This window comes from Sander lucioperca, chromosome 8 (assembly GCF_008315115.2).
Source record: "Sander lucioperca isolate FBNREF2018 chromosome 8, SLUC_FBN_1.2, whole genome shotgun sequence".
NCBI lineage: Eukaryota > Metazoa > Chordata > Actinopteri > Perciformes > Percidae > Sander > Sander lucioperca.
Window position 1 is genome coordinate 19,356,607 of NC_050180.1, and position 71,875 is coordinate 19,428,481.

At 42.1% G+C, this 71,875-nt stretch overlaps 3 protein-coding genes and 1 long non-coding RNA gene across 12 annotated transcripts; 2 read left to right on the forward strand and 2 right to left on the reverse strand.

Annotated features, from left to right (window-relative positions):
- Positions 1-1,060: 1,060 nt before the first annotated feature.
- LOC116047172 lies at positions 1,061-24,811 on the reverse strand. Its single transcript, XR_004104342.2, has 4 exons — positions 24,140-24,811; positions 17,948-17,958; positions 9,436-9,443; positions 1,061-1,071 (listed from the first exon to the last, which is right to left on the reverse strand). It is a non-coding gene; the product is annotated as an uncharacterized LOC116047172 (long non-coding RNA).
- Positions 4,194-14,373, forward strand: LOC116047166 (gap junction alpha-5 protein). Of its 2 annotated transcripts, none has more exons than XM_036003789.1 (2): positions 4,194-4,478; positions 13,014-14,373. In XM_036003789.1, the coding sequence occupies exon 2, from the start codon at positions 13,091-13,093 to the stop codon at positions 14,249-14,251; it is 1,161 nt and encodes a 386-aa protein (XP_035859682.1). In that variant the 5' UTR covers positions 4,194-4,478; positions 13,014-13,090; the 3' UTR covers positions 14,252-14,373. The 2 variants fall into 2 exon arrangements, with proteins under 2 accessions (XP_035859682.1, XP_031151614.1); XM_031295754.2 differs by having other exon boundaries at positions 4,200-4,478; positions 12,991-14,373.
- acp6 (acid phosphatase 6, lysophosphatidic) lies at positions 16,525-23,217 on the forward strand. 5 transcript variants are annotated; one of them, XM_031295714.2, is made up of 11 exons: positions 16,525-16,779; positions 18,040-18,265; positions 18,390-18,518; positions 19,732-19,862; positions 20,037-20,116; positions 20,207-20,294; positions 20,467-20,599; positions 22,083-22,183; positions 22,295-22,387; positions 22,481-22,646; positions 22,736-23,217. In XM_031295714.2, exons 2-11 carry the CDS (start codon positions 18,047-18,049, stop codon positions 22,868-22,870), a joined length of 1,275 nt encoding a protein of 424 aa, XP_031151574.1. In that variant the 5' UTR covers positions 16,525-16,779; positions 18,040-18,046; the 3' UTR covers positions 22,871-23,217. The 5 variants fall into 5 exon arrangements, with proteins under 5 accessions (XP_031151574.1, XP_031151602.1, XP_031151562.1 ...); XM_031295742.2 differs by having other exon boundaries at positions 16,597-16,779; positions 18,045-18,265; XM_031295702.2 differs by having other exon boundaries at positions 16,604-16,807.
- A 1,768-nt stretch (positions 24,812-26,579) lies between the features above and the next one.
- bcl9 (BCL9 transcription coactivator) lies at positions 26,580-55,999 on the reverse strand. 4 transcript variants are annotated; one of them, XM_036003786.1, is made up of 10 exons: positions 55,826-55,999; positions 53,652-53,820; positions 38,049-38,547; positions 35,192-35,505; positions 34,050-34,157; positions 33,717-33,903; positions 32,775-32,871; positions 30,474-32,664; positions 29,166-29,435; positions 26,580-29,017 (listed from the first exon to the last, which is right to left on the reverse strand). In XM_036003786.1, the coding sequence occupies exons 3-10, from the start codon at positions 38,333-38,335 to the stop codon at positions 27,978-27,980; spliced, it is 4,494 nt and encodes a 1,497-aa protein (XP_035859679.1). In that variant the 5' UTR covers positions 38,336-38,547; positions 53,652-53,820; positions 55,826-55,999; the 3' UTR covers positions 26,580-27,977. The 4 variants fall into 4 exon arrangements, with proteins under 4 accessions (XP_035859679.1, XP_035859680.1, XP_035859681.1 ...); XM_036003787.1 differs by lacking the exon at positions 55,826-55,999 and adding an exon at positions 55,440-55,785 and having other exon boundaries at positions 27,978-29,017; XM_036003788.1 differs by lacking the exon at positions 55,826-55,999 and adding an exon at positions 54,852-55,065 and having other exon boundaries at positions 27,978-29,017.
- Positions 56,000-71,875: the final 15,876 nt, after the last annotated feature.

The window sequence follows — 71,875 nt, forward strand, 5'->3', positions numbered from 1 at the left end:
ACTTTTTTACAACCTGGCAACAAACCCTTGCCCTTTAAAGATGACTCATTGCTAGGTTAAAAAGCATTAATAAATGGTTTATCAACCATCCATAGAGCTCTTAGATTCATCAAGTATGTCTGATTAGAAAGTGGCACCCTCAGTTCATTCAAGTGCTTAAGCATTAACACATATGCATTTTAATAAAAGTAAGTTAAAAAAGAGAAAAAACAGACCTGAAGACTGAAAAACTGATGTATTGTTTTTGCATTTCATTAATACAACAAATTATAGTAAAATATAAAATGGTTCCCAGAAGACAAATGTGCAAAGGAAAATTAGAAAAAGGACCGAAAAAATAAATGAATAAATCACAAAAGAAGGTATTAGGAAAGACAACAGGATGTTTTTGACTGATGACCACATGGGTCCGTGTACCTGCCACGACAACATGCCAGTGCTGTGGATCACTCCCATAGTTTGTGATGACATATATACCAGTGAGAATATGTCCGCCTCAACTAAAGCAACCTTGAGTTTTTCTTCTCTTTTTTTCTTCTTTCCCACTCTGGAGTTTCATGCTACATTTTATTGTCATATTAGCAGCCACCAGTGCATTACAGAGATGAGTTAGGGGGTTGCTCATGAGTTTGTGATGGCTGTTCAGGAGAACATTTCTATCAAGCCTGGCTTCCCTCAGACGGCGGTAAGGCAGGGCTGAAATGGGTTTGTGTCACGAGCAGAATGGCAGGCAGGGGTCAGGCTGGTGGGCGGGCAGGGTGGGTTACACTAATGCAGCCTGGCAGTGTGCGCTTTTTCCATCAAACACTCAAGTACACATACACTACATTCACACACTGGGTAACACATAAACACACACAGTTTGCTGTCTCCCTTCTCTTGCTCTTAATCTCTCCGTAACACACACACACACACACACACACACACACACACACACACACACACACACACACACACACACACACACACACACACACACACACACACATACACACACACAATCAGTCCTCATCCTGGCACCGCCGCTGAGAAGCTACAAGTGATGAGATTAAGGGAAGTCGTGGAACATCACTTCTTTGTTACAAATCACTTTCTGTGTGAATGCTGTTCCACTGCTAAATCCATCCTGATGAGCAGCACAATGGAAAAGTCAGAGTAGACTTTAAACTGAGGAAAGCTGCATAATTAGGAATTAGTAACAGCTTTTCCATCCCTTCAAACACTCCATTAAACGGTGTCGCTGACTGAGGCCTGAGGGGATGTTAGGTGCTCCATGGACTTTTGTTTAAGGAAACTCGGAAATCACAGGAAATTCTTACCGATGACCAGGAACCTTATTTAGATGCGTAAGGGAAAAAAGTGTTTTAGCATTAGTCCATGTTGATGTATAACTCTGAATCAGTCCTCACAAAGATGCTTAGTTCTGTCTTAAAAGAGCAAGAGAGAGAACCAATCCAACAGATAACCAGATGGAATATTTTTGGAGGGATACAGCAGAGATGAAGTATCAGGGTCACAGCTCCCGGCCAGAGATCTGGCAGGGTTTGTCATGAGATCCTGGTTGGTTTGGTTTCTCCTGCTATTTATACATAAACATTTTCTCTGCTCCGTGGTCAAAGGCGCAGTTGTTTGAGAGGAGAATTTAGCCATTCAGTGAGTAGACGTCACTGAATAGGCCATAACATCAGCAGGGAGAAGAAAATTAAGTAAAGAGCAAGAATGAGGGGTGTCTTTGATTGCACTAAAGTAACAATTTACTGTTCACTGAAAAGAAGGAATAGTTTTGGTTTAATTTTGGGTAATACACATATTCACTTTCTTGCTAAGAGTTAAATTAGAAAGATGACACCACTCTCATGTATGTTCATTACATATGAATTTACCACCATACACCGATTAGCTAAGTTTCAAGTTTCTTTAAGTCTCTTTAATTTGTATTTTATTTGATATGGACTCTGCAGTAACATTATAATTGTTACATACATAAACACAAATATATACACTATTACAAAATACAGGTGTCTACAGGTTGTTAGGTGTGAGACCAATGTGGTTTCTCTTTTAACCGTGATTCAATACCTCCAATAAAAACATTCAAATTGTTAGTTCAGTTCAGTTCAGTTCAATTTTATTTATATAGCACGTTTAAAAACAACCATAGTTGACCAAAGTGCTTAACAAGCTCCAAAAATCAAAGAGATAATATACACAAACAATACACAATATACAATATAAAATAACCAACAGTAGAAAAAGGTCAAGATATCAAAGCTCAACTTGAATTGAAAGCCAATGCATAGTAATGGGTCTTAAGCAAGGACTTGAACGTTTCAACGGTCCGAGCTGTTCTTACATGAATAGGTAGACTATTCCAGAGTTTAGGAGCAGCCACTGAAAAGGCTCGGTCACCTTTATGTTTTAACCTGGATCTGGGCACATCAAGGAGCATCTGATTGGAAGACCTCAGTGCTTTGACAGGTGTGTGGACATGTAAGAGCTCCGATAAATAAGAAGGCAACAACCCATTTAAGATCTTGAAGACAATTAATACAATTTTAAATTCAATCCTGAAATAAACAGGAAGACAGTGGAGCGTGGCCAAAACCGGTGTAATGTGGTCGCGCTGGACCAACTGTAACCGACGAGGGGATGACTGATCCAATCCAACATACAAAGAGTTACTTAGCTTAGCACAAAGACTGGAAGTGGTGATACAGCTCGCCTGGCTCTGTCACAAGGTAACAAAATCCCAATGAGCCTTTAAATTAAACGATGAAATACACCCTTGGTCCATGCCCTTCAGTATGGCAAATTTCTTTGCTGTAACGCCGACACCAAGACAAGACAACATGGCCTTTCCAAAAATGGAACCATTTCCTAACCTTAATTTGCTATGGTGAAGGTTTGGTTAGGTTTATACACACAAAACAACTGGGTTTTGCCTTAAAAAACTACTTTGTTAAAATTAGGGAGTTGTGGTTTGAAATAGTTTCCAAACTGTGACTGTTTCTAGTCTTAGAGCTAAGATAAGCTAGCAAGCTTCTGGCGGTGCCTTTACATTCACCAGACAAACATGAGAGTGGTTTCATTCCTCTCCTCTAACTCTGGGCAAGAAAGTCAACAAGCGTATTTCCCAAAATCTTGAGCTATTTCTTCCAAATTAATTCTTAAATAGGAAGAAAAGAGTAAATTTGACACAAGTGACAGATGTAACATTGGCCAAATCAAAGAACAATGCAAATGTAGCATTAAAGTCACACCATCAGTGAATGTACATTAGAATTGTCTGTCCGTGTGTGAGTGCTCATATGTACTGTTTGCCCTCACCACATAATTACTGCCATTTGAATGCACGTTGGCCCTTCAGCAAGGAGAAATCAAACCTAAAAGATTCCCATTATATAATGCAGCATGTATCTGCAGGCTGTAAAGCAGAGAGATTGTCCTGGGTTAATACTCAGACCCCATACGGCAGACAAGGAACAGAGGAGGAAGCTGTGTTTGAGTTTTGTCTGTGACTCTATGTCCGCATCCTAAACTTCAGCAGGTGGCTTCAGACCTTGTGCTTGTTCCTTTTTTAGACGAGTGAGGCCAGAGAGACGAACAGATGAACAAAGCAGGTACAGTATTTCCACCAAAGCCTTTAAGGTAACACCTGACTTCATGACTGTTTCTTCTGTGTTTACTGGTTTATTTGTAGCTTCTGGAAATCCATATTGTCGTGAATTGTCTCCAAAATAAAGCACAAATCCCATTTTTATGGTGATATGATTCATTCCATTCTTTTTCAGTTTGTCTTTGCTTGAACATACTTCAGAATCAATAGAACAAAACATGGGTAAACACAGAAAGGCTTTAAGCATCTTAATATTCGAATTACATTTTTTGTATGCTTTTTTAAAATCTTGCTTTATAGGAATTTCCCGGTGCCTGGCACTGAACACAGCACAGACAACAGAGCTGTAAACATAAAGGATCACACAGTAAATAAGAGCACTCTGGACGTTTACTCAGAGCGGAATTGCCATTGATCCCAGAAAACAATTCCACTTCCCCTCCCGTTGCCGAAGAATGCTTCCCAGCAAAAAATAGAGCACCATGGATGTAAGAAGAAAGGGGGAGTGGGGGGAGGAAGAGGAGGAGATGGAGGAGGAGAGACAGAAGGGAGGGCCGTGGGGGGGAAACACTCACTTGTGATGCCCCTGCTTTTCTTCTCGTGCCCCCTGAGTGGACTAACAGTTTGGCGTTGGGACGACGCTGAGCTCAGACGCCATCCTCAAGAGCCAGATCCTTTTGATGTTCACAGGAAGAAGAAGGTAGTCCCATCATCGCACTGAGCCTGTGGTCATCTGCTCATCTCTGCATCATCACCTGCCATTTGTCCACTGACTTTAAGGAAGAATTGTCCCATCGGATGAGGAGCCGCTAACTGAGCAAAAAACAGCCTTCCAGACAACTTTTCTGCAGCAAAAAAGCAGGTAAGCCAGCAAGTTATCACAAAACTACAACTCTTATTCAGGTGAATGATTAAAAGGATGCAGACATTTAGATAAACATTTTGAGCATCCTGGTACAAAACTGCAGCAGTGGACTCTTAGCGATGAAGTCTCTGAGAAGCAGATGATATCTTGAAGAGCTGGGACGATGGAATGGGAAGCCTGGTGTGTGTTGGAGTCCCTGTCCTCCCCGGCAGGTACAGCTGTCACCCTACTCGCTCTCGCTCCTTTCATCTCGCTCTGTCTGTCTCTCTCTCTCTCTCACCTCTCTGCTCATAACTCTCATAAGAGACAAATACATTCAAACAAAGTACAGCACTAGAGACTTTAAAACATAGAGCGACCAGCAATGTGCACATACTGTATGAGGAGTTGTTACTTCTGTGGTGTCTCAGGGGCACAAGCTGTTTTATACAGTTGTTCATTAATCTGAATTGACAAAATGTGTAAGCACAAATGTATTAACCAATTCACCAAAATGTGAATGCTTGAAAATTGGTAAAAAGAACTAAAAGGAAAATGCACACTAAGGGGGTGAAAGCCACACACTGATAAGTCTGATGCAATCTTTTTATTTTAAATTCTATAATATGGTGGGAGAAGTATTCAGATTATTTACTTAAGTAAATGTATCAATATCACAATGTCAAAGTCTTGTAATAAAAAATGTGTAGAAGAAGTATTATCAGCGAGTGTGAAAGTAAAAGTACTTAGTATGTAGGTAAGATGACCTTGGTTATTGGTTATTGGTACTACATTGGTATAAATCATACCATTGGATTATTATGACCTATGCATTAACATGTAAGGAGCATCTGAATGTGCTGGCTGTGGTGGAGCTGATTCTTCCCATTTTATACTATTGAGTAGTTTAGCACAAGCAAACAATGTATTATTTCTGCTCATATACATGTTTTACCATCTATATCTGAAAAATAAAAAAGTAACCGTAGGTATCAAATTTAGTAAAAAGGCACAATATTTTAGAGTACAAGTGAAAAGTAGCAAAAAATGTAAATATTTGAGTAAAGTAAAAGTACCTCAGAACTGTGCTAGAGGTACAGTATATACGATTATATATGATTCTAGACAAGATTACAAAAAGTCAATAATGTGCTGTAACTTAAATGATTATCCACAACAAATCTCAGACTCAGTAACTTCAAGTTCTTCTACTTAAGTCTGTGTCAGTGTTTTCTTGTTTGAAACTGAAGAAACAGCAACACTGAAAAAAAACCCAGCACTGACATTAGTGTGAATCCCAGCTCCCAGCACAGTCATAAAAAATACTTTATATTTCAGTGGAAACAAATAAAACGAGCTAAACAGCAGGTGATTCATGTAAAGCGATAGATAAAGAATTACAGGCTCACTGATCAAATGATATTGTGTCCATTGCCAAGAATGGATTGGACTAACTACTAACATAGTCTACAAAATAAAAAAATAAAAAGATAAAACCAAAATAAAAGCGATCACCACGAGCCACACATTTAATCTGTCACTCCCCCAAAAAAAGCAGACATCCAAGAATTTCAGTCGGGAGTGTGTTAGTCAGAATTTTCCTCCATGAAACACCTTGCAGCTGTCTGGCCTGAGGGCTCCAGTGTAATGCCATATGCAGCTAAACAATAGATCATAACATGGCTGTGGGTCTGTGTACAGTAGTGGGCAGATGAAGAGCCAGACAGCCATGTAAGGTAGCAGGCAGCACATCGGCCCGCCGGCTTCTGCTGGTGTGACTGATATATGGCAGCCTAGATCCATGCTGGCCTGCAAGTGGTGGCAACAGGTGACTCGCACGAGTGGGAGATATTCTCCCCCTCATCCTGCATCAGATCCACTTTGTAGATCACACTATCCCTAACTCACCCTCCACCACGCCAATACTGCTAAACTTAAACATGCTTATCCTTGATCGTAATCCACACATGGGAGAGGTACGCACGCCACCCCTGCAGGCCTGCAGCTAAACAACTGCTGCAATGCATACTGGGATTGACCCTCAACATGTGTTAAAGTTCAAGTTTAAAAGCCATGATTCATTTATAAAGCATGGCTTTTGAGCTTGAACCTTGACACATTATGTGAAATAAATAAGCCTACTGTTTTCTTCATTATTCACTCTATTATGAAACAGCTTCAATCACAGAGTCAAAATAACAATAAATATTAATCACTGAGCTGAATAACTGCCGCCTGGGTATGTTTGGCATCCTGTATGCAGGTCTGTTAATGTCAGCTGAGACTGATGCAACCTGTGTATAAATGTGTTAGCGCAGAGCAGTTGTGGGGTTGGATTGACATTTTCCTCGTGCTCTGCTGTGGCTGTTCACTGAAACATTGCTGAGCTGTCACAACACTGCAAAGTGAACTGTTACTGGCAAAGATATTTTGGTTATAGAGCTCCTGGCAGGGGCTTTTTGTTTGGAGGTCATTTAATATGAGCTGTAATTTAGAGTTTTATCTACCTTAGTAACTTAATCAGGGAGTCTCTTTTTCAGGAGAGAACTGGGAACAAAACTAAAAAAATATATATATATATATATATATATATATATATATATATATATATATATAGTCAGACAACCACACAAGCGGCATACAAGAAACAATAAGTCAGATAACCAACAATCAAGTGACATAGAATTTAAAAAAAAACAATTACAAAAGTCATAAAAACTTCAAACATAAAACATTACATTGAATAAGGTAAATGAAAGAATCTAGTTGCAAAAGTTTGCAGGTCATTTAATTTTAAAAGGGGCAGCTGAAATATTTCTTCTTAGGTTAAGTAGTTATCTTGTACAAGAGTTCAATGAGGGAAGAGAAATAAATTAGTTTGGAAGCTTTAACAGAGATGTATAGATGAATATCATGAGATGATTATTCATTTTAAACCATCCAACTTTGTGATACAGAGAGCAATGATGACTGTGAAATGTATAATTACTGATAACGCATAAAGCATGTTTCTCCAGAGATGGAACTACTCACTCAAAGCCATTTAGATTCAGTTTAAGGAATGAGGTCCATCAAAAAAAATAAACCAGAATTGTATATATTTTCTCAGCAGTTTTTATTGAGTTGTAAAAGCATGATTATGACTTTTTTTTAAGTCTTTTTAGTCTTTCTTGAAAATTCAGCAGATGCAGTAAAACAGTAATGGGTGGTTTCCTAATTTTGAAAAAAAAAAAAAAAAAACATTACCAGAACATTAGCAGTGATTAAACTCCTGGCATGAGATTGCGACATTAACAGTGGTTAATAAAAACACACCTCAACACCATATCAGATAATACATTTCTCAAAACTACATGTATTGTTATTGTAATACACTCAAAGCAGAGATAATGCAGCCATAAAGTCACAATATACAAAAAAAAATCTGATCTGGAACAAATGATCAGGCCATGTAGTTATAAAGATGTCCTACTCCAGAATCTCCTGAGGCCAGCCAGCCACATTTGGCTCTCCACATTTTTTTTTAAATTGGTGTAAGCCTGTGTGGTCAAATTTGTCCCTCTAGAATATATGTTGAATACTGTAGACATTTTCCGAGGAAATAAATGAGTTTTCTTACTGTGTTTTACTTTCTAATGAAAACGATTAATTAGTTTGTCAGGTAATGTGGTTTTTAAGCCAGCATGTTGCGATCATTTGGGAGATTGCTGAAAAATGTACTTCATCCCCAGCACATCCTCTCGGACACACATAAAACCACAATTGCACAAATGCACAACACCATGTAAACGCTGTTACCTCCACTGATGGTAGTCTAAACATGGCCCATTAAAGGGAAGTAGGCCAAGAAAATGTATACCTTGCCATTTAAATGCCTGTGTGTTTATGAGGAAAGCGCAGAGCAAGCAGTGTATCCTGGTCCTCTATGAGGATCCAGAGTCTGTCAAACAGGGCTTAGTGCTGAAAAGTGCACATCACTGAAGGAATGTTTAAATCAACCCTGCCCCCTGTTGTTCCTAGCCTGAGGATACACTGCAGGCTGTGGGGAACCAGCTAGTTTTGGGAGAGTTCAGCTTTTAAACTCATCGACTAGAAAAGAGACATTTAATCATCAGCAGCTTTTTATTTGGTCTGAAAATCTGTTTTTCTATTCCTAGAGTTAAAAACCACAGACTACAACAAAGGAATGGTGTCCATCTCTGCACTCTTATGTTATGACTCAGTTAAATATTGTACTCAATGATTCTGTGAGAGACCATTGCTTTATGTGACACTGTACAGCAATAAAAACATATCTTAATAATCCTATAAAACTTCCATCCAGGGGTTTCTCCAGCCTGAGATGCTGCCACAGTCCTGACTGATTCTTGAACCAGACTCACTGCCCTCTAAGGCAACATTGAGGCCGGTCCAACAGACCAGAGGATTTATTGTTGTGTTGCAGGGTGGAGAAAACACACATGTATTCCTGTTGCTCTGCAGCGAGTCACAGCAGCAGCCTTCACTTTGCATGTGATGCAGTTTAATAGCTGCTCTTTCTCGCTTCTCTGGGCTGTCTGGCTACTATCCAGACTAGCTTTGGGTCAGTGCATGCAGATCTGACTGGAAATTTAAATACAGCCTCCTTTAAGAGTTGATACTGAAGTGGTGAAATGACTGTAGTTCTTGGCTACAGTTCATACAGAGTCTACTTTTTCGCTTACATTATCATAATATCTCTCTAGCACTTTGTTTCCATGGAACTCTCACCAACACTCTTCCTCGGTGCAGGACACACACACAAACAAACGCGCGGAGATAGACTCAGATATAACGTCAAAGAGAAATAACTCAGAGGTGCATAATATTCCATTTGCGCAGTTCACCGTTTTGAAATACCTTATAACCAGATTGTCCATTACTCTGACACAGATTATAAACAAATATGACAGCCATGATGGTCTACAGGCAAACCAGACGGCTCAGCGAAGGGCACAGTGTTTCCTGGTAAATTCATGGTTATTGCCAGACTGTCAACAGGAGCACAGGTACGACAGACAACCAACAGCAAAAGATGCTTTTACAGCTTCACTGGAATCGCTCGGCTGTAACCCCCCTGCCCCCCTGCCTCCTTTTAATACCTTGTTCCTTTTGTCCTTCGGAAATCATATTGTTTGAGATTGTTTCCTTTTGAGAACAGGAAGAGGCAGTCGAGGGAAGGAGACAGAGACTAAGACCGCTGCCTTTCACCAGCTGATCTGAATATGACTTTGTCTATTTTTCTCTGTGTATGAATATTAGTGTACTACTATGCAGAGCCGCCGTCATGGGGGGGTCAAAGGGTACAGATGACTACTGCCCAAGGCCCGGGGGGGGGGGGGGGGGGGGGGGGCATGCTAAGGTCTATGGTGCTGGACGGTGTGGATGATGGGCCCAATTTGGAAAACGTTGGCCCCTGTCCATAATTCCTGATGGTGGATCTGACTATATGTATTATTTTATGTATTTTCCCAGACTGACAGACCACATTACTACACTAATGGTGAGTACTGTTCTTAAGTACAGTGTTGAGGTACTTTACTTTGGGTTTCTACTTTATAGAGACTTTATACTTTGTACTTTTCTCAACTAAATGTATTTGACAGCATAACCTTTTAAATATAAAGTATCAGCTTCTAAAATATGATTTTTAGCCATGATATACCATGGCTCATTCCACCACTTAGGTCCGGACGAAAATATCTCAACGATTGGATCGATTGTCGTGCAATTTGTTTTGTAGATGTTCATGGTGCCCAGAGGATGAATCCTACTGACTTTGGTGATCATCACCTGAATTTCCATCTAGCGCCACCATGAGGTATGCATGCACCACATGCATGTGGTTTGACTATTGAATGGGACATGAAATATGGTACAGACATTCATGTTTCCCTCTGGATGAATTGTAATAACTTTTGGGATGCATTGACTTTTCATCTAGCACATTGTTTTATTTTTCTTAGGTTAATGACCAAATAACAGCAAAACCAATGACATTCCCAATAGCCTCAACTGTACTATTCAGTGATAATAAGCACATGTTAGCACACTCACATACTAAACTAAAATGGTGAATATAGTAAACATTATAGCAGTTTAACATTAGTACGTTAGCAGGCTAGCTTAGGCACAGCACTGCTTTGAGCTAATAGTTTAAGTGCATAATCATAGAGCTCTATAGCATGGCTGTAGCCCCTGTGTCTTGTTTTTAGTATGAACTTGGCCAGCTACAAAATTAAAATGCTACTTACATGTTAATGCAACAGTGATAATAATCCAATAATATAATAACATGACACTATGAAAGGGACCATTCTGCAAAGTTAGTAGTTTTGCTTTTGATACTTCTATGCGTTTTCTTGAGTAAAATTTTGAAGATAGGACTTTTACTTGTAGAAGAATATTTTTACATAGTGGTATTACCGCTGATCAGTAAACCCTCAACTCTTTTCAAGTTCACATTTTACCACTCAAGGAATAGATGACAAATGACGACATTGTTTTACAAAAGTAGTTTTATTGTCTCCCATCTAGATCCCTATCACAGTATTCTGTACTTGATACTAAACATTTAGAAGCATGTTATGATAATGATTCAAAATAATCAGAGACTATCTCAAAGGTTAACTTTGAATTAGTCCAGGGGGGGATGTATGTCTGCACAGGTGAGGAATGCCTGTTGTCAGTGTTAGATGATAAGAACATGGCTATTGTTGTTGCTGTAATGTGTACCTCCTGCTATTGTGCTGCCTGGACTCGCACTCCCTTCCTCCTCCAGCTCTTTGCCTGTTTGTGATTTACTTCCAGTTAAGATCATCAGCTTTATCCGAGGAGGGCTTTGCGCCAGTTCCTTGAGTGGGACGAGGACCCGCTTCACTAACTCATGAATCCAACTGCTCTCCAAATGTGACCAGTCTGACGTTAGCGGGTATCATGTGCATGCTGGAAAACAAGTGTCAGACCACAAACTTTCCTGTGCTATGTATTGGCGTATCAGCCTTAGGCGTGGATAGAGGTTGATCATTTCCTCTCCCACATGTTCGGATGGGGATGTTTACCGTCTCTCCATGCTTCACAGATAAAGAGCACAACGCTCTGATTTTCCATCTTAATGCCATATATATACTTCATAGAGACAGCGAGGGAGGGGGAGACACAGACTGAGGGTCATTTAGACCGTATCTCTCTCTCACACATAACTAGTGTCAGTGTCAGCCAGGCAAGTCAAAGCCCTGCACAGTGGACTACACAATGGGAGTAACTTATTATGGGAGCAACTGCTCATGGATAACACTTGAAGGGAGATGAGAGGTGGTAAGAGAGAATATTAACTCCCTGTTTGGCTTTTTTAACACTTTGTAATTGTAGTGATTAGACTGTATTTCCTACCTGGCACACCATTAAAATAACAGTTTGTCTTAACTCACAGCTTTTGAGGAATGTATACTATGTTTTTATAACCATGCCAAGTAGGGCAGTAACTTCAGATGTGTGACGTGTTGGAAAAACATGTCAAACTGTTACTTTTAGCCCTCCTAACAGTATGTTATAACTCATCTGTCTTTGATCTCTAATTGCATAGTAAAAGCTGGCAGTAGGCAAAGGTACATAGTGCATTTAGATGTCAGAGGTGAACCGTCAATAGAGTTTGATGGGTTTTCTTAACCCCTCAATTATGGAGGTCAGTTATGGCACCCATAAAGTTGTCTGGTGAGCTGCCTTATAGGGTCATTCTCGGCTGACACTCACCAGCCTGTTACTGCCATGTTTGGGTCTTACCCAAACTCTCACTAATGCTGCAGGTGAAAGCGCACACACACACGCACACACACACACACACACACACACACACACACACACACACACACACACACAAACACACGCGCTCAGATGGATCCAGATTGCAGCGTGTAGGAGGTTTTTATTATCACAGAGGACAATGGACATCAAAGCTGATGTTCTGTCGTGAGTGAAGTCTGCTGGTCATGGTCCAAAAGAAAGATTGCAGCTCATGGCCAGGTCACAGCATTAAAAGGACAAAGTCTCCTAGCTTTGACTTGCCCCTTGGTTGCTTGTTACCCTATCTGTCTGTCATACATAATTTGGAGTTGGACATGGGGAATGTAAACACACATAATACAATATTGAGTCATTTTTCTTAAAACAACCTCGTTATTTACTTTTACATGACTCCTGAACTTCCTCTCTCTCTCTCTCTCTCTCTCTCTCTCTCTCTCTCTCTCTCTCTCTCTCTCTCTCTCTCTCTCTCTGCCTCTCTTTCTCTCTCTCGCTCATGGGAAATTGGTTGTTCTCATGCCACGGTGTCCAGTCCTCAAGCAATTCACAGGCAGAGAAGCTATTTTTATGCACATGATACCACACACACATGCCCAGGTCATTTCATCTGCAGGAATATAGAGGACCTACAGCTGTCTGTCTGACTGATTGTCTTGTGATTCTCTTTTCTCCTTTTTACCCTGCTCTCTGCTCTGTCCATCCTCCCCCTCAGTGACTTCACCTTTTCACCTCTAGTGCACCCTCCTTTCGCACATTCTCTCCTCCCTCTTCAGTCTTTGTGTCTCAGGTGTGTGTTCGGCCTGTGAGCAGTGATGGGGGACTGGAGTCTCCTGGGGAATTTCCTAGAGGAGGTCCAGGAACACTCCACCTCGGTCGGGAAGGTCTGGCTCACCGTCCTCTTCATCTTTCGCATCCTGGTGCTGGGCACAGCAGCCGAGTCCTCCTGGGGCGACGAGCAGAGCGATTTCCTGTGCGACACTCAGCAGCCCGGTTGCACCAACGTGTGTTATGACAGTGCCTTCCCCATCGCCCACATCCGCTACTGGGTGCTGCAGATTGTTTTTGTCTCCACACCATCCCTCATCTACATGGGCCACGCCATGCACATTGTGCGCAGGGAGGAGAAGCTGCGGAGGAGCGAGCAGGAGGAGAGGGAGGAGAGGGAGGAGAGAGGGGAAGGCGGAGGAGACCTGGAGCGTGAGAAGGAGTATATCCAGCAGAGGGAGAGCAGAAAAATCATGGCATCTGATGGGACTGGCCGTGTTCGCCTGAGAGGAGCACTGCTGCAGACTTACATCCTGAGCATCATGATCCGCACAGTGATGGAGGTGACATTTATCGTGGTGCAGTACATGATCTACGGGGTGTTCCTCAGGGCATTGTACCTGTGCAAGGCCTGGCCTTGCCCCAACCCTGTTAACTGCTACATGTCCCGGCCCACAGAGAAGAATGTCTTCATCGTCTTCATGCTGGTGGTGGCCGGTGTGTCTCTGCTGCTCTCTGTGTTGGAGCTCTACCACCTTGGCTGGAAGAGCGCCAGGAAGTGTTTACTCAACAAGAAGATGCAGAGGAGCAACAACAGAGCTGTGACGGTGGCCGTGTCTGCAGCCTTGGAGCCCAACAGCCCACCTCTGCCCTCGGCCTCCTGCACCCCACCTCCTGACTTCAGCCAGTGTCTGGCAGCCCCGAGCTCCATGAACCCCATGACCTCTTTGGCCTCTCATCCCTTCAACAACAGGATGGCGCTGCAGCAGAACTCAGTCAACTTGGCCACAGAACGGCATCACGGTTGCGACAACATGGAGGACGAGGAAGATTTCCTGAGGTTGAGATACGACCAAGCGCACACAGAGCTGCCCAACAGCTGCTCTGCATCGCCTCTGCTACACTCTGGCTACATTAAGGACAAACGCCGCCTGAGCAAGACTAGTGGGACCAGCAGCCGGGCTCGCCAGGATGACCTGGCAGTATAGACTCACAACCAGAAAGAGTGGCAGACAGGGAGGAGAGGGGGGGGGGGTGAGCTTTCAAAACCAAAGAGAAGGGACAGAAAGATCAGTTTAGGAAGACACTAAGAGGAGTCAAAGTGTGATTAATGCAGAGCGAATGGGTAATAACATGAGCACAGGCTAATTATGCAGCTCTGGCACTGAAGCCTGACACTTGACTATAGAAGATGGACTAAATGTTCACTTTAGAAAGAGACACTGAGATCTGTGATTGGACCATATGAACTTGACATGTGTGAGCTCTGCGAGCGGATAGTGTTTGTGAAGCAATCTGTCCCAGAGCTAAAAAAACTGACAACCAAACTGCAAAAGAAAAATAATTTTGAATGAGAACAGGGTAACAGGTGTAATACTTGACTATTGCACATTTTATATTGTAGTTAAACAGTTAAAGCCAAAAATTAAGAGAGATAAAGAGACTATTAAGTGAGAATGGCGTAATGCTTGGTATAAGATGACTTAGGGAAACCATTTCATTAGAAAGCAAAATCTGACACAAATCTCAACTATATCAATTATTTATAGGTTGTGACTTTAGATAACAGAACCAACTGTTTTCTTTTCCCCACTGCAAAAAATTAGAGAAGCATTAAGAGAAAACAGAGACTTAATATGCAATAAACTGTGAAGCTTGTTGGTATATAAATTGGATGTTTTTATGCAGCATCAGCAATGAATCAAGGTAAAGTGCCTTAACAAGACGTGTGAAAATATATCTTTCTCTCTTTTCTATGTACATTTTTTCAAAAGCCATTGCCAAGACTCTACATTTAGATTAAGCCATCTGTTGACTTGCTAACCTGATTGCACAACACCCGCAGGCCAGCAAACATAAAATGTAACTCAAGAATAATTCCTTTACGATCTAAAAAAGAAAATGTGAGTAAAACTGTATTAATTTGTTACATATTTGACATATATTTGCCTTTGTGTGTAGAATGAGAGAATGTAGCCTGTTTTAAAAGGAATTCCAGGGAAAAGAAAAGGAAGAGGTCCTGCTTGGATGCTGTTATGAGGAGATCCGGCCACTAGGTGGCAACATTGCACTTACGTTTTTCCGTTCTCTCCTGGAGCCATTGTGTACATAGTGAATTTGTCTCTATGCAATGTATGATTTAGTTATAATGTCTTTGAATGTATTTCCTTTCATTTCCGGTTGTTCTTACTATATGCAGAATAATTGAACAGGCTGTGTATGACAGCAGTTTGTAAATGAGCATCCACTGCAAATGGGAGTTTAATCCTCCATATTTCCTACAGCAAACAGCATTTAAAGCACAGAAATCTTGTCCATCTTTTTTGGTTCTTTCACACATACCTTTATGTAATAAATGGCATCACTAACCCATCACAAATAAATAAATCATCAACTGTACAATCTGCTCTGTTTTCCTCTGCTCTGTGTGTGATGAATTCAAGTAGTTCTTATGCAACATCAACACATTGAGATGTTTACTAAATCAGAGATAATTTACATTTAGACCAACTTGTACCATATCAAAACCTAGAGAAGATATTGAAGAGCATAGATGAAGGGTTTACTGCATTTAATGAGAATCCTATCACCACTTGCATTTACCAGTCTGTTCTCACCAGAAAGGACCTGCAGGAGACAGACTGGAGAGGCTGTGCAGTATTTACACAAACTTGCCATCTCTGCCAGGAAGCTGAGCGCTGATATCCAACCTGGTCTGTCGAAAGCGGCAGTAGATGCTGCCATTTTGTTTGTTTGTTGCAGATCAAATTCACCTCTGTAAAGTTACCCTCATTTCATCATCATTGTATAAGATTATGCTATATAGAACATATATAGGCTATTAGAACAGTTGCCTGGATCCATCCCTGAAAAATAGGGCTTCCCAGAAAGCCACAGGGTAGGCTAATTTGAACACTGGAATTTACCATGCATGTAATGTTTTTTTTTGTGTAAATATGTCGAACATTGAATGACATAATTCTTTACATCAAAATGTCTCAATTATATATATGTAATTCCTTCATTTAGTGCATAGGCCCACTAGATTTTAAAAGTGGCAGATAACATTTCTAATATATGAATATGTTCCTGCCACAGTGGCAGACAGTAAAAACAAAGTTAATTCAGACCATGGATATATAGTAGATGATTTATTGTGATTCTGTCATCAATAATTACAAGATGACATTTTCTCTTAATTTGCTTGGGATAACAAACAACACTGAACATTGTGACGTGCAGATAGATTTAGTTCCAGCAGCAGCACACTTTGATGCAGCTCCTGTAGGCCTACAGCAAATCTTTTCAAAGAAGAAGAAGAAAGATCAGCCTGTGTTGTGGATGTCGGGAAATGTAGTTATATCGTCGTAGCTATCACATTTACTTATATTGTAGGGTGGTATTTGCTACACTACAGTTCCCGACATGTCCTTTGGCTTGAAGCGATGGCAAGAGTTGCCGAATGACAAGTGAATTTATCAATTTACTAAACACTGTGTGTTTTCTATCGAGAGAAGTAAGTTAGAAGAACTTCGTTTCAGAAAGTAAGTACGTTAGCTAACGTCATTTAGCTACATAATGGTGCATTAGGTTTACTGTTAAGACGGAGGTCAAACTTCATGTTATCATAACGTTAGCTAGTTTTGAAAGAGTTAACGTTAGCCCTCCTGTGCCGAGTGGTGTTTTCTTAACGTGCTTCATGTAGCGTTAGCGACGAGTTTGTGGTGAAACGAGTTAAGCAATGTCTGTTGGCTAGCTCAGGATATCAGTAGTGTGAATAGTCCTTATCTTACAGTATTTGGGAGTTTTATGGCACAACTAGGTCATATTAACTTAATATATTTCACGAGTGAGTAAACATTTTAATAGAAGTAGCTAACGTTAACGTTAGTGTTAGTAGTCATCAGCATCTTCATACTTGACATCGTTGGACTTGACGTGAAGTTTAGTTTTATCAGTGTATCAGGTTAGTACATAAATGCATAGCTAGCTAGTAATGTAGCTAGCTGAAAGTAAAGCTAAAACAGTTATACGTTATATATAAAATAAACAATTTTTGGCATTTCATAGAGAAAGTAATCTGTAGATTAATCGGTAGTTTAAAAAAGCTGCTCGCCAAGATAAAAGAATTAACGTTAGTGGATTACTCGACTACTATTTTAATAACTGACTTATCATTTATGGCGTTTTGTTAAGCAAAAATGCTGAAGGTTATCCTCAAATGTGTATATGTTGCTGTTTTGTCGTCTTTGTGATAAACTGAATATCTTTGGGTTTTTGAGTGTTGGTCAAGCCAAACACGTAATATGAAAATGTCAAATTGCTCTTTAGAAAGTTGTGATGGGGGGTCTTATCAATATTCTCTGTCCTACTATTTTATATATATATATATATATATATATATATATATATATATATATATATATATATATATATATGTGTGTGTGTAAACAACAACAATACCATGTGTAGACAGTAAGACAATAGTCTAATGGTACAGAGTGCAAAATGTGCTGGAATAAATATAGAGTGATTAATGTAACAGGTTGCTTTGTATACATGAGGTAGGTGGATATGACAGTATATACAGTTCGTATAGATTTGTATTTGACAGCGATGATATTGTTTACGTTGTTAAAAAACTGTATGTTTGTGTGACAGGGTTATTGTACATGGATTGTTACTGAAATTAGTTCTCTTAATCTTCCTCTTACTATTAACCCTAATGCATGTGTAGTTAATTCAGACACCAAAACCATGTCTGTTTTGTTCACAGCGCAGCCATGAGGAATCTTTGGACCAAAGCAGGTGTTTTAGGTTCGATGTCAATGGCTTTTGGTTCACTACTGTGGTCACAGAAGAAGACTGAACCGGACCAGGTTGGTTCCAGTTGCACATCTGCTGACACAAATCTCAGTTCTCACTATGAACTTAAACTGGTCCAAGTCCTGTTCCGACATGGCGCTCGAACGCCACTGAAGTCAATACCTGATGTGATAGAGGTAAAACTCTTTTTCTGCATTTAATCAACTTGTTTAGTGCTTGTCTGTGTTAAACAAATGTAGTGTCACATAATATCTGTATATAATAACAATTCTTTGTCTGGGCACATTTGTCTCGTCAAAGGCCCAATGGGTGCCAACGCTCCTGGAGCCTCCAGCACACACCCACATCAACTATGAAGTGACAGATCTTCATGGTGGCCCCAGACCCCCAGCTCCTGTAGAAGACAGCTATCGTAAAAACACACTGAACGTGAGTATGTGTGCTTACTGTTGAGTTCGGTCAGACAAGAAAAGAGTTAAATGGAAACAAATTTGTGTAGTTGGTTCCTGGTAAAAGGCGTTGTGGGAGAGAATAGCCAATTACATACAGTACTTTTTCACAGCGGACATTCAGACCTGTAGCAACTGGAAACATGTCATTCAATTTAGGGTTGCATGTGCCAGGGCCTTGTGCAATCTGGCACAGTTTACTTAAGCCGTTTTCACATATGAACTCCGGACTATGTCCGAGGAATTGGTCCCGACATGGTCCGGAGTTACACATGTAGCACACAACAGGAGATTGTCCGTGTCACATGCATTCTCTCTCACTGGAAATATTCCGTTTGATTTAGGGGTGGCGCTGGGTAGAGCGTGCAGCAGACAGGACATGACGGAACCTCGTCACAGAGCCAGTCATTATTTGGTCATAAACAACCAAACCTTTTGCTGTTCCTTGAATTATTCTGACCATTTCTGTGTCGGCCCTTACCGACAGACGTTCCCGATCTCGTCGTCTCTCCATTTAGACGTTTTCGTTGCTGTTTTCATGTAAATCACCCTCCTTCTTCACCTTCAGGTGTTTGTTTTCTTTTGGTTTTGCGCGTGCGGCATAAAACATCGTCAACCCGCTCACTTGTTGCTTGCTAATTGCTAATTTCAGGTTTGCAGTGCATGTGTGAAAGGGGCTTTACTAAGACAAGTCATTGACAAGTTTATAACTGCTGTGGTAAAGGCCTGTTGTTTTATATATAATACGATCACCTGTGTGTAATCACAACTGATTTGGGATCAAATACTTTTTATAGTCTATTTGGATGTTCTTGCCCTTCATAGATGTGAAGCACCTTGTGGATTCAGAAGCCTTTCTCCCTCTAGTGGCCACTAGGATTCATTACAAAGCCTTATAGATGACATTAAAGCAGATTCATTTATTCAACTCCTCACTGTAATGCCACTAAACTGTGTGCAGAGTTTCCCAGTGATATGTTTGCCAGCCAGTGTGTCCATAGAGATAGTTTCCTGTGCTGCTCTGCTAAAAGAGGTTTACTGCACTGGATTTAGCATAGAAAGCTAAATCGGACAATATGGACTCCTGCCATCCTTGAACCACATTCGCTCTGGATTCCTGCATGCCATCGCAGGTTGTGTTTGTTAGGCCACATCTGTGAGTAAAAGCTGATCATGTTTGTGTCACTTGGCAGGGTGGCACGTTCCCTGGTCAGCTGACCACAGTGGGCATGCAGCAGCTGTATGAGCTAGGCAAGAGGCTGAGGAAGAGATACATTGAGGAGATTCCTCTCCTTAGCTCAACCTTTAGCCCAGCCGAGGTCTAGTAAGTGTTGCAAATTGTGAAGGGTAGCAAGAACACAAACACCATCCTGCACACTGCAGTTTTGATACATTTTGGTTATGAGCGTACTACAAAACATACTATTTCAGCCTAAATGCATAATTATTTTGAAGTTGGCTGCCTTCCATGACCTTTTTTTCATTCATTCATATTTAGTGTGCGCTCCACTAACATTGTAAGGACCATTGAATCTGCCAAGTGCCTGGTAGCAGGGCTGTTTGAGCAAAAACAACAAGGTAGGGTAGAAATCCACATGTGCATGATGTTATTTGTCTTATTCTGGATCTCATCAAATCTGTTTTTATAATTTTCTGTTCTACTCGAAGAAATTGTGCCTATATTAACAACGGAGGCAGAATCTGAAATCCTGTATCCTAACTACCATGGATGCAAGCTGCTCAAACTCCTTGCCAGGTACGTAGAGTATATTTCCATAGCAGGCCTCAAACATCCTATGCACTAGCTACCCAAAACTGGAATCTAGAATAACGTGTTGTGCAAAATGATTAGCACAGTTGAGATGCCTCTGACAGGTTGTCGTGGTGTGTCTGTGTTTTGAGGCTGACACTGTGTGTGTTCTGTGCAGCCACCGCTGGGCAGAGTCGTCCACGCTGCCAGACATTGCAGCAGATCTGCAGAGCATCCAGAGCGCGTTGGGCATTGCTGCTCACCAGCACATTGACTTCATCCTCATTAGGGACGACATGGTTGCCAGAGAGGTGACACCGCTGCATCATGATTCATATGACTTTTATTAGATCTCACCACAAGCTATCAGAATACATATGATTATTAAGAAGAAGAATAAGACTTGGCCTGGCTTGAAGCAGCAACCCAGCAAGCTGCTAGTTATGTAAGATGAAACTCCACAACAGAGTTCAAGTTTCTAGAGATTTTAACAAGCTAAAATAACTGCATGGTGTGAGTCTAAACATTGACAATATTTACTCATGATGCCACGTTGCAGACTGATCTCATTAAGTGGCGTATGTATGACACGCCAATTCGTATGCCATTTTGGTGTGTTCTTAAGACGCATAATCGCCTTTTAGCGTGTTTATCAACGCCGTTTGGCCTCCATTTAACTACGTTATGTGTGAATTATCGCCATAGCGCGTAGTATGAAAGGACGGAAGTCCGCAGAGGGAGATTGGTTGGGGTGGTGGATGGGTAAAACACAGGACTTTCACCCAGGAGAGCTGGGATCGTGTCCCACGTGTGGCGTTTATCGACCGTTTTTTTGAAGCCTTCCCCAATGGTCTTTTCCTAAACCCAACCGTTTATTGTTTTCCTAAGCGTGTGACGTTGGTCACCATCGTGTTTTTGTCGTGTTTTTTTTTTTTGTATTACTAAAGCCTTTCCCAATGTTCTTTTCCTAAACCCAACCTTTTAGGGTTTTTTTATACACGCGTGTGAAGTTTTTTCTCGCAATGGCACAGCACGTTCTCGCGATAACGCAATGTTTGCATCCGCTGTATACAGCGCAGACATACACATGGATAGCTCAAAATGCGTACAGATAACACGCCACTTGGCTTTAGGAAAGTGGCGTGTATGTTTACGCAAAGTCATGATGCCACGTTGCATGGCCGTAATTGAAGATATCTTAAAATAATTTCTAATTCAGTCAGTGAATGAAATTCATTACTGGATGAGCGACTAAGAGTCATTTTTTTCAATTGTATGTCAGACTTTAGAGGGGCATTTTTTTCAAATAACCATCTTTTACTGTAAATGTGCACACTGGGGCCACCACAAGATCTGAAATAAGATGAAGGGGCAACTTGTTTGGCCTTTTCTGTATTTGCTGATTTATTTTTTTCCCTCACCAGCCAAAGCCAAATACTGAAGCCCTACCTAACAATCGGGCTGATTATGTCCGGATCCATCAGTTACAACTAATTCAAACTAGCAGACAAATTAAATCAACACATTTCTGAGCCAATACATCTAAAATCCACATAAACAGAAAGTAAAGCTACTGGTAGGTTTTACTGTCACTGTTTAAAATCTACACCCTCTTTACTGTTAAGTTGTCCACAGTAGAAACTATTTTGGAAAATAACTGAAGGGAAAAATGGGAAACGATCCCATAATAAAATGACAGCTCTGTTAAAAGGTGTTGTAAGTTCCTTTTTTGAGGTTTGTATTGCTCAACAGCAGAGCTGATACTGACTGTGTCAAGTCTCTGCACATTAACAGACGCACGGCCTGCCCTGCCCATCAGTGCTGGACACCTGGAGGAATAAAGTGGAACAGAGAGCTGTGGACATGATCTACCATGTGTATGAACCCAGCAACAGGTTAGATTCAACAAAGTCAGCAGAGATAGTAGACTATCTCCGATTTGATGTAGACCGTTTGTTTTGAGTTTAAGAGGCCACCTTTCATTCTTTTTGCTCTGTTTTTGACAGGAAGAACTTGCAGCTGTGTGTGGGACCCCTCCTGCAGACATTGTTAGCCAACATTGAGGAGAAACTAGGGGACATCTCATCAGAGCCAAAAAGGTTGGACATCTCTGGATGGTCACCCATTTGTTGCACGAAGTTGATTGTGTTTGGTCTTTAAATGGTTTACTGTTACAATCCTCTCTCAAACAGGAAGTTGTTTTTGTACTCTGCACATGACACTACTTTGATACCCTGTCTGATGTCTCTGGGGATTTTTGACATGAGATGGCCACCATATGCTGCCGATATCACTCTGGAGCTGCACCAACACCGGCAGACCAACAGGTCCTTTGTTAAAGTGTCATACGTAGGAGAGGTAGGGGGTGAGAATGTGTCTGTTTATTTGATAAGATGTTGCATTTCCCTCCCCTTGTGTTTTACTCTAAGTTGCTTGTCTTTCTATAGGATCAACTTATACCAGGGTGTAGTGGAGTCTACTGCCCCCTGGAGGAGTTCAAACAAGTCCTCTCAGCATACTCCCTGAGCTCTGAACTCTACCGCTCGCTTTGTAACAGCACAGAGGGCTTGACCGAACCCTGAACAAACCTTCACAGCTCAGCACAGTGCTACCAATGGCATTACACTCCGACAGTTACCATGCATAATTTTCTTTTTTCTTTTCTTTTTACATCCTCCGTTCTCACTCCATCCAGCTACCATCACCAGGGGAAACTTTCTTGGGAGTCCTGGATTACAGCCACCTTTTTCAGACTTTTAATTTCATAATTCCTGATTTCCATGTATCCATGGCAGTAAAATGTTCCAATCAGGTAGATCAATTGTTATGGTATATTGACCAGTCCCTCCAGTAAAACGTGCTTATGCGATCGCATAATTCAATGCATAATCAGCCAAAGTCCGCATATTTATGCGGGAGCCGCATTTTTTCAAATACGTCGCACTTTCGCCGGATAAATTGCAGATTTCCGCGCAAAATATGCGGGGCTTGCATGATTTCATAATCCCCGCATTTTCGTTGCAAAAAAGTCACATATATCTTAGCAGAAAGTTGAAAAATGTTGCATTTACTTCACACAAGAGCAGCCATTTCCCCCTGTTGCCATGAGAACGTTATGAAGTGACGTAATTACGCGACGTGAACATCATCGAAAAGCTGCAAACCCCGCAATGAAGCCATGATGAAACGGCAGTTTTTGCAAGTTCCCACAATTTTATTGCATAAAATTGCATTAATATCCCGCTTATTCCATCGCATTTTTTAAGAAAACGTGCCGCATAATCAAGGATTTTTGTCCGCAACAATCACAAAAAAACTCTGCATTTTTCTGGAAGGACTGGTTGACAAGTTTAAGTGCAGAATAATTTGTCATCAAACCCCAACAAGACTAAAACCAACAAAGTCTGCCCCCTCTCAAGTCATAAATCTTTAGAAGATACAAATGCATACTTCCATTTTTCATAGTCTAATTAATTTGCTAAAGTAGCTGGACACTAGTTTTAAATTTTAATAAATTGTGCAAATATTGGGGACTATTTTCAGCTGTAGATTGGTAGAAATTTGGTGTTCTAGTAAGTATTTGCTGCACGAGGACAGTACGTATGATTGACTCAAAATAAACTACAGTGCCCGTGTCCATTGTAATGAAATACTCCTGTATGTGTATAATAGTTTTTAGACAATAGTGGAGTGTCTGTGGCACAGAAGAATAAACATTATCAGGGTTGCCTTCGCAGGTTATACTTGTTTGTATGATGTTTTTTTCTCTCTTGGGGATTTGTTGAAAAGAAAAATACAGTGTTATCAGCCTTTTCCTTAGAAGTTCAAATCATTGCTGCAATTTATTCTACACTAAAATATGTACAGAGGCTTGCAAAAGTATTCATACCCCTTGAACTTTTCCACATTTTGTCACGTTACAACCACAAATGTGAATGTATTTCATTGGGATTTTATGTGATAGACCAACACAAAGCGGCGCATAATTGTGAAGTGGAAGGAAAATGATAACGTGGCTTTCAATTTTTTTTACAAATAAAAAAACTGAAAAGTGTGGCATGCAAAAGTATTCAGCCCCCCTTTACTCTGATACCCCTAAATAAAATCCAGTGCAACCAATTGCCTTCAGAAGTCACCTAATTAGTAAATAGAGTCCACCTGTGTGTGATCTAATCTTAGTATAAATACAGCCGTTCTGTGAAGGCCTCAGCGGTTTGTTAGAGTGAACAAACAGCATCATGAAGCCCAAGGAACACACCAGACAGGTCAGCGATAAAGTTGTGGAGAAGTTTAAAGCAGGGTTAGGTTATAAAAAAAATATCCCAAGCTTTGAACGTCTCACGGAGCACTGTTCAATCCATCATCCAAAATGGAAAGAGCACGGCACAACTCCAAACCTACCAAGACATGGCCGTCCACCTAAACTGACGGGCCGGGCAAAGAGAGCATTGATCAGAGAAGCAGCCAAGAGCCCCATGGTAACTCTGGCGGAGCTGCAGAGATCCACAGCTCAGGTGGGAGAATCTGTCCGCAGGACAACTATTAGTCGTCGTGCACTCCACAAATCTGGCCTTTATGGAAGAGTGGCAAGAAGAAAGCCATTGTTTAAACAAAGCCATAAGAAGTCCCGTTTGCAGTTTGCCACAAGCCATGTGGGGGACACAGCATACGTGGAGGAAGGTGCTCTGGTCAGATGAGACCAAAATTGGAAGTTTTTGGCCTAAATGCAAAACGCTATGTTTGGCGGAAAACTAACAATGCACATCACCATGAACACGCCATCCGTAACGTGGTGGTAGCATCATGCTGTGGGGATGCTTTTCTTCAGCAGGGACAGGGAAGCTGGTCAGAATTGATGGGAAGATAAATGTAAAAATACAGGGCAATCTTAGAAGAAAACCTGTTAGAGTCTGCAAAAGACTTGAGACTGGGGCAGAGGTTCACCTTCCAGCAGGACAACGACCCTAAACATACAGCCAGAGCTACAATGGAATGGTTTAGATCAAAGCATATTCAAGTGTTAGAATGGCCGAGTCAAAGTCCAGACCTAAATCCAATTGAGAATCTCTGGCAAGACTTGAAAATTGCTGTTCACAGACACTTTCCATCCAATCTGACTGAGCTTGAGCTATTTTGCAAAGAAGAATGGGCAAAAATGTCAGTCTCTAGATGTGCATAGCTGGCAGATACATGCCCCAAAAGACTTGAAGCTGTAATTGCAGTGAAAGGTGGTTCTACAAAGTATTGACTCAGGGGGGCTGAATACTTTTCCACGCCACACTTTTCAGTTTATTTGTAAAAAAAACTGAAAACCATGTTATCATTTTCCTTCCACTTCACAATTATGCGCCACTTTGTGTTGGTCTATCACATAAAATCCCAATAAAATACATTTACGTTTGTGGTTGTAACGTGACAAAATATGGAAAAGTTCAAGGGGTATGAATACTTTATATATTTTAAAGGTTGACCAATGTTGCACCAATGCCAGTATCTGATTGCTGATGCAATTATTCTGTCTATTTGGTTGTGTACACGATCAAATCTTTTATATTTAATCACTTTATTCCTTAGCGGAATGCTAAGCAGTTCATGTACTGTATCTTATGTTGGGGATTAGTTGTGTGTTAGGGACATTAGTGTGTAGGTAGATGTCTTCATAACCATATTATGAATATGCAGAAATTGAATAATTCTGCTAGTTAGTATTAAGAGTGAAACATTAGGTTGCCTTCTTGTTGGGATTTGTTGGTACCATCAGACCACAGTATAATGTATTCATGCCCATTATATAGACCTGTTACAATAACAGGAATTGTACATTACAGCGGGAGTTTCCCATGACCTGCTGCTTAAAATATAAATGTTTGGATTGGGTGAGTCATGAATAAAGATTTTGATCCATGTTAAGTCTCTTTTCTTTGGCTAATGAAACATAAGGGGCTCTGTACTATTCCTACCAGCGAAGTGAAATTCAGGTTACTAAAGCACAACTAGTTTGTTAGAGTTCAAATGCATCAACATGCTTGCATCTATTTTGGAAGTGTGGTGTCCTCTAAAGTAGCTTTTACTAAGTACCTCCTGATAAAATGTCAAATTGGCATGGCTGCTTTTCTGTATGACTTGCTCTCTTTGTTCCAGTTCATTTGTTCTAGTTTGACGTGTAGAATGACAAAGACACCACCTGGTCCACATAACTGACTAAATGTGAATAGTTGAGACACGTGGACCCATACATGCGCGCACACACGTGCATACACACACACACACACACACTATAGACAAAATGTATATACCAAAACAATATCTTTTATTTGTAGTCCATCACCACAGCCCTGGTAGGCTATTCTGCACCAAAGCCAATGGAGAAACACATGACAAGCTTATACAATAGAGAAAAGAGAGGAAGTCAACTGGATGGTAAGCAGTACGTGTTTACATTTCTGCGTGTCTCACTCTGGACACCACACCTGCCTTACAAAATTTAACCAGATCTACCTAGCTCTAGTTCTATAATACCTGGCATACCTGCTGTGGCATTCAGCCTGTCCCATTCTGATGACCATTGGGGGGATTATTGCTGTGGGAATGATTATTACCCAGAGTCAACAAGAGTCAAAACAAACAGGAACACAACAGGAACAAGAAGAACACACATAGCACATCTGGGTACTAGCAGTATTATTCACGCTGGCGAAAGTTGAGTCCTGAAAGTTTTGGAGCACCAAATCAAATGTCATCGACAACTTGAAATGGACAGGGGATTATCATTGTGCTGCAAAGCTGCCAGGATCCTCACACAATGTGTTGCTCTCAATGGTAAAAATAGAGAAAAAAGACGCTTTCTGCAGACGGTCCATGTTTGTGCTTTTTTAATAATACTATTATCTTAATGAGGTCATAGTTTGGTTTGTTATACACTGGAGTTACAAAGGAAATTAAAATAGACTAAAATTCGAATAGCCCACCAATGGTAAACAGTACAGTATTTTTAGGGGGCGTTCCTCCCCCCCAATTAAAGTTGGGTAAGAGGAGTTGAGAGGTCACTGATAGAATGCCTATACATACAGACACATACATACATACCACACAAACATACAGTCTGTCAAGCACGCACACACTCTCACACGTATATACTGTACAGAAACAGTCAAAAACAATGGAGCGAGAGACAAGATGGAGTTCCACTAAAGTCTTCACAAAGCACAAATTCTTATTCCTTTCTCTTGTTCCATACCACTTTCATGACAAATTTGTTTTTTTTTTTGTTGTTGAAAAAAGTAGACATATACTGTAGCATCTCCACGCTGACTTTGAGTTAGGTTGAGTCCTCTTTGATGTTGAAAGTCATCTTTATAGTCAGATATTCAAAAAACACATGAACAGTTTTGCGAAATTGATGCACAACAATCCCATACATTCTGAAGTTCATGAGTCAAAATTAAATGTTCTTGTGGCAAAAGTACTCCAATCTGGGCCTGTCTGAGTCTCCATTGGAAAAGTTCCCACAGGACATTACTAGGTGACTGGTTAACTCCATTCTGTTCATTTCTGGGTACATCCTCTCTTGTATTATACGTCCTTTGCATGAGTCCATCAGAGTTTTCGGAACATTCTCCACACACCATCATCTTTACTCCATCCTTGTGTATTGTCCAAGAACATTCTACATACAAGGTTTCTGTTGGATTAGAACATTCCAGGGCCCGGACTGAACCCCATGTCCATGTCACGTGGCCTCATCTGACCCCCCATCATCATTGTCTGCTGTGGGGGGCCGCCCATGCCCTGCAGTGACATCATCATATTAGGTGAGCCACCAGGGCCTGGGTGAGCCATTTGCCTCCCCTGCATCATCCCTCCCGGACCCCCAGGAGACATCATCCGGTGCTGGGGGCCCATCATGCCTTGGCCCATGAATCCTGGTGGCCGCATAGAGTTGTGGCCAGGGTTGCCCATTGGCATGTCTTGGGGGCCCATTCCCCCGCCAGGCCCCCCTGGCATCCCCCCCATCCCGTGCATGGACATCCCCATCCTCGGTGGTCCATCGCCCATCATGCCCTGCATGGGGAAGCCAGAGGGGTGTGGTGGTTTTCCTCCAGGGTTGTCTCCCCCACCTCGGGGGAAGTAAGACAGAGTCTGGCTGGGCTTTTCTGATGGGATTATCCTGGACAGGTCAAACTCAGGAATGCCAGATGCTCCCGGTCGCATCACCTCATGAAGGTCTGCATCACTGAATCCACCTTGCATGTTGTTAAACTCTGGCCCTCCTGGGGTATTGGGCTTGCACATACCCCCATCACCCCCTCCTCCATGAGGCATGTTCCCCATCCGTCCTCCCATAGGTCCTCCTTCTCCCTGGAAGCCCATGGGATGGCCAGGGAAACCTTGGGGACCAGGACCGTTGTGCGGGGAGAAAGGGCCCTGCTGGGAAGGGGACTGGGTGAGGGGGTACGGCTGGCTTCGGTGAGGATAACCCATGCGTCCCTGGGGCATCATTTGGGGGTTTCCCATACCAGGGTCTTGGGGATTTGGTGGTATCATCATGCCATGAGGCATCATGCCTGGGCCCATGTTAGGGGTATTGGGAGAAGGCATCTGTGGGGGCATACCATGGGAGAGGGGCTGGGATCCCATTGGATTCATACCCAGAGGGCTGAGGGCAGACATGGGTCCAGCGTTTCCGGGTCCCATCATACGTGGATTGCCTTGGTGATTCATTGCCATGCCTGTATATGCAAGCCAAAAAGAAGTGATTATGTATTCAGTACATGCACTCGGGAAGCAGATCTAATGTGTATTAATATAAATATGACCCAAGGTGGGTGTAACTGAAATACACTAAATTACAAACAAAAGAAATATTAGATATCTTACCATTGTTCACTGACGGCAGGTTAGGGGAGCGAGCCGGGGGTGAGTCGTCATCAGAGCTGGCAACAGTCTTTATGGCATCATGGTAGAGTGGGGTGGAGCTGGGCATTGCAAACTTGGACATGCGTGACATCATGATGGAGAGAGGGTTCTGGGATAGAGTTGGCTCAGGGGGTATGTTGTACGGACTGCCAGACGGGACGTTGCCTGGGAGGGACATGGAGCCAGATGGAGCCCCTGATGAAGGAGGGGCTGAGGGAGGGCCGTTACCACCTAGAGGACGGCATGATGAAAAAGAGAGAGGATGACAAAGAGATGATAAATCTTAGCAGTTGGGACTTTTCCTTCTCAGGCAGATTGTTTTTATCTGTGATGATATGTAGCAATAGTGTGTGCTACTTAAGGCTCAGTGAGATCTAAATTCTGTGGCCACAAGAGGGAGCCACTGGACCATAACCCACCCAACCCCACCCCTCATACAGATGTGCTAACTTGAATAAGTGAGAGATGCACTTGATAAATAACATCCACATGTACATTATTTAAAAACACATTTTTTGTATGTTTTCTAGACTAATTTCAATTTCAAAGGACTACATTTTTAGATATTTGATATAAAAGGGGCAGATATTTTACATGTGATATTAACAATCACTGAGATAAGTGACTAAAATGCAATACAAATCAAATTCAACACCAAACCATTTACAAAAGACATCCTGATAATAATTGAATGTAATTAAATAAAGATGCACTGGAAAAAAGATGTGGAATTAACCCATTTGTGCCCAAAGACGATATTCAGTGTGATAAGGAAAATGCTGACTGGTCTCAAGTCTTGAAATCTGTTAGGGACAATATTTGGGCACGTTGTATTGGAACAGTACAAATATAATTTTTTTTTTTAGAATACATAAAAAAAATAAAATAAAAAAAAACACACTTATCAATAGTCAAAGTCTGTTTTTTAAAGATTTGGAAAAATGCTAACGTTTTTATTCTTCTAACGTCTTTCATATGAAATGTTTCTTTTACACTGTATGTGTGTGCATATATTTTATGTTTTGTATTCAAGTATGAGTTCATAGATACCAAATACTTGATTGTGCTCTGTGTAGTTTCTTATATACAGCCATTTTCTTATCATACTACTAGCCAAACGGTTTGAAATTTCTATTCTTCCGATTTGTGCGTTTTCCAAAAGGAAATTCAAAATTTCAGTTGAGGGCACAAATAGGTTAAATATTGAAAGGATAAGAAGGGACAAAAGTGCTGCTGAACATAGAAAATGGAAGAAAGAGACGGTTATACCTTGCTCCATGCTCCCCATCATGTTTGGCGAGGTGATGCTAAGGGGAGGCTTGCCACCCTGAGGTGGTACTCCAGGACTCTGCATGGGTGGTTTTGGTGAGGATGCCCATCCTGGAGAGGGGTTAGGAAGAGAAGGAGACCTCATATGAACAGGCGAGGCACCAGCTGATCCCATCATGGAGTGGGGGGATTTCATTGGTGCTGAGGCTTGAGGAGGTGGAGGGGCACTGGGGCCTGTGGGACCAGTAAGCATGCCAGCCAGCTGGGACGGTGTCTGAGGGGATTTAAGGTTTCCAGAGGGAGAGCCCATCATGGGGGACTGCACTTGCCTCAGAGGAGGGGACTTAAGTGGGTTGATACTGGGAGAGTTCCCCCCTCCTGCTTGGACATTTAGGTCTGCTGGCTTGCGGCCCCTCTGACCTTGTGAAGGGCCACCAGCAGGGGGGAGGTGGTTAATACGGCCATTACCTCCTGTTGGTGTAGATCTGTGCTCTGGGCCAAAGGCTTGGTCTACATGTGGACCCCTCATTCCTCCAGGACCCCCTGGGAAGGGTCGCCCAGGCCCCATAGGAAAGTCTCCTGGCTGTGTCTGCTCAGGGAAGGGAGGGCCCTGCATGGGCCGGCCTTGTGGACCCATGTTCTCCATTGGAGGTCCGCCACCTCCTCTCATTCTCATGATCTCGTCAGGACTCATATTCATGGAGGGATCTCGTAGCTTGGCAGGGTGCATATGAGGTCCTGGCCCAGGGCCAGGCCCCATGCCAAACTCAGGCCCCATTTCCCTTCCCCCCATTCCCTGGAGCCTAGAGGATGGACTCATAGGACCATCACCGGGCATTCTGGGAAACATGCCCATACCATTACCAGGTTCCATTCCACCTCTTTGGTGTCCCATCATCCTTTGCATGTCCATCATCATCCCTGGAGGGATGCCCTTCTCTCCACCCATACCTTGGTGGAACATTGCTTCTTGGACTGACTGAGGATTTGGGAAACGCTCACCTCGACCCCCTGGACCAGCAAACATTCCCCCAGGTCCTCCAGGGAAGCCTCGTGCATCTCCCATCCGGGGAGGCATGTCGTCAGGCCAGCCCATTCCAGGCCTTGGAGGTCCCTCCATCTCAGGATTCATCATACCAGAGAAGCCAGGCATCCTCTGCATATGTGGGGGCATACCCCTGGGGCCAGGGCCCATGCTCATGCGCTCCTGGTAGTGCTCTGGTGGACCACCTGGTCCTCCCCACATCTCTCCTGGGCCCATCTGGTAGGGAGGCGGGGGGCCTCGCATCATGCCACGTGGACCATGGGGGTGCATCATCATGTCTGGAGGAAGTGGCCGGTGTTGCATTTCTTGCTTCTTCCTTTTCTCTTCATAAAACTCCTGCTGTAGCTTCAGCCAAGCCACCTGTTCTGGCGTCATCTGATCTCCATCTCCACAGCCCCCTGGACCCCCCATGTGTGCACCCATTTCATCTTGTGGAAACGGGGGCATATCCCTGGGACCATGGGGTGGACCATGGGGTGGGCCAAAGGGTGGACCTTGTGGACGAGGTCCTCCTGGCCCACCTGGTGGTCCGAGGCTCTGAGACTGCGCCATCATAGCTTGTAGGGGGCCTTGCTCAGACCTACGGGGTGCACCATCAGGGCCTCCATCATGGGGACCACCATGGGACGGTGGGGGCCCAGCTGCTGGGGCATCACGGTCATCAGGGAAAAGCATGCGCTGAATATCTCGCAATGTCTGCAGGGAGCGCTGGCGATGCTCTAACTGTTCTTGGGACAGACCCTCTGTGTTGGCCTCCATGTTCAACAGCTCCTGGGCCAGCTGCTGCTGTTGTTGCTGCTGCTGGGGTGTCAGACCTGCTCCACCAGAGCCTCCACCCTGCCCTCCTTCACCTGCTGTTGGAGGGTTGAGGCCTGCCTCAGGTTGGGTGACGGGGGCCTGGTCAACTGGAGCTGTAGCGTTACTGGGGCTACTGCTGGGAAGATTTTTGGATTCCATGCCTGCAGAAGATGACCCTTCCTGCGGAAGAACACCTGATTGGCTCCCTTGGTTTGGCTGGGGTGGGGCCGACTCGGCCATGCCAGGTAAGGACGGTTTGGATCCAGGCTGGTGGCTCTGATCTTGGGCATGGGACGGGGGTTGCTGGGGAGGCTTGGCGTCATTTCGGAGGGCGCTTGCTGCATTGTTCTTTAACAGAGAGTGACAGAAATAGGATTAAGTTTTGACACTCTTGTGCAATATGTTGATGTATGAAAGCATATATGTGTGCGTTATAAAGAGCCTGTGTGTATCTTTACCAGGAGGAGGTGAGCTTTGTCCTTGCTGTTGGAGATGTTTTTCATGTGGAAGGCAATGATGTTTTCTGTATGACCAGTTAGAACTGCATCAGCTGCCCTGAGGACAAGAAGGCAGACAGTCGGATATCAGTCATCAGACACAATACATTTGTGTGTGTGTGTGTGTGTGTGTGTGTGTGTGTGTGTGTGTGTGTGTGTGTGTGTGTGTGTGTGTGTGTGTGTGTGTGTGTGTGTGTGTGTGTGTGTGTGTGTGTCCGTCCATCCATCCATCCATCCATCCATCTGGGAGACGGTGAGCCAGATGAATGAGTACTAGATGGGACCATGAAGGTAAAACCAAGGTCAACAGACTAAGCTAACTATTGCACACACACCTTCCACTGAGCATCCACATCTTTGATCTCTAATTCCCAACAGAGAGTTAATCTAAGTGTATGCTCCCACTGAGAAACACACATGCTTGTGCAGATACACAAAATGGATTTAGGCTATAACTTGGAACGTTGGGGGAAGGAAGAGAAGGGGTGGGAAGAAAGTATCTTAGTGCCATACACACAAACAAACAACAACCACTGATGACAGGGGCACAGAGATATACTTCAGGCAATTGACATTGTTAGTAATTCCATTTAATTTTGAACTGCAATTCCACAAAGGGTTTCACTGTGGGTGTATGTTTTGCTTATGTAAAAAAAGGGTTTAAGTACTGAGATGATGATTTAATTAGCCTGTCTAAACACATTCATATTCCAAATTTGTAGAGATAAACTTGAACTGTAAAAACTAATAACTACAGTGCAAACACTAGACGTGCAATATGGTCAATAAAGAAATTGAGGTTTTGAATGGCAAATTATGGCTAGAGAGGGCCGTTTCTGAGTTACAATTGTATGGAAAATACTAGCCGCGACAGATATAAATGTAAACTCTCAGCTTCCTTACTTGTTGGCCATCTCCGTGGTGAAGACATAAACGAGTTTTGTGCCTGGTTTCTGGCCACTAGCAGGTTCTGTTGTGGAACCCTGGCCTCCCAGTGTATTGTGGGAGGGTGTGGAGGAGCGACTGAGTCCGGCATTGGAGGTAGAATGTGTGACGGAGTCCTGGGGCTTCACGTCACTGGAGTTACAGTCTACAAGGAGACAATAGGAAAGACCATGACTTTATGACCAGCAGAGGCCTATGGGTAATGTAGTTCTACTAAGGAGCTGTCATAAGTCTAGCTGATCAGCAGAGGGAATGCTATGCATGCTTGGATGCACACGTTAACACACTTACTGAAGAATCCTTTGTCATCTTCGTCACTTTCTCCTCCAGAACACCAGTCAGCTCCACTGTACGGCTGCCTCCTCTCTGCTACACACATCCTCTTTACCCTGCTGCTGTCTGCGCACACACACACACACACACACACAGGCTTTGGTTTATCTGTGTAAGTGACAACAAGGGACTACAAGTATACAAGTATATTTTTGTTGATGAGATGTCCAACTGTTGCCTTCTCTAGACGAAGAGAAAATAACTACATGTACAGGACTTTTAATAAAGTAATTCAGTGGTACAGCATAAAAGGAACACAACAAACCAACTATGGGCTATAATTAGGAAGAATTTGTCCCATTTCCCCCTAAATCCGTGCTGAATAGATCTGATAAACTGTCTCTACAGGAAATTATATGTGTAGTATTACCAGATGCATAGCAACAACACAACTGAAGCACTGCAGACATGACACTGTTTAAGCACTGTGGGTATTCTATCTATCCTGAACAGTTCAAAGCAGATGTAACCACAGATGTAGGTTTGGTAACAAAGTATGAAAGCCCTGCTACTAACAACTCCTAAAAACATCATCAAGTTTGAGAAGAAAATTATTATCCTAAAAAACATTTAAAATAACTTAAAGTCTCAGAGACTTAAACTGACTGACTGTAGGGATGGGAATCACCAGAGGCCTCACGATACGATATCATCACGATACTTGTGTCACGATACGATATTATTGCGATTTTAAACATTTTGCAATATTCTGTGATATATTGCAATTTATTACTTTTCTTCCAACTTCAATTTTTTTCCCAATTTCATATGATGTCTCCAAAAGGAAACTTTGTCAACATCTGTTTTATTTAAAAAGATAAATGTCTCTGTTTGTTCATCTCACTTCACTTTTATTGCTGCAAAATGGGATTGTCAAGCAGACAAACTGACCAACACATATATAATAAAAGATCAATACATGGCGTCTGTGTATCGATACACTATTGCCACAGAAAATATCACAATACTATGGTGTATCGATTTTTTCCCCTAACTAACTGTAGCACTTCACGAGAACTATTTCTAAATTTCTGATCCCAGCTTCCTGCTGGACATTAGATGGTCGGATAATAATGAGTACTGGCTACTGTGGTTCTTACCTTTTTCCTCACTAGTGGGTGTGCCAATCTCGGGCTGTTCAAACGACTCAACTGAGGTGCTTCTCTCCCTTTTCACTTTAACCTTGGAGCTTGGGCCAGAGGTGAGACCCTGGCCATTTTTCAGCCCCATGCCCCCTGCCACATTCTGAGCCCCTTTGGAGCCCAGGGTCTTGGGGTCGCAGGGTGAGGGCTGTGATTGGCTTCCAGTGCTCCCTGGTTTACCCTGATTGGGCATTTTAGAGTCCATCTGGGTGGCAGTAGAGGGGGACGTGACGGGAGGTGAGCGTACCATGGCCTCCGTCTTAGGTTTAGGGCTGACAGACAGAGGAGAGAGAAAAAGATCACAGGCATAATTAATAGAGAGAAGACCGATAGTGAAATGTGATTGTTCTTTTTGCCCTTTTTTTCCTTTGCAACTGTTAAACATAATGCAATTATGGGATCTGGTATGGTTGTCTATGAACTCAATATTAGGTTATTGGTATTAGGAATTCCTTGTGCACAGTTAAACCCGAAGGAACAGATCATACACAGGCCATCTACAAACGACTGCTGCTTACTAGTTATGAGAGCAGTTCAGGCAAGCAGGACAATTGGCAGAGAACTCCCTTACCACACCCTAATCTCCTTCTCTCTCTCACTCTCTCCCCCATGCACGCACACACACACTTGTACAAGTAGCACGAAACAAATGCCAACATGTCCAAAAAGCAAAGCCACAGCCTAGCATGTACATCCACACAGACACACAGCAAGTAGAAAAAAAGGAAAAGCCCGAATTTTGGCAGTCCAGACAGCTGTTTCCAGAAGCTCCAGAACCATGAGTCAGCAGGGAAAACTTCCAACCTCTGTGTACTCCCTGACCCTAGAACAGCTCTGGATCATGCATCAAGACCTTTCAGGTAAAAGAATGGAGCGGAAGAGCTGATCTCAGAACTGCATTACACCCGACATACACTTGCTCTCTAAACAACACAGGTAAGTCCACAGTGACATGCTCAGGTTTGTGTCCATCAAGACTCAGTGTTTACTACAGATCACATGTTTGGTAACGAATTGCCATGGCTGCACAATAGCTACCACTGACACCTTAAGGCTCTGACACACCAACCCGACAGCTGACCATCGGCAGAAAAGGCAGTCGGACTGACTGCCTCCCCGAGTTGGTCAAAAAAGTGCCTCGGAACACACCGAAGAGCGCCGACATGAGCGTACGTTCTGCGCGTGCGCGAGACGTAATATGTCTCCGTAACAGCAGGCGGCGCTAATCTGTATTGTTGCCCAAAAAATGAAAACCAGCAGCTGATTGGACGAACGTATCACGTGGGTCTGGCTTCTCCCGAATTTCAAAACTGACCTTAATGGTGGCTCGTTCAGAATACGATCTCGTATTTTACAAAAATAGTTCACCGAAACGTGTTTCTGAGAACATTTTAAGAGAGAAATAGGCCATACAGTTGCTGAATCTGTCTTCATTTCAGATCGACAAAGGTTAGTTTAAAAGATTTGTCAGATTTTGAGAGGCGTTCGTCACGCTCAACCCGCTCGTCATTTCCGGGTTAGCACTCCACCAATCAGATTGGTCATTGAATCAGACTGCCCACTGGCCGATTCAACATGTCAAATCGGCTCAAATGGATCCCGACGGCTCCTCCGACTGACGACGGCATGGAACACACCGAACAGACTCGAGTCACTGACCTCGCCAGACTGTCCAACAGCCGATAATCGGGTTGGTGTGTCAGCGCCTTTAAAACAATAAGGTCTGAGCCTTAGACCTTTGTGTGTGGAGACTGCATGTTCTCCTCAAATGTACATGGGTTTTCTCCAGGTCTGATCGCCCCCCGACATCAAAAAACGTGCATGTTAGGTAATATAAAGCCTTCAGCCACTGACTACGCCACTGGCTTTTGAAATTATTGTTCACTTTACTTAAATAGTTGGGATGGGTCACATTTCCCCAAATGGATTAATAAGTATAACAGAAGAACTGCTACTATAGGGCTTTGGCTGTAGTTTTCTCTAGACTTGCTCCTGATCAGCTTTTTTAAAAATTCAAAATTCAGCAAATTATGCACCTTGCAACTGGCAAGATATGAGAATTTCACAACATATCAAACACTGGGATAATGAATGTACTGATCACTCTGCAACCAATCATATCAGCCAAAAGACTGCTTACTTGGCTGAACAACACACACACACACACACACACACACACACACACACACACACACACACACACACACACACAAACAGAAAATGGTTCCATACTTTACAAGTAGCCTCAGTGTTTCTGTTTTTACAGCAAGACCGTTTTTTTTACTTCATTCTATTTCGAACAGAGGGTTGAGTGTTTGTGTTTCTTCTCTGTTCCCAACTGTTAAAAAACATTGACAGCTAATGTTTATTCATTTTTGATAATGTGAGATGATTTTTTTTAATTACTTGAAACAGGTTTATGTACTGGACAGAAGCTTGTGCTTTCTCAGTAAAGCCTGTTAAATATGTTATTGATGAGAGTATTTCATTCATCAGCTGTTAGTAGTACATAAAAACAATGCCTAGGATAAAAATTTGATTTAGTGTCACCGATGACTACAATGCTTTGCAGCCATAAAACCATCTGTTTAACATGGTGCAGTTGAAATTGTACTTCTGCTTGTTCATAGAAAAGTCTGGATTAAATGCATAATTTTAATCAACATTTAGACCAGTGTTTGGCTGATTAGGCTGTGAAAACAATCATCAGGATCTCACACGCTTATAAAACACACAAACCAGTGCTTGCTTATTATTACCATCACAGCTGCATCACAGCACTACACCCACAGGTGGTCAGTGTGAGTCCACTCACCTCTGCGTGTTGGTGGACGGGGAGTTCTTTAGCCTATTGGAGTGCATTGATGGGGCTCCCAGGACTACAGAACAGGGGGAAGTGATGAGCTGGTGAGGACTGCCGGTGTGTGTGAGCGCCGCTTTTGTGCGCACGTTCCTGGAGCCAGGAACAGGATTCCCGATGTTTGAGAGGTTTCCCCGACCGTCCTTGGCCTCCTCTCGCTCTTTCTTCCCTCGCTCCTTCTTATTGAAATGTGTCGCTGCTGTACCTGCCGCCGCTGGCCTCTCCTCTTGGACCTCCAACATTCTCTCTATGTCCTTGTCTGTATGAGTGTGTGTGCGCACGTGTGTGTGTGTGTGTGTGTGTGTGTATGTGTATGTGTATGTGTGTGTGTGTGTGTGTGTGTGTGTGTGTAAGAAAGTGTGTAAAAACAATAACAATAGTCCAGGAGTCTTTTCTTGTTCACTTCTTATTTATGAAACTCCCCCAAGGGGGCTTTCAACGGCCCTTGGGCACACTGTTGAGAGAAAAGAGAGGAAAAAGAACGGTTAACAAAACTGGGAAAGAGGACCACAGTCTGAACCAACTTTAAGTGACACTCCTCTCCCAAAATCTTTATAGTATCAATACACTTGTGTCGGCTTGAAAGGTGGTTGTTTAAAGTTGTTCATTTTCTCTTTAACAGTGGCTTTGGTCAGCTTTAATTCATGTCAGCGGGAATGGAATCACATTTTGACAAGTTGCAGTAGCGAAAGCACAGGTGTTAATCATAACATTAATTACTGGGACGCTTCAATAGAACAGAATAACCCTTTTTAATGTTATTTCCACAGTATATATGAATATGCGTTTGGGTTCAATGGAGAGCACAACAGTTTTTTCTTCAAAAAATGAAATCAAGGAATCCTTATTTAAAAAGATGACTATTAGCTCATATATCATCAGTTTTAACCTTAATAAATATCAATAATGGTATTGGCCTAAAAACAAAAACAAAATCCAACATCAGTCAGGTAAGTCTTTGATACTACTAGTACAGTGCCCGTTGAAAATGTGCCTGTTTGGAACAGGCCGATTGCTTGGCCTGTGGTATTGCTGGTTGTAGAATACTCCAAAACCAAATTGTACCCCAAAATTACTTACAGAAGGACCCCAAACCTCTTAATATGCAACTCCACTGTATAGCCTACTACTGACTTACAGTGTAGGCTACTTCTACATCAGAGGAAGACATTGTGCTACTAGATTTCCCTGACAGAGAATGTGGCAGATTCAGAATTTAGTCACAAAATATCACAATTAAAATGTGGAGTAATCAGACAGTTGCCTCATGGACTCATGGCAGTGCGCTACCCACCGGGCCCGTTATGAGAGCTAATCAGCACATATCTGCGCTAATCAACCACCAGAAACGGAGCGAGTAGCCTACAGAGACAATCTCACTTAGCTCCGGACTGTTTTTGTTTGTGTGTTTGTGTGTGTTTGTGTGTTTGTGTGTGTGTGTGTGTGTGTGCAGAGAGAGAGAGAGAAAACATTGTAGCGTTCTTTTTCGTCAACGATATTGCATATCACCACAGTTTAATGACGCCGGCGTTGTCTAGTCTCGTCTCTCGTGCGATGTCCATGTAAGCTGTTGCTCCGGGAAAGCGACGAAAAGTTTGCTTGTTAATGTTATATCCAGTGATCGGGTAATGCAAAACAGTCAAAGTCAAAGCTGTTGAACCTCCCCCCCGATGCTGTACAGTGTCGTCAACATTTTTGAAAAGTAGCTGCAGTCAACCTAGGGGAAAGACTGTTAAATATATTATAAGTATTCGGTGTTGTGTCGAAGTTTGTTCCCCCGTCGAGAACTTTATTGTGATTGTAGTAATCCATTGGCTGTAATAAATATATTGGTTTTTGTGAGGAAGATATACGTTATAGACGTTACAGGTACCCTAGTAATAGGTGTATGATTCGCTTTTTTTAAAGGGCGGTATTAACGTAATAAGTTACAAGTGGTGAAAGTTGCAAACTTACACAATAGTTGCGATGTTCCTGAATGCTATGTGCTCGTGCTCCAGGAAAGTGAAGAAAAGTTAGTTTGGTATATCCAGCAATCATGTAACGTTGGATGTAACGCTAGAAGCAGGAAAAAAGTGTACTGGAGCCCCCCCTCCCGCTGCTGTAAAGCGTTCTGCAGGTGGCGTCTGCCTGTGATGTAAGGTATCACGTTTTATCAACTTTACAAATACCAGCACTAAATTGAACCATAGCAAACAATGAAGTGTGGTGCCGGAGTGGGAGAGGTAGTTTTGTTGAGCAAATTAACCACTGTGTGTTTCTGTTTGTGTGTGTTGAGCATGAGAATTGCATGAGAATCCTATTCAAGAGAGCGGCCAAGTCAGTCAGATTACATTGTCATCCTGAAAATATTTAGGAGCTCTTCCAAAAACACTCAACATTGTAACTGGCTCCAGAGTTCCCCTGGGGAGAAGGAGGTGGAGTGTTTTGGAGGGGGCTGGGGGGGTGGGGACCAGACAAATACGCAGACTCCTGCTACAGCAGCAACACTCCTCTCTCACTGGACGACAGGAGAAGTGATTTACAACTATCAGGGCCCAGATTACTACTGCACACGAGCAGAGGCTGGGTTCTCCACAGGGACAGAGAGGGGGAAGCACAGAGGAGCCTTGTGTATCCAAATTACACTGAAAAGACTAACCTCCAAATATAAAAAAAAAAAAAAAAAAAAAAACACTGTGACACAGGAGTGGGGGCTCTTCAGAGAAGCAATGGGATGATTGATTGCTGAACTTGTGATTTGACTCCATATTTATTTGACTCCATATTTATTTACAACAGAACAGCTTGAAAGACCTCTATTCTGGTGAAATGACATGTTTCTATTTTGCGACACAACATGGGCAACACACAATCATAAATGAGTAATTCTGCAGCAGTGATGTGCAGCACACAGAAATCAACAGAACTTTCACGAAAGGGCTTTGGCTCAAACTATTGACCTGGTATAAACGTTCACAGTTTAAATGTTGTGTCTAAATAATTTCACACTATCAGCAGAACAGACATTTTCTACTAGTGTCAAATCAGTACTTGTTGCTAGAGTTGGGCTTTGTTAGAGCAGACTTTTGATAAAAGGGAAGAAAGACTATGTGTGAGGGAGGACAAGAAAGTGGCAAAAACAGAGATGCAGGTTGATTTTGCTGTTGACTGTAATTTGCTCATTAAAGTGATACACTGAGTTGCGTAAGTCACAGTGGAAAAGACCTGCCACACAGCCGCTCTGAACCAAAACACTGTCAATAATAACATTCAGGATTTTATGCTTTATGCCAAAAACAGGAAGGCAAAAATGGACAGTGTGGACAAAACTCCCAACAAGACACATTTGACAAGTGGGGATTGAATGGCACACATTCATTTGTCCAGACTTTCCACAACGACATTCAAGTCAAAAAATGACAGTAGTTGTGTGAAGTATTCAAACAGAGAGGTTGAGAGAGAAATCGTTCCGTAAAGTGGCTGTGATTGTTGGATTTTATTTCAGCCATTTGCAAAAACTATCGGACGCAATCCCCTGTTTATAATATAACATCAGAAAGGTGTAGGAGAAGGCATGCCACGGTGAGGAAATGTTCCCACAAGTTAATAAACAAGTGACAACACTGGTGTTACCAATTACACCAGACGTTTTACAAGAAAAGATATTCGTCAATATAAATGGCAGCCCGTTGAAGTCCATTGGAAACTGGGTTCAGATTGCTAAAAGAGATCTAATTTTACTATATCAAAGAACCGGCCTCCTACCTCATTCAGCCTCAACTAGCACATATGCCCTCAAGGGGTGTCATCTAAACCTAAACCCCAATCATACACAAATGTGGTTAATGTGAGTATGTACACGCATACAGACGCAAACTGCAGGACCTGTTAATCACCTGTTCCCTCCAATCGCACGCTAACGAGACACTAATTGGGGAGCTTGCTGACATGACTGTCATAAGGAACGCAATGACACATATATACACATCAGGAGTGCACACTGCAGCCCACCACGTGCACACACACACACACACACACACACACACACACACACACACACAAACACAACAAAACACCGTAGAGATAATCACAGAGATTTCTCTTTCTCCATTTCCAGTAAAGATGCTGAACTGTCTATCACAGCACACACTGGGAGCTGCAGTGCATGCATGTTAATGGGAAAACAGTCTAATGAGGCTCTAAAAATGAGCTTCTTGCCTCTGATATAAATACGAGGTTCCACATGAAAAGAGGGCAGAAAATAATTCAATTCAATTAGATTTGGGTTTTCCAATGCGGGTGGCACTAAAAGGGAGCATTTCATTTCATGCTTATGTAACAGTCATCGTACGCTGGCTGAGCGCAGTGTAGAGAGCAGACCTTCCCTGCTACGTCACCCAAATTCCTCTGATTGGGAGATGGGAGGTTTTATACCTGTTACACACTGGTATGGGGGGAATTTAAAGTTTTGTGAATAACAGCAGAGGAACCTTGACCTTGCAGCTAACGCACAGGCTTACATTTTTAACGCAACAATACTACAAAGACATTATTTTAAAAAGATGGGGTGTGCAAACACACACACACACACACACCAACTCTCATCCCTCATCTCAGCCCTGCTGTTGGCTGTAAAAGGGGCCTGCTGATGTTTCAGCCTTATTTATGCAAATCCCATTTTGCAGTTCAGTCACAATGGAGTATTGCTCTCTTTCTTACTCTCTACCTCCCCTATGCTCTCTACGTCTGCTCGGCCTCCATCTCAAGAATTTCTTTAGCCCATTATTTGTTTAGGCCAATATCAGACACATTATTTCCACCTCTCCTCAGTTTTCAGCAAGATTATACAAACACGCACAGCCAACAGCAAGGAGCCGTGCAGTCAGAAGAAGCAGCAGCAACCTCTCTCAAAATGCCATTTAATCTCTTTACACAAGGGCACAACTTACATGCACCTAATATTCATCAAATCGAATTACCATATATGAAGTCTCAAGTCAAAATGTTGCGACAAAACCCCAATAAAAAAAGAGGATGTATAGGTCTGATGCTCAATTGATCAAATTGTGCCTTAAATTCCTTTCTGAGAATGCATTTAAATTTCGAAAAAAAAAGTTGTTGAAAAGCAGCCACAGGTAGTAATTATGGGATAATGGCACATTCAAATTTTGCACTTTTCCAAAAATTCTCCTAAGATATTGCTTTAATGCCGTCATCAGTGTCTTGAGAGCAAGTGTAACGAGATCAAAAGCAGAAGACAGTCAAGTCTTCCCACGTGGTACTACGGTATGCGTTTACTTCCCGTATGCGTCATGCATTTTACCTGACAAGAGTCTAAGGACTGAAACGTCATTAATAAAATAAGTACAATTGATCACCGGTGTGCCGGATGTTTGAGGTTCTTACACACAGGGTCTTTTTATCCTACGCACTTGTCTATAACATATTCTGGTGTGCAAGAACTTTGTAGCAATTCTTGACAAACCTTTAGAGAGCAGAGACATAAAGTCAGTGAAATGACTCATGAAGTTAGCAAACATTAGTGACTGGTTGTACCCAAACAAACACAAACAACAAAAAGACTGACAAACCCAGAGTGCATTGAATTAAGGACGGGTGCTTTTTATTTTATGAATTAAACTTTATTTGTATAAAAATAACTTTTTTACTTTTTTATTTTTTGTGGCAGCTGCTAGCTTTAACTTACCATTAAACCTGAACCAATGCTGAAACTTTACTTTTTGTAACAATTTCATTGTTATTTTTTGCTAAACAAATGAAAGGTTAATGTGAGGATCATGATATCAATCCCATATTTATTCAGCTGTCTGAAATCAAGTCAAAAGCCCAGTTCTTCCTTGTACATAACCGGTTTCCTTACTAAAACTAGTTCCCACACATACCTGTCTGGCTGCTAGTGAAGCAGTAACTAACTGCATTAACTCTACTTGAAGAAACTAAGCAAGACTTCTGCGGACTTCCAAGCAAAGATCTATTGGACATCTCACAGTACCCTGGCTGAGGAAACACCTGCATGCTCACCTGTTGAGGTGGCTCCCTGAGAGCATTAATCCAACATGCCACACCCTGCAGATCGCACTCATGACTCATGCTTGGTAGAATGTTAGGAATGCTAAGTGTCACTAAATATAGAGCTGTGACGCCACAGATTTAACATTAGACATAATGCATCTACCATGACAGGAACAAGGGCTCTCACACAGCAGGACTGAGCTCCAAGCCACACAAATATGTAAAATTAACATTTCCGCATTCTCCTTCTAATACATAACTGCTCCCAAAGTACAATACCTACATATCTCCATCTGTCTCTACACCCAGGTTTTCTCTTCTGCTCACCTGAGTGTGTTTTTAGTCTTCCCCCCTAACTCACACTGTTACCCCCAGTACCAGCTGCCTCTCCCCTGGTCTGTCTGTCGTGCATTTGTGCATCAACTCTCGCTCCACCATCCTCGGTTCATCCTTTCCTCTGGTCTGCAGACGATGCCCCTCCATCCCCAGGGAGGTGACATGTGTGTAATGTCACATTTTGTCATGTCATATCGTGGTGACAGAAGCCTCGCCGTGTCCATCACAATGATGGAAGTGGCAATGAAAGCAGGAGGATGGGAAAGGGGTGTGATACAGATTAACCCGTAAGAGGAGATGGGGGTTATTACAAAAGTCGCAGTTGTGTGGGTGGGTGTCTGAGACACACATACACACAGCTGATTCACTAGTGACACATCTGCTGGCGTAGCCTGGGCACAGTGCCATGTGTGGCAGCCAGCTCCAGCAGCAGGACTGGCAATCAGCACTCCGGCCTGCTCTGATCTCCATCTCACACACTTCAGCCTGCACTTCCATCTCTGTCCATCTGCCCTGCGTCTCTGGATCTCTGGCTAAGTGGATGTGTCTTGCTTACACACACACACTCCCTTTCACCTATCTACTCAATACATGACAGAGACTAGCTAACAGGCAAAAATGTGCCATTATTTCTCTAACAAAACAAGCGTGGCTGCAAATTAGGGGCGTGCCAGTATCAAATATTTATGGTACCATTACTGCGGCCAAAAATGTAAAGGTAAAGAATACAAGGTTAACACCACATTTACCTTAAGTATTAAACATAAAAACTGAACAGTAAAGTGTATATTGCAACTTTTGGACTTTGCAAAAGCATTAACATAATATACACTTAATAACAGAATTTATACAAGAAGGTTGGTTGGTCAATTTCAGGCAATTGACTGGAAATTACTTCTTTAATTCTCTCCTTCACTAGTAGTGATGTGTGTGCAATGCCAAAGCCAAAATGAAAAACCATGAGCAGAGCTGCAGCTGACCTGTGAAGACAAACATATAGGCCTATGCAGTGTGTGCCATCTTGAGTAGGGTTGGGTATCATTCGGGTTTTTTCCGATACCGGTGCTAAATCGATACTTTTAAAATGGTGCCGGTGCCTAAATGGTGCCTGAACCGAAATATATATAATATATTTATAATGTATATAATATAAAATATAAAAAAGGAGTTAAAATGGTGCCGGTGCCTAAATGGTGCCTGAACCGAAATATATATAATATATTTATAATGTATATAATATAAAATATAAAAAAGGAGCACAAAACGACAGTTGGCGACATTAAAGAACGGCTTGTTTATTGCTAAGGCCATATGGTCAAAATTAAATGTTTGATTAATAATGTAATAACAATAACAATGACTTACTTCACCAGTAAATTGCTGGTAAACGACAAAACCAAGCACCAGATGGGAAAAGGGTATTTTACAATAACTTAAAATGCACCACAAGGCTGGCGAGTTTAAAGTGAACACACCGTCTGTGTGTTGTTTTTCCGACAACGGCAGCTGCAGTCAGACTGTTACGTCCCGGTGTTGGAATCCTCTACAGGGAAATACAGTCACACCGCTTAATGTAAGCTGTCAGCATTTTAACCATTGTGTTTAATCCAGCTACTAGCTAACGGTAACGTAGCGTCCCGTGCAGCGATGCTTCTGAAAAAAAAAAAAAAAAGTCAGGCACCGAAATGAGGAACCGAAATTTACATTCTCATTACTACCGTTTACGACAGAACCAGCGTTTCGGTACCCAACCCTAATCTTGATAAAGATTTCTTCTTTATCAGGCACATAAAATCATGCTCTTTCGCTTAACATTAGAACTTTGAACCCACAAACTGGTCGCACTTCAATGGCCTGCAAATGTTAGCATAGCTAAGCCATGGCTACAGTAGCTACAGAGAGGTAGACAAGGAGTCTGCCTCACTGTCCAACTGTAAAGCACTAGGGTTTTCTGACTGTAATTGATCAGTAGTAAGCAGAGTACGTCACAGGTCTAATAGTGAGACCCGATCCTGGACCCAAGTTGAGCCAGGTTCAGATTATGTTAAGTCATACTCGGTACAGGTCTTGGGTCTATGAATAGGGTTGGGCATCGTTTGGATTTTAACGATTCTGATTCCAATTGCGATTCTTCCTTTCGATTCCGGTTCTTATCGATTCTCGATTCCGATTCTTTGAGGGGTGGAGTTGAAACGGGTCACATGCTTATTTCACAAATAAGAGGAAAGTTTTATTTTGATTCAATAGTGGGTTGCAGTTTTACCGGGCTTTTTCAACGTAAAATAAAGCCACACTAGAGCGCCGCTTACTGTGCTCCATGGCTGCAACACAACAAGCGCCTGGCTGCTACGGAAACCAAAACTTGCTACCACACTTGGTACTGTGGCATGTGCACTCAGCTACCAAGGCACTCCACTACAGCTGTTCGTTGATTGGTGGCCCAGCATGCTACACCACCAATCAACTGTCTGTGGTCTCTTTTTTTGGCTCTGTTTGGGTCAACCGCATTTAGGATATGTTCCTAATCAGCCTCAGGTCTAGTTCAGACCAAGTCTGATCTTTTCAGATCCCTTCCAGATTGGGTGACTTTTTTTATATTAATTCATGCACATAGGGTTGAGGTAGGTTTTCCTCAGGATCAAAATTTTGAACACATGTAGACCTCTTGTAGAAGGACACTTCCTTTCTCTGATTTGTTGCTAAAATGTAAAGCCAAACAGAAACTCCATTTGCTTAAGAGAAACTCTGCTGCCCTCTGTGCAGACCCCTTCTTTCCTCCCATCCCTTGACCATGCTCTCTGGTCCGTGACTCCCTCCCTCAATCCTGACAGTCGCTCCCACACTCGGGCCACATTCCTTCCTTGTTCATGCTGGGAGGACGTCTCCCTGTGGCTAAAAGCATTGTGGGAAACCCCAACGGCCAGGCCTTTCAGAGGCCGAGCAGATCATTGAGGAAAAGTGTAAAAGGAGGCTTGCGTTCCTCGCTTGCTGGTCAAAAGGCTCTTCTTGCAAGCCACTTGCAATTATATATCACACAAGTAGGGCTGCCCCTCGGTCGTTTTGGTCTTAGTCAACTAAGATTTCTTTAGTCGATTAGTCACGTTGTATGCTTTTTTTCATGCTGAATGACTTATTTCCAAGAAACGTACGAGCACATCTGTGTGTTAGTCGACTACAAATTCCTTCAATCGAGCACAGCCCTACACACAAATGTCAATAATCTCAGTCTTAATACTGAACCTCACAACACAGAGCACAGAAACATCAAATACCCACATTAGAAACAGCAGTCAATCCAACCCACACTGTGCAAAACCTCCATTTATAGCACTAAGAACATCAGGCAGGAAAGGAATGAAATTTCAAGATGTGCAGCCCAAATCCTTGTTCTCCATAGATTTTTTTTCTCTACGTTACAAATCACTATGCAACAGAAACAAAATTACTTCTCAACCTGTCAGACCATGTGACACAGTTCAGGCATCTTCACTGACCTGGCATGACATCAAACCAGCATAGACATAGACATTACTCAAAGCAGAACACTCACAAACACAGAGAGTATACAATACATGTGCCGTCTCCTCGCCTATCGTACAACAAAATTAGCACTCTGGAGAGAATATGAGCCAGATTGTGTCCCTGAAGTTTGCACTTGTGTGTCATTCCCATGGAATTTTAAAACACACTGGCTATTACCTATTAAATTAGATATACAGGCACAGAGCAATATACCTGCACATACTCATACTATTGCACATTGAATGCGGCAGTAGTTAACTGTCCTAATAATGTCTGAGATGCACTGAAAACTGCTCCACAAGTTTATGGCATCTGCCGTTCCCATGAGTCTGAGCTTGCGTGCCTCTGAAACTATGAATGCTCTGCAACAAGACATGTCTACCCAGCTATTACCCACATATTAATACCGGTATGTTGAATGCATACAGTATATTGCCCATGTAACCCAGGTAAGGTGGCTTAAAACGCAATCTGCCCATTAATCCTAATATTAGAGAAACATTAAACTTCCGTTACTCTTAACACTTCATCTTTCAGGAAAGAGATGATTATATTGTTAAACACTCTACTTGCTGTCACACCTCTTGTAGGGTTGTGTAGCTCTAGTAGCTGCTTTCAAAACTTTCAATGGTGACTTGAATAGGAGGGGGAATGTGAGAATTAGAATCGTTATTAGAATCAACATTTTTGCTCTGTATGTTTGAGACATACAATTGTTTTTTTCATTAAATTCAAGACAGTTAAAACTGATTGAGAGGGAAGGTGAATACATTCAGTTCCTTTGTTTATGAGCATAGGCAGATGGCTCAAATTACTAGACAGTGAGCAAAAAACAAACATGGAGGATAAAGATGAGATTTGAGCAGTTCAAATCCAAGGTATGGCACTATTTTGGAAGTAAGTGATTTAAAAAATAAATATGTAAATTATGATAATACTCCAGTTGTTTGTATGAAACAAAATATACTTTGGCAGTAAAACAACCAACATTCAGGCAGATCCAGCATTACATCACCCAGAACTAAGCAGAAAAGGATAGGAATCTGTTGATTTGCCTGCCCATACTCCAGATGCATCCCAGTAACTTTGACAACACACCGCCTCCAATTATCTGCTCCACATAATCCAATATTAAAAAAGCAACCAGATAGCACCAAAAATCCTATCAAACCACAACATTACAGAATTGTAGCACTCAATGAATCGCAGCAGATGTTAGCATTAGTACCTTAGGAGTCAATATCAGATTTTATTGGGAGGTCCCTGCTGATTGCCACCTGTAGTGATGGACTGATATTACAAAAAAAAAAAAAATGCTACATGTAATTTGTTGCTTGTTCACGTCATATTGATCAGCCTGTAATTGATAGCAGCTGAGTTGGGGAAAAACGACATCTTCGTACAGTTTTGTAGTTCTCTTAGCAAAAAAAGAACCACAGAGGTGTCAACAACCTGGTGGCAAAATGGCTGCAAAGTTTAATGCACTGGTGGTTACTATACAAAATCCAATATTAACCAATACACACTGTAGTTTCATCTGTTAAAAAAAACATAAATAAAAAACATACTGTATACTCTAATGTAAAAGATTACCAAAAGACTTTCTGCAAAGCACTTACATATCTACAGCATCACTTATCAGGAGGTCAACCAAAGAACATAAAGGATTAAATATATACCAGAAGCATCCTCTCAATTGCACTGATACTGAAGATTTGGCAGTTGAAGGATGCTTATCACTGGTTCATAAAAACAAGCTCTTTGAATTGTGTCACATGCACCAGGTTAAATTGACAAATACCATCTTCTTCCTGCTGGAGAGGACATTGACAACATAAAAATAAATTTAAAAAAAAACAGGAGGTGTAGCGGCCAAAATCTTATCTTATCAAAAAATTTATCTGGTAGCTGCAGAGGACCTCTGCCAGGCTGGCAACTTTTAGCATAGATAGTAGAGGGGACTGCAGGTCACCATAGCCCCAAGCTTCCATCTGAGAGCAGCTCTGTTTGAGAGGACCCCTCCCTTCAGGACAGGAGGAGCAGCATGTCTGTGCAGTAACTGTCCATCACAGCAGAGAAACATGAAAGCAGAATTATAGGTACATTCTGACTCAGTCAGACACGTCCCTGAGGATCCGGTATGGGCAACAATCCCACCACACATCCACATAGACTAAGACTTCCTACACTAAAAAAATATATGAAATGCAGCTAGTAAAAAAACACATTTATATTTATAGCTGTAACTGTTTGGAAAGCCACCGTAAGCTGTAAACACTTACTACTAGAAGCTGGTCCTAAGAGTCTTAAAAGATTTGTTTAAAAATGCTGCCCTCCAGCCTAGTGTAGCCCATTTCCTTTATTATAATAATTTATCTTCATAACATTTCTATGTTGACGATGACTGCTCTATATTGGTCAGCTTAGAATATACAAATGAATAAATAAAGCAAACAACTGTTGCACTTCAATGCGCTGAAAAATAAACTAATAAATTAGGTAATAGATATTTCTGTCATTTGATCTATTTAAAGCATTTTAACACTAGCTTTTTTATATTTTAATAGCAATTTTACCGTATTGTCACCCACTTTATCTTGTTTTAATTTTTATTGTTATTGGTGCTATCTTGCTTCTGTAATTTGTAGCTGGCTCTTTCACAAGTACAACTATTATTTTTAGGGATATACCAATTCCACTTTTTCTGATTCCTAAACTCATGGTATTGGCTGAGACAGAGTTTAGTCTAATACCAGCTCACTTTTGTCTTTCTCAACAACAAAAAATCTGTGTAACCCACTGAGTGGAACTGATTTTAATTGTAGTGTGTTTAGAAGATCTATAAAACTGTGTGGTCACAATTTTATACTGGCAGTGATAGAAATCGTATTTAATGTGGATTGGTGACATCTGGCCAATACTGGATTAATTTGATAAAGTAGCTATAGGTGCCAATACCAAATCCGATTAGATCAGATTACTACCTAATTTCGACTGACAAAGAAGACGTGACAACTGATTATGACTACTGGTGGGGAAAATGGACAATATTTGCAGGAATCAATAAATCAATAGACAGAAATCAAATCATCTGCCATTAATTTCAAAGCTCATACAATGTCCTCGAGCAGTAAATTAAATTTAGTACCTTTGAACCCTCTTGTACAAACTGAGGAAGGAAATGTGTCTTCTTTAAAAAAAAATAAAAGAAATACTCTCTAGTGTTTTATACTAACATTTAACATTTTCTACAGGAAATGTCAAAGTAGACTGTACATAATTGAACATGACGAGTGTATGTACAGTAGTTCTGTAATGTTGAGCTGTTTCAATTTCCTTGGCATGACAGCAATAATTCAACATCACTCTAAAATTGTTGTATGGGAAATTGCAAAACGACGATGGTTAAATACCAAATATGCTAGTATTTTTCCTGCTTCCTGGGGAACAGTACATAATTATTGTGCTATGGAGGCCTGACTATGGACCTTTTCACAGCAGACATTTTGACTTGTCATAGTAGGAAAAACACAGCTGAAATTGATAATCTTAATGATGGCTAAATTCCATCAAGTGTCCCAGTAAGTTATTTCAGTGAGTCAGCATGCACAATACCAGGGCCTCTCCTAAGTGGAATGCAGCCATCATTAATGGTTTTGAATACACCTGTATTTTTCCTACTATGACATGTCAACATGTCTGCCGTGAAAAAGGTCTACTGTAGTAGTCATTCAGTATTCCTTAATTGTGAATGGACGTCTAACTCAGAACACCAGGTAAATGGTAGTCTATATCCACGACGTTCCACTTCCAGGATTGTTTTGTTGCTGCCGGGAATTCGCCGGATCACACTTTTTCCGGCCGGATATCCGTTACCTTCCGCTTTCTTTGTATTGGAATTTTAAAACTACAGTCCACTAGTACTATGAGGACTATGGTTAACCTTTTCTCAGATCTCTGCAGGGTAAATCCAGACAGCTAGCTAGACTATCTGTCCAATCTGAGTTTTCTGTTGCAAGACTAAAACAACCTTTGAATGTACACATGTTCCACCAAAACAAGTTCTTTCCCGAGGCTATTTTGCAGCGGCAACGCGGCACATAGCGCCGCCCAAGACGATTGTGATTGGTTTAAAGAAATGCCAATAAACCAGAGCACGTTTGTCTCCCATCCCGGAATGCTGTGTGGACTAGCCAGATCCTCTTGCACAGTGGAGGAAGGTCTGGCAAAGCGAGACTAGGTAAAAGGGAAGTTGGTGCTTTTTTTTGCTAAATGTAAATACTTACTTTTAGTTTATGAGCAAAGGGGTACAAAAAAAAGAGATCATAATGAGGCAACAGCGTGAAAAACATTTCAAGCAATAGAAAATACGGGCACACTTGGGTCCAATCTACCGTATGAACAGGGAGGGGAGCCTCCTGCCACACACTAGACACAATGAGACAAACCGCCTCTCCAACACATCCCTCCATGTCATACACAACACAAGCCTTGCGAGTTTTAATTAGAAAACCCATGAAGCAAACAAATGCATGGAAACATGAGAGCCCAATACACAGAGGAGAAAAATAAATCCGTTGCCGCTCTACAATAATATTCATTTCCCTGCGTCCTTCACCTCACTGTGGTTTTTGGTTAACACGGATTAGATAGCAGATAAATAAACAGTGTGGACAGCGTTCTCAGGAAGAGCGCCCTGACCGTGTTGTGTCCTCAGCATGTGCAGATCAGAGAATAAGACCAAACATCGCACTGATAGTCCAAAGCAGTGAGGTCCTTTTCCTCAAGCCATTTCCCTGAGCATCAAAAGTGGTTGTACAGAGTTAACCACTCTACAACTCAAGGCCTCTCTCATCAGACTGCAGCTATTAATGTAGGCACATCCATAGATAAATGTCAAAGAGATAGTGACTAATGTTAGGAAGAGCCAGTGCCTGGCTTGTTACTGTTGCACCAGAGCAGTGTTAAGCTATCAGGTTACGGCACCAGTCTTTGAATGCAATAAAGAAGTGCTTGCTGCCAAGCGTGATAATGTAAGAAAAGTTGGTATTAGGTTTAAAAACAGAAATAACATTATTGTCAGGTAAATGTTTGAAATGCTACAGAGGAAACCAGATCCAAAATCACTACCTTATTCACTACTCCCTATATGATGATAGAAATTCAGTAATTTATTATTAGATTAAAATTTCAGACACTAATTAATCATCATTTCACTGCATCAAGACTGAGAAGTGTGGTGTCACATGACTGATGATTATACATACATACATACATATACATATATATATATATATTTCTTTATGCATGTGACACATTGCATTGTGGGAATTTTGGCAGATAGTATTGCTTTGTTTCGTTCCATTGTGGGCACTATATAGTGCATAAATGTCACACTCGGAGGTCGGACACTCAAGTAACATGGCTTACAGTAAAAAAATACTGCACTATGTATTAAATAGGGAATGGTTTCAGAAAATTAATTATGTTCCTGCCGTGATTTATGGTACTCGCATCTTGGCATTTCTAGTTTCGAGAACTAAAGAAAAAAATCGGATGAGAAACAGCATTTAGTCAGTCTTTCATAGGTGTACACTTTTGAGAACAGGGGTGATGTGTAAGTATGAAAGAAACTCTGTGATGATGTATGAGAAAAAAGAGAGAGCAAGAGTTGAGCTGGGTTACCTCAGAAGCCCCCCTGCCCTTTCAGCAGGGCCTCATATGGAGAACCAGGTCTTAGGTCCCCTGGGCACTGATGTCTGCTCTCCACTCGACTCCTCCCAGCAGTCAGCCACGGAGGCTGTGCAGGAACCTGGCCCACTCACGACACCTTACAGCCACAAGTCATTCACACCTGGAACGGAGGGAGACAGACAACTTGGCTCAATGGGTGAAACACAAGCAAATGGCAAGGAAAAGCACTCAGTCACTCGTGTTGACAAGACCAACATGTAGCAAACACATAACCAACGCAAAGCTCAGGTCATTAGGGGCAACAGTGACAGTGTATACTCGCCTTTTTAACCCAGACACTCATTTATACTTCAGTTATCGACCGGTGTACACATACGGGACTACAAAACAGCGTATGATACTCTACCAAGATCTTACTTGTTTCTTTGCATTCGAGAGGACTTCTTCCTTCCTCCAAATACCAACGGTGGAAGTGAAAATGTGACTTTTTTTTACACCTCAATAATGCAAAGAAAATAGGGTAGAAGTAGTGCGGTCATAGAAAATAAAAAGAAATATGAAAACAGCCTGAAGAATATGCAACAGATACACGTCTGTGGCAGACATCAGTGTTGCCTAGCAATGGAAGAGACCAGAGTCCTGTAAGAGGATGGTCTAGTTCAATCTCAGCAACTGGCAGGTACGCTTCAAAACAGCCCTTAGACAAGACACTGAACCGCTACCTGCTAACTCAGAGGTTGCTCTGGAAAACAGCATCAGCTAAAGGACCAGTAGAAGCCAAACTGCAACAAAGCACAAAAGCCACTGAGATTTTCTCTTTGTATTTATGATGGAGAAACCATAGCATTCGGGCAATATGATGCTGGATACACATTTGCGGTACATTTATTTGTTCTTTAAAAAAATGTATCATAAAAAAATGAAAATAAATGACATCGATTCTTGCTTTATAAACTCACGAAAGCTAACACATTAAGACTTAATTAGGGCAGTCAATCCCAAAATTCCCGGGTATCAGATATCTTACTAAACATTTTTACACTATTACGACCTGTGGATTTTTTTCACTCACAAGTCAAGTTAAAAAAAAAAAAGGTTGGTAAAACTAAAACACTGAACACATTCTTTGCTATGTTTACCTCTCTTGGTCTTGCCAAGGTAACAGAGCACAATGCCACACAAGTTACTCACAAACGGGCCTAGTCGAGGAAGTTGTCCTAAAATATACACAGACATCTACAAACCTAAAACTCTGCAAATAAACGTAAAGCACACAAGAGACTAGACTCCCCCCCTGAAATCTCAGCGCTTCACTGGACAACTCTTGGCGGACAAAGTAATTCCACGGCGCTTGAAACTCCAGGAACTTTTTTTTCTTTTTCCTAAAAGAAGTTGTTCCTGTTTCGCCAGAGAACTGGGGGGAAGGGAGGACTTCAGCACTTGCATTCATGGAGCGTCGGCCAGCGCAAACAAAGTCTTCCCCGAAGAGGGAGGCACTGGACGGCGGCTGAGAGCGAAAACAACGACGTCGGCCACAAGCACACAAAAACCACACACAAAATGAGGTTAATTTTAGAGCTTTGTCTGCTAATAAAACAATTCAGGCCCACCTTAGGCAAACGTTCATTTTTCAAGTTCTGCTAGCTCCGTTAACAATGTAACAATTAAATCGTTCGGCAGATGATAGGGCTGGCCGACACAATCAGCAGCCGAGGCCTATAATCTCGCTACGCGTTTATAAAGCATGTAAACACATTTATAATAAAGGAATTACAATACCAGCGGTGTGGTAGCCTACTCCCGAAGAATGCAGAACATGCATGCTGCATTGTATCCTTTTTTCATTTTCACGAAGCACGGGCGGTCCTCCAGTATAATGGGGTAAAAACCAATATTTCTCCGCGGGTTTCACACCATGCTGCAAACATCGTGAATAATCCGCTTCTGGTGCGCTGGAAAAATCGGCATTTACGGTTGAAAGGGTGCTCACTGTCTGCCAGGCCAGACACGACGTGGGTTAGCTAGCCAGCCTTCGGGGACAGAGGCAGAGAAGAACGGATACCGAGTGAGATGTCCCCGGGAGGAGGACCCGCGTGTGCCCGTTGCCAGGAGGCGAGCTGTGGTACCGACACTTTCCACCTGGATTTGAAAGAAGGAACACTTACCTGGAATGTTAGCTTAATCTCCGTTTTCCTCGATCTACGGATTCATTTCGTACACTAATCAAATCACAACATTATCACGGGAACATTATAAAATAGAAATATGCCTCCCCCTTTCGCCCGAGCTTTCCAGTGGTCCTACTCCATTACATCCCAGTCAAGATTTCCTGTCGTCTCTCCCCCCTCCGTTCCAGCGCGATGGTTCAGCCCGAATTCTAAGTAGCAATTCTAGGTCAGGTCTGTGTGCCAGTGAGAATGTTACTGTCGGACAGCAGTGATACGCCAACGTCCACTCGATGTAACACGGTAAACATTAGGCTATATAACATACAAGTCTACAAATACACTTAAACTGTGGTTTAGAAAATTGGAATTGTATTTTGAGTTATATCCCTGTCTTTCTGGAGACATCGAACTTCTCCCCATATAAAGAACTTGGGAGTAGTTAAGCATCAAACTTGAGGAAGTATAATGTTTTTTTGTAAAAAAAAAAAAAAAAAATGCTGGTGTTAAGAGCTGAAAGTTGATTAACTGATTCGACTGACATAAAAATAATATGTAGCTATTTTCATACTCAACTAATCGTTGGAAATCATTTTCCAAACATCTTAAGTTCCAGCTTTTCATGGGACTTTGCTGCTTTTCATCGTCTTCTCATGTGATAGTGAATAGGCCACCTTAAGGTGTTTTGGACTGTTTGTCAAGACAGTCACATTTGAAGATGTTTCCTTGGGTTTTAGGTATTTGCAATGCATTTTTCAGCATCTTCTGATAAGATGCAATTAGGCTATTAATCAATTAATCAAGAACATTATTGGCAGATTAATCTATAATTGTTTGTTGCAGCCACGTGTTACTGTCATTGCTGACATTAAGCCATTTGTGGAAAGAACATTGTGGTTATTTGTTTGTCCAGATGTTTTTCTCCATTAATGAAGCTGTCAATTTAGCAGCAGCTGTATTAAAGTGTCTTTTTTATTTTTAAAGAAGCACTTACTTAGCTGCATCTGCATTTGTATTAAAGGAGAAAAAAAATCACAGCTGCAAAGGCTACAAAGGTCTTTAGGCCCAAAGTCCTATGAATGAAATCCTACATTTCCCACAATGCAACCATCTTTTCATTGATCCTCCCTGACTGGCAAATGGCCATGTCTTTTAAACTCCACCTCCAGTTTGTGACTCATGTTTTTGCTGTTGTAAATGTGTAGTCTTCAAGCTCACGCTGAGATAACCCTGATGAAACTGACCTTTAGTGTAATATGAGTGGCGTTCTTCTTTAAGACACTTACAGACATCAGTATCAGAATTTGCACTTAATTGACAACAAGTTACATCATCAATTATATAATTGGTTCTTATGCGCAAATCATCACGGTTGTAATGATGCAAACTCCAATGGTGAAAGAAAGAATATGAAAAAGTGTATTTAATGCAAAGAAGCCCTGTAAGCAATTTACATTAATATAGGTTATATAATATAGGCTAGACCAAGATAAGACCAAGATAAATATTGTTGTGGTGTGTGTGTGTGTGTGTGTGTGTGTGTGTGTGTGTGTGTGTGTGTGTGTGTGTGTGTGTGTCAGAAGGATGTAGTTGTGGTGCTGTTGCATTGCATTATAATGAGATGTTTCTAATAATTTGTCCACCCAATTTATATCAATGAGGGAGAAGTCATTAATGATGCACACAGTTTATCCATTCAATGTTACAAGAGGAAAAACATACTTAAAAGGCTAAAATCATTATCATAGAGGATTTTCTCAAGTTTATCACTAGATTTTCCTTCATTCCTTTAACTACGTAGGGTTACTTACTTGTTGGGCATTTTAGGCCTTTATTTGACAGGACAGCTGAAGACATGAAAGGGGAGAGAGAGGGGGGATGACATGAAGCAAAGGGCCACAGGTCGGAATCAAACCCAGGCCCGCTGCGGTGAGGAGTAAACCTCTATATATGGGCGCCCGCTCTACCAACTGAGCTATCTGGGCGCCCAAAGGCATCCAGTTTTAATAGTGTTCATAGTGTAGTAGCAAATGACATAAAACAAATAGACTGATGCCACTTAATAAATAAAATTTGGCTATAGCACACACACACACATCAGATTATCATAAGCCTCAGAGGAAGAGTGAAACATTAAGAACATGCAATGTGAGAGTGGTCCTTTTTAATATTTAATCAAGATACATTTCAAATCTAACCCAAATGTATAATCATGACAACTGGGGATTGAATGAATTGGTGTTTAAGTGCACACAATATTAGCTGGCCTGATTGTGTGTGTGTGTGTGTGTGTGTGTGCGTGCGTGCGTGCGTGCGTGTCCCTGTACTGAACTGATTTAGACTCTCAAAGTGAAGATGTCTTTTCAAACAGGCATTATTCTTCAAGAGGCTGTTTGAGAGTGAGGACTTGGTTTTATGTGTTCATGGCAGTTTAAATGTACAAGGACACAATCATGAGTGTATTATATTTTTATATAAGAGTTAGCAACAGGGTGTGTAGTAACAGCAAGTTTTTAACTGAACGCAGAAAATAGGGATGCCATGCTGAAAAGTTGTTTAAGTTGCATGTTTTGTGCTCAATATTTGTATCATTTAGGGCTGCACAACAACACAAATCAAGTCAATAATTTTCTCCCCATTAATCCATTGGTCAATAAAATGTCAGAATAGTATATATATAAATATATACATATAAATAGTATAAAATGCCGCAATTTCCCAAGTTGACTTGAATATTGTTAAATATTACTTAAACGATCATTTCTTATTACTTGAACTAGTTTTTTAGTAAGTATTTTAAGTCTATGTGAACCCAATTACTTATTTGGTTTGTTTGAGAAACCAATTATTTTTCTTATTTTTCTCTCTATTTCTTTCTTTCTTTCTTTTTTTTCTTTTTCTTTCTTTCTTTTTCTTTCTTTTTCTCTTTCTTCCTTGTTAGGTGTGTACTGCATGTCTCTGCATATATTGTACATGGCTGTAACGCATCAGCAACGTGGTGTTACATGGTACATAGGACACAAAATTGTGGGATGAGATGTGCATATTTGTGACTTTTGACAAACAGGCCATGGCCACTTTGGACATGTTTGTGCATGCTAACAGAGATCAGTGACACACCTCAAAGCTCTGTCTCTCCTTCAGTCTCACACTCCCCCCCTCTCTGGTACTGTGTGTGTAAGTGTGTGGGTGTGCACATGTGTGTATGATAAACCCCACTGGTGGAGTAACAGTAGACTGGCAGTATTCCCAGACTGGGTTGCATTAGACATGCACACTAGCAAAGCTCTTCAGGTCGATGTCCTGGCTCTCCAGCACTGCAACTCTCTGGCATGACTAACACAGAATACTTTGGAAACAGGAAAACAAAATCCAAATTCTGCCCAATGTTACATTAAAACAACTGGAGAAAAACTGAATCATATTTATTGCACTGTGAGCGTAATGTGTGTATGTGTTTGCCAATCTGCCTGCACGCGTGGGTGTGTGTGCATCATCTGTGTGTGTTTGGGAGTGTGTTTAAGCAGGACGCATTGACCATTCACTTATCATATTACCATCTGCATTATTTAAAGCTTCAATAATCAGTCTTATGCTGTGGAGACACTGTAGAGAGAGGAGGGATGAGGTGGTGGGTTGGAGGTGTGATACATTTTATTTTATTGATGAAGACAGTAACTCTGACAAATTAACATTTAGAATATTAACAAAATACAGTAAAGCAGCTGGCCTTAGACCAGTGGCTGTAGGAAAACTGGGATGCCTGTTGAGTTTGGGGAACAGGGGTGTGTACTGTAACGTCAGGGTTCCTATATTGGCCTAAAACAGCCTACAGTTTGTAAATTAACAGGTTTGGTGGCGGTGCTGCAAAGAACGCCAGGAATGGCTGGGTTATCAAAATACTGAGACAGTGAGCTCACTCACACAGTGGTGAGGTCACTTACCAGAGTGTGGCAGCCTGACCAATCATCAGTCAGCCTATTATCATGGTATGCAGTGTTGCTATGAGTAACAGAGACAAGCACTGCCTCGCTGATCCCTAATGATGGTTGATGCACTGAGATGCTACCACTTTGCCTATTCTATTCAATAGTATTCTACACACTGTCACCACTAGTCCTGCTCTTTTCTAAAAGTCTTACATTTATTTTTGTGTTGATCATGCTGAAGTTGATTTCAGACGTAAAGATTGAATTCAATAATAAGTTTCAACATCATTCCTTCCTTAATGCCCTGTCGTCTTTTTCCCTCCTTTCCTTGTTTACTGTCCCCTGCAGCAGTGTTTTCTGACTCTTCCCCGTGACAGGTGAGTGTAACCAAACCAGAGGACTGAAACAATGTTAATTAACCAGTCATTAGCGAGTCAAGGCAGACCCTGGAGATCTAAGCAGTTGCCCACCCACCTGCGTCTCACCATTTCACTAACTGGACTGTTAATGACTAATCAGAGGCGAGAGCGATTAGATCGCCTCCTAACGAGAAGGATTTATGACTGCATGAGTCTATTGCACATATACGGCTAAGGCCTTTACAGTGATGAAAGGAACTGAGCTGAAATCCGGTGGTGGAAGAAGTATTCAGGTCCTTTACTGAAGTAGAAGTAGCAATACAACAATGTAAAAATACTCCACTACGAGTCCTGCATTTAAAATAAAGTACAGGAGTGTTATCAGCTAAATGTACTTTAGTATCAAACATAGGCTACACAGACTGATATACTATTACATTATTTGATTGTTAAAGGGATAGTTCAGATTTTTTGAAGTGGGGTTGTATGAGGTACTTATACATAGTCAGTGTATCACCTACAGTAGATGGCGGTCGGCACACCCCCAGTTTGGTGAAGCAGGCAGGAGTACCAGCACAAAAGCAATGTACTGCTGTGGATGGGGCAGCAGCAAAAAGTTTATGCTATATTTAGAATATTTTCACCGCTTTACCTTGCCATCAGACAGCCTTTTCCAGTGGGGAACTGAAGCCGTTATATCCATCTATGTTCTGGTCAATGCCACCAGCCTCTTATGATCAAAAGAGTCATTTTAACTTGCAGGCCACGGGAGTTGCTGGTGTAACGCTGCCTCGATCGGTTAGGTTTTAGTTTAGTTTTTTATTGTGTGACTTAGTGAATCCAAACTAACCCTTTAAAACACCAAAATCACACAATAAAATCAACTAACTAACCAATCGAGGCAGCGATAGACCAGCATCTCCCGTGTTCTGCAAGGTAAAATTAGGCTTTGAAGAGAGCATATATAATGGATTCAGTTCCCCTTTGGTCCCCCTTTGCAAGGTAAAGTGGTGAACATATTCCAAATATATATAATATGATTTTTTTTAGGTGGCTAAAATATGTCTACGGCAGTACATTGCTTTACTTCCGTGCCCATAATAATTTCCCAATAATGCTGGCCGGATATCATTTCAAACATTGGAAGTTGTTGATACTGAATGTATTAGGGAAAATGTTCCACTAAAATATCCTATCTTGCAATACATTATCTGCTCGTAGTGACCACAGCATTATTCAATTTTTAATGGTTATGTTTAAGTACTTGGTTAAAGTTAGGAAAAGCTTGTGGTCTGGTTCAATACAGAAAATTCCACAATGACTATAATCACAAGACACAACGCGATTGTTAACATTTGACCAAAACCATGATCTTTCTCTAACCTTACCCAAAGTGCTTTTGTTGCTTAAACCTAACCACAATCAGGACTCAGGATGTGAACCCTGGTCTCTGGTATCACAGTCTGGCAATTTTACGCCTACCATCCACCTAGAACCTTCTCGAACACCTCCCACTCTGGTGATTCATAAATTTAGCGTTTCATTCACATGCAAATAAAGGTTGCCTGTGAACATAATCCAGGCAGCGATTACATTGAGTCTGCACATCATAGTTAAGGAAACAATATAGTGAGAAAACAGTTAGAAACATGACAAGGGGCCCCAAGTAAACAGATGTTTGTAAGAGATCACAAGACCAAAAAGGTTGAGAACCACTGGTTTCATATATAAAAATGCATTGTATATTTTCTAATCTTATGTTTTGTTAATGTCTCTTAATATGAAACTAAAACTGTTGTATAAATGTAGTGGAGTAAAAAGAACAATATTTCTCTCTGATTTGTAGTGAAGTAGGCCTAGAAATTATTTAAAAAATGGAAGTACTTAAAGTACAATAATTGTACTTAAGTACAGTACTGGGGACATATGACAATATATGCGAGTGTGCCGTGCACCCTCCTTCAAACACCACCCAAACAGAAGGACACCCTGACTCACTAAGCGTATTCTCTTCCTCTCTCCTATCTTTGTGTATGAATGCTTACAGAGAGGAAACGATAGATGCAGACATTCCACAACCCATATTCCCCCTCACTCTATCTTGTTGCCATGGGAACCAAAGCAGACGGGAGACAGGTTCATATCGGCCTCCCTCAGGTCTCCAGTCACAGTCTCATTCTCTCTCTCTCGCTCTCTCTCTCTCTCTCTCTCTCTCTGTGTGTGTGTGCTGTCAGAGCCGGCTGCTCCTGTGTGGGCCACTGATACTCGCTGATTAAAGGAAGTTATAATTTGATTTTCTCAGCAGGCGCCGTTTAATAGAGCAGTTTAACTAAAGCTGTGCCATCCCCAGGGCTTATAGAAGGAGAGAGAGAGAGAAAGAAAGAGCGAGATATATATGAAGAGAAAGAGAGGGAGCGAGAGAGAGTGGGTGAGAGAGTCATGCTAATCCCAAACACTGAGCAATCACCCTACCACTAAACTCTCCCACTCACTCTCCCTTTCTTATTCTGTTTGCCTATTTTACCTTCTCTCTCCCTGTGTCTTTCTCTCTGTGTTTCTCTTACTCTTCCTGCGCTTACTAATCTGTGCTTCCTTCTCCTCTCCTCTCCCTCCTCCCTCATTCCTTCCTCCTCCTTTTTACTGAGGCAAACATGGGAGGGCTGGTTTCTTTATGTACAAGCTAGCTGTATTACTGGCCCATTGTGATAATAGCGTTTAATTATCCTCTCAGCTAAAATCAGCCCCATCACTCTGCTTCTCCTTCCCTTACTCTGCTTCCCTTCCCACTTCTCCCCCTTTCTCTCCTCCCCCACCACCCGTCTGTGATGTGTCTAATACTTCCCCTTAACGCCCTCTCCCCCTCCATTCATCTCTCTTCTTCTCTACCCTGCCGCCACCACCGCTCCCCCGCCCTGTTCTCCAGCTATTTCAGACCCATTTAGCGGGATAAGCATCTTGAGACAGACAGAGGGTTTTTTGCTCTCTTTCAGAGAGTAGCGAGGAGAGGATATGGAGACTGGCATCCTGGTGCCCGCCTCAGAATACCAAACAGGGGCCCGGGCATCTTAATATGCAGTGTGGGACAGAGGCTGAGATCAAAGAGAGGCACAGACAGACAGAGAGATGGGTTGGGGGTGGGAGGGTGGATGTGGAGGGATACAGACACAGAGAGGAGGAGAGAGGCAGAGATGGAGAGAGAGGTGAGAAAAGGAGGGAGTGAGTCCTCTCATTTCTCCTCATCTGAGCATCCTTTCCTTCACATCATCATTTCTGCTCTGCTCTCCTGCGTCACTCCCTTGACCCTTAGAAAAATCGACTGCTTAATTACCACAGCGTGCAAATCTGCATGCCTGCCCATGCATTGGTGTGTTTTTGTTCAAAAGAGTGGATGGTGGAGAGAGTGTATATGTGCTTGCATCTTTCTCTGTTTCACCCTCACATGTATGTATACGTTTGTTTCTGTGGGGGGTTGGATGGTGGATCTACCTCTGCCACCAACCCATTCCCTCTATCTCCTCAGTCAATTAAGATCGTGAGTAGCTGTCCCTGAAGCGGTGTAGACAGGCTAAATGAAAAGGCAGTGGATGTGAAATATGAATCATTAGAATACTGCAAGGACAGGCTGGGGGAAAGGCAGGAGGGGGGGGGAGGCTCTGTTAGAAAGATAAGTAGAAAAAGGAATGGAAGAGAAAAGGGAGAGGAAGAATGAGAGAGCAGATAATAAAAGATTAACGTCACGCCTCTCAGAGTGGTGGAATTTCAAAACCTTCCAGATCAAATTATTTATCCCAGTCTATAAAGGCAGAGGAAGAGAGGGAAAAAGAGAACTGGTAGAGGGGGTACAGAAGGGAAAAAACGATTGAGGAGAGGGAAATGGAGTAGAATGGAAGAACGGCGCGAAGATCTCTCTCACTCTTTGACGACGGTGCTGACAGCAAAACAAATACGGCGTGTTTGTGTGTTGGTTCTAAGACAGACGAGAGAAAGTGCAGGCAGATGTCTGCATTCACTCTGTGGGAGGCTCAAGGCTCTTTGCCGAGGACAGAGAGACAAGAGAGGGAAAAGAGAAAAAAGAAAGAAAGACGGAGAGAGACAGAGAGGGTAGGATTAAATGAAACCTGCTTCCCTTTGATTCTTCACTAATTTGCAGCGAGATGAAGAGCACGGAGAACAAACCACCTACGCAGCACAGCGACACACCAAACCACACACACGCATCACTTGCCTAAGTCTCAATAGAGTTCACTCGGGCACGCTGGCACACAAACACACACAGCTACATTCATCTGTAGTTCACTGCCTCGCCGCCATTCTCACCAATGACATTGACATTTCTCTACATGGGCTGTGTAACCCCTGCTTGACTTCAGCTCTCTATTTTTGATTCCCCACTCATCCTTCTGCTTTCAACTGTATTTTCCACTATCATCCTTTTTATTATTTTATTTCCTGAAATGATTATACCACCAGTACTCAAAAATACCAGCAGACTGTGTTGCCCAGATACACATTGACTAAACACTCTCACGCGCACACACACATACACGCAGGCGCAAAGTCCTTCCTCATTAGCCCTGATTCCCCCTGAGTGACATCTTTAACAAAAGGATGCAGCCTCTGCCGCCATGGCAACAGCCTCCTCCATCTCTATGCAGTGCTTCAGACTGTTTACATGATGGTATCTCACTCTCTTATTCCCTCTCACTTCATCTCTCACTCTCTCTATTGGCTTCCTGCACTCTATCACTCCTCTTTTTCTCTTTTTTTTCTCCTTCTCTCTCTATTTGTTTCTCTCTTGTCACAATTTCTCTACTCCTCTGTCTCAAGCTCCCTTTCTTTCTCTGGCTCCTCCAGCCTGCTGCCTTGCTGTTGGTGTGATCTTTACCAAGCTAAGTTTTTATTTTTTTCCCCGAACCCTTAAGGACATTTAGTAGAGACCACCTGCTTGCCAATCAGAAAGTGATATGTAGGTCTGAGAGAGAGAGAGAGAGAAAGAGAGAGAGATAGAGAGGCAAAAAGAGAAACAATTGTGTGCATGTGTGCAATTGTGTGTGTGTGTGTGTGTGTGTGTGTGTGTGTGTGTGTGTGTGTGTCTGTGTGAAATAAAGTGTGAGGGGCTTCCAGGAGACTGATATCTAGGCCACGGGAGTCCAAGGCAGCCAGTGTGTCTGGTGTCACAGCAAATCAACTGTCAGCTGTACACCACCTGCCTGCCCACACATGCTCACACACACACACACACACACACACACACACACACACACACACACACACACACATACACACACACACACACACACACACACACATACACCCAAAGTCTGAGAAGAGACTAAGAATAGAACACCCGGAGAGTGTGGCTGTTTCTCCCTCCACCTCCTTTCCCCTCTCTCTCTCTCTCTCTCTCTCTCTCTCTCTCTCTCTCTCTCTCTCTCTCTGCTCTCCTCCTGCCACCGTCAGCGGTGTGTTGCAAGTGGCCTCCAACACGATAGAAATCTTTTCTGTCTTCCACCCTTTCCCCAGAGCTCAGCCCAGCCCTTCTCTCCCACAGTGAAATGAGTCACCTGCTCTCCTTCGCTCCTCTCCGCTTCAGTAAGGTGTACAGTAGCTATAAGGTCTTTTTTTTTTTTTTTTAGGCAGACGTCATCTATAGCCCTCCGGTGTGTTTTGCTTTTATTGACAGAGCAGGAGGGAGGAAAGGGATGCAAACGGTGATAACACGGGACAGACGCTTCTGTAACGGGATTGATCCGAGGCCAGCAGGGGTGCGTGTGGTTTCGGAGGCCTCAACCGCTAAACCATCTCTGGGGAGGATTGTGAGATTCTATGTGCACATTAATGTGTGCGACCTGGAGATATTAGACAAGATGGAGCGCAATTGTCCCTGCTTTTAGCACGAGGAATGGTTAGGCCCTCTGTAGCATCTAAATCTACACAATACGCTCTGTGTGTGGGCACGTACACAGAGAGGTGTGTGAGCGCTTGCTTACATGCAGTGTGAGTGTATTTATGTGTGTGTGTGTGTGTGTGTGTGTGTGTGTGTGTGCGTGCTGCTCTCAGTCTGGTCCCTCTGTTTCTCTGCTGTCTGTGGCCTCCTCTTCCCCATGAATACTAATGTGCTTCAAACCCCAGAGATCAACCCTCCTCCCTTTCCCTTCGCTCCCTCCCTCCCTCCTCCGCCAGCCTCCCTACCTCCCTCCCTCTCTCCATCCCTGCCTTCCTTCACCACAGTCTTCACTCATTTCTCTGCCCCCTTTACCTTTCAACTTTCCCTCTCTTTCATCTATCCTTTTACACCCCATCTTTTTCTCCTCCCTAAACACCCTCCCTCGTTTCCTCTTTCCCTGCCTTATTTCCTCATCATTCCTCCCTCTTCCTTTAGCCTCTCCTCACCTTCATTTCTATCTCTCACTCTTCTTTTCATCCTTTCCTCTCTCCTTTCCTCACCTCTCCTCACATCTCCTTTCCCCACCCCTATGTTCCTCTCCTCATCTCTCCTCTCGTCTTGTCCCCTCCATTGTTAACAGTACACCTCCTCAAGAGGACATGTAAATGAGGTCAGCACAGTCGAGTCAACTGCACCCCTTAGGTGTGAGCGTAGGTGTGCACTGATGCACACGTGCACACATCAAACATGTAAGTCCACCAATTTGTGTGTATTCATTACGGGTTGCGTGTGCGATGCGGTTCAGACCTAATAAAGAATTTCCTCTTTTAAGCTGTACCAGTGAACCAAGTGTTCCAATTACATAAACGCCTTCACCCCAATACATTTTGACATCCTGAAAATTATTCACGGCCTAATTCATTTAAAATTGCATCCAGTTTCTTGGCCTCCTTTTCTTTTCTTTTTTTTACCACAAGCCCTGGAAACAGATGATGAGTATAGGCATATAAGGGATGAGAGGAGCTTTCAGTTCCGTGTGGCTACTGCTCTTTCTGTAGCCTCCTGCTGACTGGACGTTCTCATACTTGACTGCTTTTTCACATACAAAGGATGAGTGTGGAAATAAAACCCTGTGACTGCCAATAGCATTTGTGAGAATATGAAAGAGAGAGAGAGAGAGAGAGAGAGAGAGAGATGCGGGTGAGGGAAAGGTAAGAAAATGGGAGGAAATGAGGAGGAGAGTTTGTAGTTCAGTTGTTTAGAGTAGAAGGTTTTTGGGGAGAAAGAAGCTAATTTCTCGTGTGTTCATCATTACGACCACTCAGTTTAAGTTGTAAACTATTAGTTTGTGTCAGCAAAGCAGCAGAAATGTGTGTGTGTGTGTGTGTGTGTGTGTGTGTGTGTGTGTTTGTTCAGTTGCAGCAATGGGAATAATGAAGCCAGAGAAGAGGAATCCTGTAGGAATTCATCTCAGTCTGCATTTCTCCTGATGCAGAGCTGAGAGCAGTCAGAATCAGAAAGCAACAGGCTACTGGACATTGACCCCCCCCCCCCCACACACACACACACACACACACACACACACACACACATTCTTAGGACAATAACAGCCTCTACTGGGGAGAAAAGACATAACATGACCACACTCAAAGACAATTACATGCAGAAAAAACCCACCCACAGACTGGGCTCGACACACACACACACACACACACACACACACACACACACACACACACACACACACACACACACACACACACACACACACATACATACACACACACACACACACATACATACATACATACATACATACATACATACACACACACACACACAGACACACAGACAAATAGCACAAACAGGATACACACAGTAAACACTGAAGAAGCTATTCGCAATGGCATGCATGCAGAGACACAGACAAATATGCAGATGCACACATGAGCATCTGTGTGTATGCTCACAAACGCAATTCACACTGCAGGACCACTTCAGGTTTCATCATCTTCTTTTCCTTTTTTTTGCTTTCTTTCTCTTGAGAGCTGGGGAGGAGGGGGGACCAAGGGGGGTGTCTCATTCCCTCTCTTTTGTTGCTGCTGGGGAGAGAGAGCACATATCCATACAGAACGCTCTCTCCAGCCCCATTCACACCCACACAACGCTCCCTCCCTCCCTCTCCACACACACACACACACACACACACACACACACACACGCACACACACACACGCACACACACGCACACACACACACGCGCACACACACACACACACACACACACACACACACACACAAAGATACAACATCAAAGAGCCGCCACCGCCGAAGGATTACTTCAGCCACACACTGGCTCCTCAATCCGGGTCTGTTCCTCTTGTGGAACCCCCCTCTCGCCTGGCTGTACTTGGTATAGCCCAAGCATTCCTGCCAAGTAGCTTTCACACATGGAGGGGAAGCTTGTCTCAAGCAATTGCTGACAAGCTACAAACAAGACAGCCTCCTTTTCCCTCTCTCTCTCTCCCCCCCCCTCCTCTCTCTTTCTCTCACCCCTTCTACCCAGGTCTGCTCCTACTCCTTACTCTTTCCACCCTCTCCATCTCCCCTTCTTTTTCCTCCTCTCTCTCCTTCTCCCCCAAGCCTCCCTCCCCCTCTTCACTCTCCCTCTCTGAGAATGTGGGGGCCCCACTAGCATAAATTGTCAGCTGTTCCTGGGCGTACTCTCCATGGCTCCCTAAACTCACATAAGCCTATATGCAGTCGCTGGTGGGACAAGGGTAACCCAAGTAAGCCCTGTTGGTTATGAGCCTGAAAAAGTATACTGAGGCCCCTGAATAATGCTGCCATGTGAAGGGACTGAGAGTTTCACTCTATAATAAGGTGCAACAGATACTCAGGCTAATGGTATTTTGGGGTTAACATCAGCACACCTTCTTTTTGGCCTATTTACCTAATTAATGCAAACACCTACACAATATTATTAATCTGAATCTTCATTACATACAAGCAGCGTCATACTAGTACTACCACTTTCCTGCATTCAAAGACAATGTATTCAAAGCCACAACTCACAATCACTCACTCACATTGACCTTTTGAGAGTTAAGAGTGCTTTAACCACAATCATTAACCTTTTTCTCAGTTTTTATAATTATCACTGTGATGCCCGCTTTGAGGGATAATTGATCATGAGGGTAACTCATAATTTTATGCTTAGCAAGAAGTCGTGGAAAGGGTTTATGCTTATGTAGGCTAATAATCACATCCTTTTCACACTTTGGTTTGTTGTTTTTAATGTGCTCTTTAAAAACGGTACTCTGAATTTTCCCCTTGCTCTCAGATACTCCACATTGGGGGTGACTAGGATGTTTCCAGAGGTAGGGGTTCATGTGGGTTGCATTGTAGTCTTATTGTTACAGAGCAGCCATTGTTATCCACTAGTGCAGGCTGTCATCTAGTGTCCGGTTTGGGTACTGTTGGTTTAAAGAAGCAACACGTTTGTTTTCTTCAGAGAAGCACCAAAGTAACCTTTATTAATAATCATCAATTAAAACATGTGCAATATTACAGCAAAATGGTTGTTCATTTACTTCAGTCAGAGATAGAATAAAATACAGAAACAATCATGTGTTTTTGGTTTTGTTGACAGAAACATTGGCAGTGAAATAATCAAAGAAATGGGAAGTGATACACTTAAAGGAGAGACAAATATGAATGTGAATGGTACTTGCTGAGTGTAACAGAGTAAACAAAGAGGTACCTTCTTCCTCTGTGTCTGGTTTGATGAGTGAAGAGAAATTATTACAAATGTGTATGGCAATTTGTGATGCATTATCATATTCAAAAACAAATACAACCCAACTTGAATGAATGTCAGGTAGTTCCACGTATTTGTTTACATTTATTCACAGAGCCACCAGCAACATGGATTTTGTAGATTGCAGGATGTTAAGAGTTTCAAAACTCCACACAATCGTAACCTGTCATGTGATTTGTGCATGCAGATCTGTAAATAAATGCAATAAATGTCAAAACTATATCTAAAAAGGCAAACATAGTGGCAAAGGTAGATATTTGCACACTGTTCTTTGCTGCCACACTATTTTTTTCATGCACTGTTGCTGTGCATATCAGATCTTCTTCTCGTGCCTGCTGAGGATGTGCTTGATCGAAACTTTGCACAGCAACAGTGCATAAAAATGATTGCGGGAACAAAGAACAGTGTGCAGATTCTACTTTTTGCCATACAATTTCTTTTAGACATTTATATGCACCAGTAGCATTTTAAAAGGAAATGCTGTTAGATGAATGCACTTCATGTTGAGAATAAAATCCATGTAGAATATTTGACATTTATTTGTGGATTTGTTTATCAATCACGCATCTGTCACTAGTATTGAGACTAATTTCAGTCCATAGAGAGGCAGATGGGATAAACAATTAAGGCTGCAGACTGCAAAGACAGTTAACTCCGTCTAAGACAACACCTCCCACCCTCTATAATAAGATATTAGTCTTTGCAGCACCTTCAGCCTCCAGCTCACCCCTACATTAGATGCTTTTTTGTACTGACAGTACATCAAATGTTTGCAGTATTTCTAAACTGTTTAAATCTGCATTATCTTTTTTTGTTAAGCAATGCAATTTTCCTGCATATGCCCCTCCATCCTTCAATGTTTTCTTATTACTTACTTTATTCTTCTTACTTATACTTATATTGAGAACAGGACAAAATACAAATACATTTGATTTAGGTGAGTAATGCTGCACACCTACATACTTTTTCCCCAAATGCATTTCCATATTTTAAATGAATGAATCGCCTCACTGAACTGAACTCAAAATGCCTAATTGTTGCTATTGTTTTTATTCCTTGTATCCCAATACTATTAAACTACTATTAGTTGCTCCTACCCGTCATCGTTTTACTTTTCCTGTTGTAATTTATCAATGTAAAGGCCAAATCTCATCCAGAGGGATTATCAAAGGTTCATTTTAAATTGAACATGAGTCCGTATTTCATCTGGTCTCATAATACAAAGCCATCCTTTTTTTTGCTGCAGATGAGTCAGTCAGAAAGGATGCAAAGAAGTGATTCATGCCTAACCGCATTCCTCCTGAATCCCAACCTCCACAGACAGAACTCCTAATCCTGCCTGACTGGATAAATGCAGGGCTGCTGAACCCACTGTATATGCATCAAACAATCACTACACTTGTACGTTTGCAGTAGAAGATCATGAAGTTTATTCAATATTTTATCTCCAGATATACAGTATATATCTCTTTTTTTTTAGCTATCAATGTGCTAATCATTATCTCAATTAATCCTTTGGTCTATGAAATGTCAGAAAATGGTTACAAATGTTAAGCTTAATTGAGCCCAAGGTGATGCCTTTTGAATGCTAGTTTTGTATGACCCTAATTCATTTAATTTAATATTACACAAGACAAAGAAAAGCAGCAAATACGCCCATTTGAGAGGCTGGAGCCAGGTAATGTTTTGCATTTTTGCCTAAAATGGATTAATCAATTATCAAAATAATTGATTACAGTAGTTAATTGAGCTCCACTCTTGTATAAGATCTGTATGAATAATCCAAAACGTGTCTTTTAAAAAGGTGACACTACCATTTACAAGATAATCAGTGGTAAAAAAAAACCCTTAGAAAGAAAGCTTTGGTCATTTTTGGCAGCAAAACAATTAAAGAGAAATTATCCCCTTTAACTTTAGGTTGGCTCCTCTTGTGACCTGGCTAAATGTTTTTGGACCCCCCCCCCATATAATTTAGTTTGAATCATGAAAGTAATCCAGATTTAATCGTCAAGAAATGCGTCACACTGGCACTGCCCTTTGTCTATCTTAGTTACA

Excerpts from the sequence above, each read along its gene's own strand:
- LOC116047166 (XM_036003789.1), top strand. The coding sequence starts at position 13,091 with ATGGGGGACTGGAGTCTCCTGGGGAATTTCCTAGAGGAGGTCCAGGAA.
- acp6 (XM_031295714.2), top strand. The coding sequence starts at position 18,047 with ATGAGGAATCTTTGGACCAAAGCAGGTGTTTTAGGTTCGATGTCAATG. Across the intron at positions 20,600-22,082 it reads ACGACATGGTTGCCAGAGAG|ACGCACGGCCTGCCCTGCCC; the intron begins GTGACACCGCTG and ends GCACATTAACAG. Across the intron at positions 22,184-22,294 it reads GTGTATGAACCCAGCAACAG|GAAGAACTTGCAGCTGTGTG; the intron begins GTTAGATTCAAC and ends TGTTTTTGACAG.
- bcl9 (XM_036003786.1), bottom strand. The coding sequence starts at position 38,335 with ATGTTGGAGGTCCAAGAGGAGAGGCCAGCGGCGGCAGGTACAGCAGCG. Across the intron at positions 34,158-35,191 it reads ACCCACTAGTGAGGAAAAAG|ACAGCAGCAGGGTAAAGAGG; the intron begins GTAAGAACCACA and ends GTGTGTGCGCAG. Across the intron at positions 33,904-34,049 it reads AGATGACAAAGGATTCTTCA|ACTGTAACTCCAGTGACGTG; the intron begins GTAAGTGTGTTA and ends GTCTCCTTGTAG.